The 72,089-nt window shown below is 36.2% G+C and overlaps 1 long non-coding RNA gene across 1 annotated transcript; it reads right to left on the bottom strand.

Moving 5' to 3' along the window:
• Nucleotides 1-28,591: 28,591 nt before the first annotated feature.
• LOC134484001 (uncharacterized) lies at nt 28,592-29,729 on the bottom strand. Its single transcript, XR_010061288.1, has 2 exons — nt 29,365-29,729; nt 28,592-28,629 (listed from the first exon to the last, which is right to left on the bottom strand). It is a non-coding gene; the product is annotated as an uncharacterized LOC134484001 (long non-coding RNA).
• Between the last annotated feature and the right edge of the window lie 42,360 nt (nt 29,730-72,089).

Consider the following 72,089-nt stretch of genomic DNA (forward strand, 5'->3'; position numbering starts at 1 on the left):
CTTTGACCCTTCTTTTAGTTGCCTCAAAGACAGTCTCCTCCCGGTTGCCTTTGCATCAAAATACAGAACTCTCAACTCTTTCTCCACCACCTGGTCTGCCCGGACAATGCCATCCTTTCTTCCATGATGATAATGGACTGAAACTCTGAAACTGTAAGACAGCCTCAGTTAAATGCTGACCTTTGTAAAGGCTAATTTGGTCATGGTGTCACTTCACAGCAATGAAGCCCGAACTAAGACAAAATCTTTGAAAGCCAGCAGAAATAAGGCAATAAGCAGCATTTTCTCATTGCCTCTACTTCAGTAATGCTTGAGATCTGCCTTGGCTTCCTCCCATGATGGACTATAGCCTGTGACCTGATATAAACCATTTCTACTCAAAACCAAGCTGTTTAGGATCAGTGTATTATTATAGTTGCAGAGAAGCAAACTAAAACAGAAATTTGTATCAAAAAGCAGGATTTTGTTGTGACAGACTTGACCATGCTATTGGGAAGACTTGGGAAGCATTTGCAACTTAGGCTAAAAAATTAGAGTAGTCAGAGCTTAATGAGAGATTGTTTTAAGAGCTTGAAAAATAGTAATGCTGAGAAATTTCAGGTATGACAACTTTGACCTGGATAACTGGTTATGGAGATTATTCCCAAGGAAGACTATTTTTGATTTAATGGACTAAAGAGATTATATTCATATATTTTGATGTATGTCTGTGCTTTACAATAAATAAAGAGGCCATAAGTTTGAGAAAGTGCAAGGCGGTACAGAGAATGGGTTGGAGAAGCAAAAAGGAAAGAAAAAAATTATTATATAATATTTTAATTTAAAATAAAGATAAAATTATGAAAAGTCCAGATTAAAAAAAAAAAAAGACTATACATGGACTGACCCTGGACTCTGACCTCATAGGTAGCAATGAATATCCTAGTAAGAGCACCAGTGGAAGGGGAAGCCCTGGGTCCTGCTAAGACTGAACCCCCAGTGAACTAGACTATGGGGGGAGGGCGGCAATGGGGGGAGGGTTGGGAGGGGAACACCCATAAGGAAGGGGAGGGGGGAGGGGGATGTTTGCCCGGAAACCGGGATAGGGAATAACACTCGAAATGTATATAAGAAATACTCAAAAAAAAAAAAAGGTAAACAAGGTCTGTTTCCACAAATAATAAGAAGAAAAATCATTGGCTGAGTACATAATACCATTTTCAGTTTATTACCCATCTTTGTCTTTATATTTTTATTCTGTTTCTATAAATATTTCATAGTTACCTTTCTTCTTTTAATATATACACTTTTGCAATTTAAGAGTTTAGTTGATGTGTAACTTGTACCTTATATCTGTCCTTTTTGCACCAGACTTGAAATATGCTGCATTGGAGACCTCTGCCCATGGTTACATGTTTCATAGCATACTTGCTCTCCATTCACTTACCCACGTAAATGTACTATATTGCTACATCCCAGGACACTAGTCTTACTGTCTCCAAATCTTATGCAGTTTTTTACTGCAGCTAACATTGAGACTTGTGTCAAACCATTGGAGTTGTTCCTGAAGTTAATATTTTCTTTGAAAATAAATTCAAGAAAAGGCATCCAACAGTAAAGACTTACATAAAATAAAATACACAAACCAAACACTTGAGAAGAATAACAACAATGACAAACCAGAGGACATATGCACTTCAGTATATGAAAACAAAACAAAGCAAAATAAACTTAAAAAATACAAAAATTAAGGGAAGCATTCATTAGCATAATCCCACATGCTCATGGCATCTGGCTTCACAATATTATAAAACAAAGACAATGAAAAAGCATAAATATCAGGAAAATATTGCAGAATACTAGTTATAAAATATTGCAAAGGCTAACAAGAACAATCAAATAAGCTGATCAGGAATTTCTTTCAAGATCTAGGGCAAATTATGAAATAATTTCAAGACACATATAAGAAAAATACCAAAGTAAACAAAACAACCACTAATGTGAAAGAAAAACTTAAAACTTTGGAGGAAAAATTCAGGAAGGAAATTGAGAGGCAGAAAAGAAACAAAAAAGGAGAAATTCTGTAAATGAATCTATCAATCAATAAATGACACTATAAATCATTAACCGCAGATATGACTAGGCAGAACAAATATCAGGAATGGATGACAAGGTTGAGGGATTAATATATGAAACCCAACTAAAAGAAACAATCATTGAGCATGCACAGACTTATAGGAAATCTCAAATACATTCAGAACACCAAAACTAAGAGTCCATGACAGAGAAGAAAAAGCTGAGTTAAAATTCAGGTGATAAAGGCCACCAGTTAAACGAAGTTGTAGCCAGGAATTTTCCCACCCGAGAAAAATAGACACTGAGCATATATTCAGAAGCCAAATAGACATGACCAGAGAAAAACCTCCCTACAACCCATCATAATGAAGATATCAGGAATAAAAAGCAAAGAAATAATACTAAAAATTAAAAGAAGAGTCAGTTTTCTAGATAGCATGGCCACATAGTTGACCAATACATTAAGAAGAGTTGGGAGACATTGGATATGAATTAACAGCGAAGTCTACAGGCAAACAGATGATCAGGGGTTGCACAGAGTCCACTTGCTACTAGACTGAGAGGAGATTCTCCCCACAAACATGCAGAAAGCATGATGCTCTGACATTTATAAGTCACTAATTGTTTTCTACTTCAGCCAACTCTGAGCCTTACAAAGATATAGCCTGCCCTTTCCTTATCTAACAGCAGTAGGAGATGTCAGGGTATACCTGTCTGTATCCAGCCTCAGGGGCTAAGTCAAAGGTATGCTACTTGAAGGGATGTTTGCTGGGCAACAAGTACAAGAAACAATATGTGTGGATATCTCTCTGTACTATATCACTATACTTAAGCCCATGTGAACTGGTTACATGGAGGTTCTGACAATGACTGTAGGATCGTTATAGATCAGTGTGGAGAGTACTATGACACAATTTTGAATTACTTCTGACATGACATTGTAACCTCCTCTCAAAACTTCAAAAGTTCAGGAGTTGATGCCTAAAGGAAAATATTATCTCATTTAAAGGCTGGTAAAAGCATTCCAGAGTGTCATGCTTAAGAAAGACTATCAATAACCTATGGGCAACATTCCCACCATCATATTCCTAAGGGTGGAGAATAGGCTTATGGAATCTATGGCCAAGCCTGTGGTGAAGTTTCTGTATAGTAGAAATAATAATAATTAGTCCCACAACAGCAGCTATGGAGATTTGCTGGAATAAATGGAGTTTTTGACAAGCTATCCCTTCATTAGTAGGGGGAGTACTCTTTTTTAAGGATTCTATAAATGACCAGCTCTGTTGGTCTTCTTTCTACAACCTTGACCATTACCTAGCAAAGGTGTGGTGCACCTCCATTATTTACGCTGCAGAATATAATCAGGCTACTATGGAATTCTCAGGGTCTCTAATCTAAAAATACCCAATGTCCTACTTTATATGACTCCTCAAGACCATGAAAACTTCCTAATGTAGACCATGAGTCAGAGCCATACCTGGCTTTCAACAGAGAAGAGAGCTGTGAATTGTGGGACTGTGTATACTACAACCACCGTAAGTCAAGAGCTGCTGATATTTCATATCACAAATAGGTTTTAAACTCTTTGATTCAGAAAGAGCTTCAGGAAATCATGGCCTGATTCTTTAAGTCTTGGACCTGATTTAAAGGACAGCACCCTGTTTTAACATGTTATTTTGCCAGCACTCAAAATCTGAAGTAGAAGGATCACAAGTTTGAAGTAAATTTGACCTACAAGAAAAAAAAAGGATACTTAACCAATCATCTTTGAATTTTTTTTTTGAAATTTTCACCCTGATCAGCTAGGTCAAATAACCTCAAGAAAGAAAACATGCCTAAATGGGAATCTGTGAGTTTAATAGCATCCATGGGGAAAAATGTCTGACTACTCTATTGCAAGGTCACATATTCAACTCCATAAGGTCTGACAGTAGTGTTCTTTGTGATTCTCATCCATGAGAGTTCTCAGGTTCCAGACATGATGTCCTCACACAGTTTCAAGTTTCAAAGAAGCCATGGGGTCTGGAAATGTAAACGTCAGAAGACGTGTTGTGGAGCCATCAGCTGAGGACAGCAAGTTCATAGTCCCGTCCTTCCAGAATCCTCTATGGGATAACACAAGCTCAGCCATACCTCTACCTGTCTGTGGGCAGTAGTTGTACCCAGTGATGAACCTCTAAATAGAGCAACTGGGGCTAACTTAAGCCTTTTTAAGGGACATATCTTTTCGGTCATTTGACCATGGAGGTAGCAAATATTAAAGAAGGTATGAGTTCTTACCTAGGAACTTATTTTTCGTCCCTTTGTTTAGCTTGGGAATCTTATGTGAAGTCTTCCCAGGGGAATTCTGTCATGAAAAGAATTGTTCCATGGTTTGAGAAAGCAGTTTGGCCACCGATAGTCCCTCAGGAAGGAACACAAGCTGTCAGTTTCATTCATCTTGACATTTCTTTTTTTTTTTTTTTGATGCTTTCTTTTTTTTTTTTTATCTTTATTAACTTGAGTATTTCTTATTTACTTTACATTTCGATTGTTATTCCCCTTCCCGGTTTCCGGGCCAACATCCCCCTAACCCCTCTGCCTCCCCTTCTATATGGGTGTTCCCCTCCCCATCCTCTCCCCATTACCGCCCTCGCCCCAACAATCACGTTCACTGGGGGTTCAGTCTTGGCAGGACCAAGGGCTTCCCCTTCCACTGGTGCTCTTTACTAGGATATTCATTGCTACCTATGTGGTTGGAGCCCAGAGTAAGTCCATGTATAGTCTTTGGGTAGTGGCTTAGTCCCTGGAAGCTCTGGTTGATTGGCATTGTTGTTCATAAGAGGTCTCGAGCCCCTTCAAGCTCTTCCATTCCTTTCTCTGATTCCTTCAACGGGGGTCCCGTTCTCAGTTCAGTGGATTGCTGCTGGCATTTGCCTATGGATTTGCTGTGTTCTGGCTGCATCTCTCAGAAGAGATCTACATCCGGTTTCTGTCGGCCTGCACTTCTTTGCTTCATCCATCTTATCTAAGTGGGTGGCTGTATATGTATGGGCCACATGTGAGGCAGGCTCCGAAAGGTGACATTTCTTATGATTATCAAGTGACAGCACATAGCTCACTTCTCAGGCCTATCATCAGAAGCCAGGTCTAGGGTTGAGCATTCACAGGCACTGGACTTGTTAGAACAAAGGAAATGTAAAACGTGACTTAGTAATCAGGAGTTTTTCATGAGTCACAATATTGAATACATATCTAGATCTCATATCTATATCTATATCTATATCTATATCTATATCTATATCTATATCTATATCTATATCTATATCTATATCTATATCATCTATATCTATGTATGTATGTATATATACATATATATATATATATACATATATATATATATATATATATATATCTTTAATACCATCATGTCAGGTAATTTGGTGATCACATACTATTTCTTCCAGATTTCACTGGAACTAAGATTATAATCCTTTATATGACAAAAATCAGGTTTTGGATTTGAGGCTTTCTCACAGATAAATACTGGAATGTTGTAGCCTGAAGTCACTAGCTTATTTTCTCAGCAGGCACTCCATAAGTCCTTTAAAATTCAGATTCCTAGCTCCCAGTAGAGGCATTTACACTTTGTTCTTTGACCTCAACATCTCATTTAACCTCTATTTTATACTGTGATATTCAAGTCTTCATCTGTTTCAATGTTATCAAATTTATAGTCAGAGTAAAGCACAGTATTCAGGGGATGAAAACTTATCTTAAATGAGAAGATCTTCTTGGTCTTAAGAAAAACACATTTAAACCATTGTCATGATTTTAGTTATTTTCTTGAACTTCGGGGCTCAGGGGTTTGTGAGATTTTCCAGTTCCATTAATAAAGTGCTATTTGGCAGGATGCATTCTTTCAACCTCAAGCAGCACAGCAGGGAGAAACAAAGTATGGATGAAGGTCAAACTTGAAAATCGTTGTTAACAACAAATAGCAGCAGTGGGGTTGTTGAGATTGGTATATTACTGTGATCATCCCAAAAGGTGACAGAGGTCCTTGCATGAAGGATGCTTTATTTCATAACTGCAATCATGTGTTGCTCATTCCAATCACTGGGATTAAACATGAATTTTAAATAAAATTGTGTTATCCAGAAGCAACCCCCAAAACAAACAAACAAACAAAAACCAACCCTAGACTGTCTGGGAAGCTCTATAGTTGGCCTCTTACAGGACTCTGCCTTTCTTTGTCTTCATTCCCTGGACACACAGTCAAATATTGCTTCAGACTCAGATTTCTTCTTCTCCCCCACCCCTTTGTGCCAGCCCCATTACTTGGAGGCCTTCTCCACTTAGGAACAGAGACAGTAATTACGCCGGTGAAGAAAATAGGCCATCTCACTCTCTTATTTTAATGATTTTTTCTTTTCTTATTGGATATTTTTAAATTTACATTTCAAATATTATCTCCTTTTCCTCACCCACCCACCCCTCCTAACCTCCCTGACATTCCCATACACCAGGAGGTTCAGCCTTGGCTGGACCAAGAGCTTACCCTCCCATTGGTGCCCAACAAGGCCATCCTCTGCTACATATGTAGTTGGAGCCATGGGTCAGTTCATGTATAAAGTCTTTGAATGGTGGTTTAGTCCCTGGATACTCTGGTTGGTTGGCATTGCTGTTCTCATGGGGTTGCAAACCCCTTCAGCTCCTTCAATCCTTTCTCTAATTTTTCCAGTGGGGATCCCATTCTCAGTTCAATGGGTGGCTGCAAATATTCGCCTCTGTATTTGTCATGTTCTAGCAGAGCCTCTCAGGAGGCAGCTATATTAGGCTTCTGTCAGCATGAACCTCTTGGCAACAGCAATGTTGCCTGGATTTTGTGGCCGGATGTAAATGGGCTAGATCCCCAGTTTGGGCAGTCCCTGGATGGCCTTTCCTTCAGTCTCTGCTCCAAACCTTGTCTCCATATCTCCTCTTATGATTAATTTTATTCTCCCTTTTAAGAAGGACTGAAGCATCTGTAATTTGGTTGTCCTTCTTGAGCTTCATGTGGTCTGTGGATTGTATCTTGGATAATCCGAGCTTTGGGGCTAATGTCCACTTATCAGTGAGTGCATACCATGTGTGTTCTTTTGTGAGTGGGTTACCTCACTCAGGATGATATTTTCTAGTTCCATCTATTTGTCTATGAATTTCATGAATTCATTGTTTTTATCCTCAAATTCAATTCTCCTGATCCTCTCAACAGCCCTGAAGCAGACCCCTTGAAAGAACCTGTCTTCCTGTCTGCCTCCATTATCTATAGACTCAACCAAACCTTGCATCTTGCTTCTAATTTCTATTTCCTGTGGATGCTTTCAGGCACCTCCAGTCTAGTCAACCCTCTTTTCTCTGTGTAGTCTCCCAATACCTAAAATCTCTTCCTCCCAGGACCTCAAGAGACCACAATGTCAGGAACTCAAGAGACTCATACTATCCTTGTCCTCTGTTATGATCTTCTCTTCCTCACCCTTAGCCTTGCAACATGCTTTGAGTGCCCATTATCCAAATTCAACTTTATTTAATGGAGACTCCAATTCTTGATTCAAACTCAAGTCTACCTAATTCTCTCATTTATCCATGTTCAAATAATTCCATACCTTACTTTAACCTATATGCAGGACACCCTTTTCCTACCACACCTTGAACTATTTTTGTTTATGTGAACACACCTCTAGATGAGATCCCTTATCTTTGAATTTTTGTCAACCTTTTCTTCTGTTCTTTTGTTCCCCTCTGCCATCTACAGGCTTGCAGAAGTATTCCCTACTATACAACTTGCAGCCTTCATGTACTTTTAAGATTCCAACGTGACAATTGAAACCAAGAATGAAATACTCATCCAAGAAAGACAAGACCAGATATCAACATCTAGACTCAGAATTGACCCAAGATTCCTGACACTAGGAAAACATAATCATTAACAGCCAATAAAATATATCTTTATGACAACTCAGAAAGTCTACAATAGTAGGCCCTAAGAAATGCAATAAGACTGAATCACAAGACAAGGACTCTAATATAGCTGCTATGAATCTCTTCAATAATGTTAAAAAGGATATGAATAACCCCTTAATGATATTTGTGAAAATATAAACAGTAAAATGCAATGCTCAAATTAGCTAAATACCTGAATAAAGATACTGAATCACTAATGAAACTCAAGCAGATAAAACAGGATGGAGGAGATTTAGGAAATAAAATGAAAACTCAAAGGTAAGCCTTACCAACAAGAGTGCAAGTGAGGGATAAGAGAATCTTGTGAATTAAAGACAAGGTAGATAAACTGTCTTCCTTAGCTAATATATATATATATATATATATATATATATATATATATATACACACACACACACAATCAAGGCAAAATATATGGAGGAGATCTGGAATGGTATGGAAAGACCGATTTTATAAATAACATGAATAGAGGAAGAAGAAACTCATGTCAAGGCTTAAAATATTTTCAACAGCATAACAGAAGAAAATTTCTCTAACCTAAAGAAGGAGATACTTCATAGTGTACAGGAAGCATAGAAAAATACCTAATAGACTGGACCAAAAAAGAAACCCCCAAAACATAATAGTCAAAACACTGAATGTACAGAAAAAGGAAAAATACTAAATGTTTCAAATTGTAAATACTGAATAAGTGAGATGCATTAGAATAACAACTGTCTTCTCAATGAAGACTTTAAGCATACTCTCAGACATCACAGTTGTCCCCTCAGATTACTATACAGGATACAACTATCACAATAGATGAAGTAAAATATTTCATTATAAAACCAACTTTAATCAGTATTTATCTATAAGTACACCTTTTCAGAGAGCTCTAGAAGGGAAACGTCTACATGAAGTAGTTAAATCAACCTTAGAAAGCACAAGGAATAAATAATCTCAGACTAGCTAATCAAAATTGGAAGAAAGTTAAAACAACAAAATAACATGAATCAATAAACATTTGTCATAGACAAATCTCAACATTAATTGTCTAAATTTCCCAATAAATGACACAGATATATAGATTAGAAAATGGGAACAATGTTTCAGGTGCATCCAAGAAACACACCTTACTATCAAAGATAGATTTCACAAACATTTGTAGTCATTTCATTATTGGACAAAATAGAATCCCACCCAAAATCAAAAGAGAGAGGCAAGGACACTATGTACTTATTGAAGGAGAAGTCCACTTAGATAATATTGCAATTTTAAATATTTATGAATCAAATACAAGGTCAAAGTGCATAAAAACATACTAATACACTAAAAATTACACATTTACCCTCACACAGTGATACCAGGATACTCGATAACCCACTTTCAGCAATAGATGGGTTATTTAAACAAAAACTAATCAGAGAAGTGCTGGAGCTAAATGGTGCCATAAACCAAGTGAACCAAGCAGACATTTACAAAAGATTGCACCAAAACAGGAGAAGAGATAATACCTTCTTATCAGCAGTTAATGAAATGTTGTCTACAACTGACCACATTTGTATATTTATACAGAAAGTAAGTCTCAACAGATAAAAGAAAATTGAAATAACACCTTTCATTTTATGTGATCCACCATGCTGGATATCAACAATAACAGAAACAATAGAAAATATACAAATTCATAGAATCCAAACAACTGCATACTGAATAAATATGGAAGAAAATTAAATAAAAATTCTTTAGAAATGAATGAAAATGAAAATACAATATAACCAAATCTATGGGAATCAATGAAAAATATATAAAAATAGATAACAATATAAAAGTTCAGATTGCTTAGAGTTCATATTAATATATATGTATGTGCATACGTGAAGAAAGTATTAACAACTTAATGGCATATCTGAATGTTCTAAAACCAGAAGAAGAAAAAAATGACGGAAAAAGAATAGATGGTAAAAAAATAATCAAGTTTAGGGCCAAAATCAATAAAATACTAAAGAAAAACAAATGAACAAAAAGGACAAAGAATGAATGAAATAGTTGGTTTTTTGAGAAAATCAGTAAGATTCATAAACTGTTAGCCAAAACAAAGAAAATCTAAACTAAGAAAATGAGAAATGGAGCAGACTGGCTCCTCACCCATTCCCATAACACCCAGAAGAAGCCCTATTCTCAGGTGCTATAACATGCCCAGGATCACAGAAGAGGCCACAATTTCTGTTCCAAAACTTGCCCAATACTCAGAGTAACTGGGACCCACAGCATTCAGGGAAGCAAGAACCCCTGTCAAGTCAGTGCCACAGGTTCCTTCCCATCTGAACCAGTTCCCTGAACAGGCCTGGGGGTTTGGCTCGGTATCCATGCCTGCAACACCCAGATGGTGTTCAGGTTCTCTGAAACACCCAGGATGAAAAGATCACAGGATCACAAAGGAAGCTTGACTCCTAGGAGATTAGACAGAACTAGGAGCACTGGAGTTCTGACACACTCAAGATCACAGTTGGAGCCACAACATCTTTCCTGACACCCAGCGTAATTGGAACCTCCAGAGGAACCAGGGAAACCATAATCATGCCCAGGAAGAGGCATGGGTTCTTCACAGCTTGCACCTGTTCTCCAAAGAAAACCCAGGGCTCTTGTACCCCACCCACTCCTGCAAACCCTGAAAAAGCTTGACTCCCAGGAGTTCTAACACACCCAGGTTCTCAGTTTCACAGCATCCCAGAACTGGGATCACAGAGATAGCTGACCTTTGAGGAATTTGGACACAAAAAGGATCACAGGAAGACAGGCTCCAGTCAGAGACAGCAAGGACAGATAACACTAGATAACCAGATGACAAAAGGCAAAAGCAAATATATAAGCAACAAAAATCTAGAATAATTGGCATCATCAGAACCAAGTTCTCTAACAAAGTACAGCAAGTCCTGGATACCCCATCAAACCTGAAAAAGCAAGATTTGGAGTTAAACTCATATAGCATGATGATAATAGAGGACTTTAAGAAGGACAAAAATAACTCCATTAAAGAAATAAAAGAGAACACAACCAAACTGGTAAAGGGATTGAACAAAACCATCTAGGATCTAAAAATAGTTGTAGAAAAAATAAAGAAATCACAAAAAGAGACAACCCTGGATAAAGAAAACCTAGGAAAGAAATTAGGAGTCATATACACAAGAATCACCAACAGAATATAAGAGATAGAAGAGAGAATCTCAGGGGCAGAAGATATCAGAGAAAACATTGACAAAGAAAATATAAAAGGCAAAAAGCCCCCAAGGTAAAACATCCAGGAAATCCAGGAAACAATGAGAAGATCAAACCTAAGAATAATCGGTATAGAAGAGAGTGAAGACTCCCAACTTAAAAGGCCAATAAATATCTTCAACAAAATTATAGAAGAAAACTTCCCTAACCTAAAGAAAGAGATGCCGATAAACATACAAGAAGGCTACAGAACTCCAAATAGATTGGACCAGAAAAGAAATTCCTCTCATCACATAAGAGTCAAAACACCAAATGCATAAGACAAAGAAAGAACATTAAAAGAAGTAAGGGAAAAAGGCAGGCCTATCAGAATCACACCAGACTTCTCACCAGAGACTATGAAAGCCAGAAGATCCTGAACAGATGTCAAAGAGACCCTAAGAGAACACAAATGCCAGCCCAGGCTACTATATCCAGCAAATCTCTCAATTAACATAGATGGAGAAACTATGTTGTTCCATGTCAAAGCAAAATTTATACAATATCTTTCTACAAACCCAGCCCTACAAAGGATAATAGATGGAAAATGTCAAAAGAAGGATGGAAACTACACCCCAGAAAAAGCAAGAAAGTAATCTCCTTGCAATGAACCCAAAAGAAGAGAGACACACAAACATAATTCCACCTCTAACAGCAAAAATAACAGGAAGCACCAATTGCTATTCCTTAATATCTCTTAGCATCAGTGGACTCAATTCCCCAATAAAAAGACATATACTAACACACTGGATATGGAAAGAGGACCAAGCATTTGGCTCCATACAGGAAACACACCTCAGAGACAAAGACATCAAAAGTAGGTCAAAGGGAAAAAAATTGCAAGGTAGACATCAAAATATCAGTATTTGCAGATGGCATGACAGTATACATAAAAATACTCCAATACTCCAAAATTTCCACCAGAGAACTCTTACAGCTGATAAAAACTTCAACAATGGGGCTGGATATAAAATTAACTCAAACAAATAAGTAAACTTCCTCTACTGAAAGGATAATCAGGGTCATACAGAAATTAGGGAAATATCACCTTTCACTATAGTCACAAATAATATATTATGACTCTAATAAAGAAAATGAAAGATACATATGACAAGAACTTCAAGTCTCTGAAGAAAAAAAATCAAAGAAGATCTCAGAAGATGGAAAGATCCCCTATGCTCAAGGATTGGTAGGATTAAAAAAGCAAAAATGGCATCTTGCTGAAAGCAATCTACAAATTCAGTGCAATCCTGATCAAAATTCCAACTCAATTATTCATATAATTAGAAAGCAATTTGCAAATTCATTTGGAAAAGTAAAATCTCAGGATATCAAAAATTGTTCTCAACAATAAAAGAACTTCTGTGGGAATCATTATCCCTGGCCTCAAGCTGTATTACAAAACAGTAGTGATAAAAATTGAATGTATTGGTATAGGTACAAAGACAGGCAGGTGGATCAATAGAATAGATTTGAAGACCCAGGAAATCCATCAATGTAATCCACTATGTAAACAAACTCAGAGAGAAAAACCACATGATATTCTCTTTAGATGCTGAGAAAGCATTTGACACAATTCAACATCCCTTCATGTTAAATGTCTTGGAAAGATAAGGAACCCAAGGTCGATACCTAAGCAGAGTAAAAGCAATATATCCCAAACAAGTAGCCAACATTAAATTAAATGAAGAGAAACTTGAAGCAATCCCACTAAAATCAGGGACTAGACAAAGCTGTTCCCTCTCTCCTTACTTATTCAATATAGTACTCAAAATCCAAGCCAGAGCAATCAGACAATATAAGGAAGTCGAAGGGATACAAATTGGAAAGGAAGAAGTCAAAATATCACTACTAGCAAATGATATGATAGTATACTTAAGTGACCCCAAAAGTTCCACCAGAGAACTCCTAAACCTAATGAACAACTTCTGCCAAGTGACTGGCTATAAAATTAACTCAAAGACATCAGTAGCCTTCCTCTACTTAAAGGATAAACATGCTAAGAAAGATATTAATTAAATAACACCCTTCACAATAGTTACAAATAACATAAAATATCTTGGTGTGACTCTAACCAAGTAAGTGAAAGGTCTGTGTGACAAGAACTTCAAGTCTCTGAAGAAAGAAATTGAAGATCTCAGAAGATGGAAAGACTTCACATGCTCATGGATAGGCAGGATAATATAGTAAAACTGGGCATTTTCTCAAAAGCAATCTACAGATTCATTGCAATCCTCATCAAAATCTCAACTCAATTCTTCATAGAGCTAGACATAGCAATTTGCAAATTCTTTTGGAATAACAAATTACCCAGGATAGAGAAAACTATACTCAACAATAAAAGAAATTCTGGAGGAATCACCATCCCTGAACTCAAGCAGTATTACAGAGCAACAGTGATAAAAACTGTATGATATTGGTACAGAGACAGGAAGATAGACCAGTGGAAAAGAACTGAAGACCCAGAAATGAACCCACACACCTATGGACACTTGATTTTTGACAAAGGTGCTAAAACCATCCAGTGGAAAAAAGACAGCATTTTCAACGTATGGTGCTGGTTCAACTGGAAATCAGCATGTAGAAGAATGCAAATTGATCCATTCTAATTTCCTTGTACAAAGTTCAAGTCCAGGTTGATCAAGCACCTTCACATGAAACCAGATATGCTCAAACTAATAGAAGAAATAGTGGGGAAGAGCCTTGAACACATAGGTACTGAGGAAAATTTCCTGAACAGAACACCAACTGCTTATGCTCTAAGACTAATAATGGAGAAATGGGACCTCATAAAATTGCAAATTTCCAGTAAGCCAGAGGACACTGTCAATAGGGCAAAAGGACAACCAACAGATTTGCAAAAGATCATCTTTACCAATCCTATATCCAATAGAATGCTAATTTCCAATATGTATAAAGAACTCAAGAATTTAGCCTCCAGAGAATAAAATAACCCTATTAAAATGGGGGTACGGAGCTAAAGAAATAATTCTCAACTGAGGAATATCAAATGATGGAGAAGCCCCTAAAAGAATGTCCAACATCCTTAGTGTTCAGGGAAATGAAAATCAAAGCAATCCTGAAATTTCACCTCATACTAATTAGAATAGCTAAGATAAAAAACTCACGTGACAGCAGATTTTGGTGAGGAACTGGTGAAAGAGGAACACTGCTTCATTTTTGCTAGGATTGCAAGTTGGTACAACCACTCTCGAAATCAGTCTGGTGTTCCTTAGACAATTGGACTTAGTATTACCTGAGGACCCAGCTATACCACTCCTGGGCATATACCCAAAAGATACTCCAACATATAACAAGGAGACATACTCCACTATGTTCATAGCAGCCTTATTTATAGTAGCCAGAAGCTGGAAAGAACCCAGATAGCCTTCAATAGAGGAATGGATTCAGAAAACATGGTACATTTGCACAATGGAGTACTACTTAGCTATTAAAAACAATGACTTCATGAAATTCACAGAAAAAATGTATTGAACTATAAAATATTGTCCTGAGTGAGGTAACCCAATCACAAAAAACACTCATGGTATGCACTCACTGATAAGTGGGTATTAGCCCCAAATCTCAGAATACCAAAGACACAGTTCACAGACCATATGAAGCACAAGAAGAAGGAAGGCCAAAGTTGGATGTTTCAGTCCTTTGTGGATAGGGAACAAAATTCTCATCATAGGCAATATGGAGACAAATTATGGAACAGGGACTGAAGCAAATGCCATCCAGAGACTACCTCCCTTGGAGATCCATCCCACATACAGTCCTCCAGACAATTTTGTAGATGCCAAGAAGTACACGCTGACAGGAACCTGATATAGCTGTCTCATGAGAGGTTCTGCCAGAACCTGACAAATAAGGATGTAGATGCTCAGAGCCAACCATTGGACTTGGATCCAGAAGATATGAAGATGTTTGTAACCCCACAGGAAGAACAACAATTTCATCCATCCGGACTCCCCAGAGCTCCCAGTGACTAAACTACCAACCAAAGACACTGATGGCTGACAAGGCCATTCTCTGCTACATATGCTGCTGGAGTCATGGGTTAGTTCATGTTATTGTCCAAATTATATCAGAGTCTATTTCCTTTTTGTCTCTAATTTCCTTTTTTTTCCCTTTTTCCCCTTGGTCCTATGAAGGTTTGATGCCCCAGTGTAGGGCCATGCCAGGCAGGGCAGGCGGGAAGGAGTGGGTGGGAAGGTGGAGGAACACCCTCATAGAAGCAAGGGGAGGGGGATGGGAGACACAGTCTCTGGAGGGGAAAGCAGGACAGGGTATATTATTTGAAATACAAATAAAAAATTCAATAAAAAGGGAGGAAAAGAAAATTAGAGTCAGAAAGGAGATAGACCGACATAGTTCAGACAATAACAAAGTCACACATTTAAAATTCTCTATTCTAGTAATAAATTTGACTAAAATAAATCAAGGAAAAAATATATATCCACAAATGATGAAATTATCAGTATCCCCAATCTCATAATGTATTTCAGAGCTATGTTACTAAAAACAGCATGGTATTGACAAAAATAGACCCATTAATCAATTAAATTGAAACTGAGGACCATATAAGTCAATACACCTGTGGGTATCTGATCTCTGTTGAGACATTCAGACATATACATTTCCAGGAAGATAACATCTTCAACAAATGATGCTATTCAAAATGGATGGCTACATGTAGAAGAATACAAATAGATACGTATTTGTCACCCTGCACAAAATTCAAGTCCAAGTGGATGAAAGACATCACCATGTGGCCTGATACATTGATTCCAATAGATAGAAAGTGATGCATAGTATATTGTTTTGAACTCATTAGCATACGAAAAGTTTTTGTAAATAAAGACAACTGACTTTTTTTTTCATTTTTATTAACTTGAGTATTTCTTATTTACATTTCAGTTGTTATTCCCCTTCCCAGTTTCCAGGTCAACATCCCCCTAGCCCCTCCCCCTCCCCTTCTATATGGGTGTTCCCCCCCCATCCTCTCCCCATTGCCACCCTCCCCCCAACAATCACGTTCACTGGGGGTTCAGTCTTGGCAGGACCAAGGGCTTCCCCTTCCACTGGTGCTTTTACTAGGCTATTCATTGCTACCTATGAGGTTGGAGCCCAGAGTAAGTCCATGTATAGTCTTTGCGTAGTGGCTTAGTCCCTGGAAGCTCTGGTTGCTTGGCATTGTTGTTCATAAGGGGTCTCGAGCCCCTTCAAGCTCTTTCAGTCCTTTCTAAGATTCCTTCAACGAGGGTCCTGTTCTCAGTTCAGTGGTTTAATGATGGCATTCGCCTCTGTATTTGCTGTATTCTGGCTGTGTCTCTCAGGAGAGATCTACATCCAGTTCCTGTCAGCCTGCACTTCTTTGCTTCATCCATCTTATCTAGTTTGGTGGCTATATATGTATGGGCCACATGTGGGGAAGGCTCTGAATAACTGACATTAAGATCAACTGTTATAAACGGAATCTCAAGAAACTGAAAACCTGAATGGCAAAGGTCATCATCATTAGGACAGACTACAGAGTAGCATATCTGATATAGGTATAATATATAAAATATGTAAGAACTCAAAAATACAACACAATATATAAAATATGTACGAACTCAAAAATACAGCACACACACAACTGGGCATCAAGAAAAGAAACAAATTATAAAGTGGGGTAGAGATCTAAACAGAATCTTAACATCTAAACACAAATGAACAAAAAACATTTAAATTAATATTCAACATTCTTAGTCATCTGTGAAATATATACCAAATTATTTTGAGATTTCATTGTGCACCAGTCAGAATAGCCAAGATCAATAAAACAAATGACATCTCATGATGGTGAGGATGTGGGGTAATAGGAACACTAATTAATAGCTGGTGACACCACAAACTATGGAAATCAAAGTGGCAGTTCCCTAGGAACCTAAGAATCGATCTATCTCAAGATCCAGGTATACCATTCTTGTGCATATCAAAAAACTCTACAATCTACTTGTACAGAGACATTTGTTCATGTTCATTGCTGCTTTATTCATATAGCCAAAAATTGGAAGCAGTCTAGATTGCCATCAATGGATAAATGCATAAAAATCATATTTACACAATGGAATTTTACTCAGTCTTTAAAGAAAATAAATTAAATTTTCAGGTAAGTAGATGGAGCTGGAAGAAATTAACTTCTGTGAGGTGACCCAGACCCCAAAAGACAAATAGGATATACATTCTCTTATGTCAGTGGTTCTCACTTTTCCTATTGCTGTGATGTTTAAATACACTTCCTCATGTTATGGTGAGCCTCAAACATAAAATAACTCCTATTGTTGCTTCATAAGTGTGATTTTGATTTTGCTGACGTTACTAATTGTAATGTAAATATTTGGGGAGATAGAGATTTGCTAGAGGAGCCACAATCCACAAATTGAGAACTGCTCTCTTGTAAGTATGTGTACGTTAACTATTAAGCCTTTGATTTCACAATTGATATAACTACAGAGATGAGATGTACAGGAAGGGACTAAGGGTGAGGAAAGGCTTTACTGAAGAAGTGGAAATATAATACATAAGCTATTGACAGTAGCAGGGTAGACTGTAATGAGGGGATTAAATGTCTCAGAGGATTTAAAGGTGGGTAAGGGAGGGAGTACAGGGACCACCATTTGAGGGTATATATATACATACATTCATATATATATATATATATATATATATATATATATATATATGAATGAAACAAATCTCTATGGAATCAACAAATAACAAGGAAAGAATGCCCCAAATAATAGATCTCTCTTGGCAGCAAGTGAAATTTCCAGTGCCAGGAGTGGGTTACAAGTAATTGTGTTGCTGGCTAAAGGACACTCATGGGAACTCCTAAGCAACTCAGGCTTAGGGATACTAGTTATTCTACATAAACTGACTGTAAGCACCATGCTGAAGACAACACATAAATATCTCACTGAAGAAGAAAAAGTCAAGCTGCCTAACTAGAATTACCATCTCAAAACATTGACATATCTGACCTTTGTTGAAACCAAGTAAGAAAAGGCTTCTGATCAAAATAGCAAAATATAAGGTTTATCTGTTCTAAGCTATGGAACTTTAAGTGTTAATCTTGCTGGACCTATAAATAAAATGGTCTAAAATACACTCTCCCATGAATGCTAGATTACCTGAAGACATAAAGAAAAAGTAAAGAGAACTAAATATCCCCTTAATAAAATAGTATGTCTATTTTTCTCTGAAACATCTCCTTCAATACAGATTTCTTCCAGTGATCCCATCTTGTAGATTTTCACTTAATAAACTTATGTATCTTGGAGCATCTTTTACACACACATCCACATAGGGTAACTTCACTTAGACATTTATCATTGTTTTAAAGTTAACAGTTACTTGCTATTGGAGAATTTTTCTCACTCACCTTTTTGTGTGCAACTCATGACTTTGTCAAGCATAAGGTTGCCAATAAATGCAACAGCTCCAAGAACTTCATAGGTGTGTTTATCTATTTTTTGTGGCCTGCTTGAGGTGATTTTTGCATTTTTGCAAATATACACTCACACATTTTCAGAGTGCTTGAATGTTATGCATATATGTTTCTGTAAAACACTAAGGATATTACCACACTTTTATTCATGGTAGGAAACCTCTTAGTAAAATGAGGACAACAGGATCACTGAATGTCCACCACCATCCCTTTCAGGGATGTTCCAGTTGATCTCTGGAGCAGCTACAATTCTACTAAATAAATATATTGACAGTGTCCCAAGGCAGCATGAAGATTTCGTTACTTGCTTCAATTTTTTTTTTCTTTTTTTCGGAACTGGGGACCGAACCCAGGGTCTTGCGCTTGCTAGGCAAGCGCTCTACCGCTGAGCTAAATCCCCAACCCCTTCAATTTTCTTGAATGGTTAATGTTTGGCATAATATTGTGAATGGGAGGTTTTACTTTTGTTAAGACTTCAATGTGTTTTTTTCTATCTTGAACCATGGAAACTCTATATCCTGTAGACTTGCGACAGAGTCCCTGTGGACCTTCAACAGGCTTAGACAAGCTGTGGCTGACTCCTTTTGCCCAAGCAGAAGCTGGGCATTACTCTCACAGGATGCACCCCACATGCTCCTGAGCCTGACAGTTTCTGGGCCTTAGTTGCACGTCCCTATTACCTCTCAATTTGCCACATCTGGCTGCTGAGATGACATTGGGATAGAGAACAATTTGCATACACATTATACTCTCTTGCTTGGTAGAAATATAGATTTCTTTGGGGGAATAGCTTCCTGCCTCTGAAACGAGCTTAGCTTTTCCACCTTACTACTCTGACATACATACTTCCATTGAACTTTTATCCAGGCTTTAGCCTTATCAAAGCTCACATCCCTGAGTTTAGCTTTCTGGCTATTTTCCTTAGAGTGTTTAGCAGGGAACAAATGTCGGTAGACTTCATTGTAAGTGATAGGCAGGGTAATTTGCTTTTTATTTGTCCTAGTTCTTCTTGATTGTTTTAGGACTTTATAGACATAATTTACATGCTGGGCTAAATCATTTCGATCTACTCAAGCCTCTCCTGTCTCATAAAGATGATGTCTCATCATGGCGCTCAGCAGAGTCACTAAAGTACCATACCACACCTGAAATTCCTCCTGAATCAACCTCCTTCTTAATTCTCTCATGAACATAGTTAGTCCTATGAGGTCTAGTAAAATGGGCATCAAGTACCTCTCTTGTCCTCAGTAATATCTACACTTCCTTTCTTGCTCTTGATATTCATGGGGAAGCTCATCTGGCAGTAATCAAGTGTCTCTAATGACACTTATGTGCCAGGCTGTCAGGTACTGATTTCCTCAGATTATGCATGTTTGTCTTGAAGGGTGAATAATTACTCAATTTCTCTGTGTCCATACTACTCAAACTATTCCCATGTGCTATAACGTATGAGCCAGGTTGTGAGAAGCTCTCTAATTTCTTGTTTATAATCTTTCTCAATTCAAACAGTTCAGTGAAAGAAAATTCCCTAATTACTACAATTTCCTGTGTTGACTCATTAATAAGGCCTTCACCTTCTACTCCCCATTCATGAAGAAACTTTCCACTATGGTTTTTCACTTCCTCTGTATCAAAAGTGGGACCCAAAAGGTATCTTTTTTATTTTTAATTTTTTTATTCTTTAATCTGTTTTTACAGTCCAGACTTTATCTCCATCCTAATCTACCCTCTGACTGTTCCACATCCCACCTCCCATCCCACCCCCATCTCCAAGAGGATGTCCCCTTCCCAACCCCACCAGACCTCCCTACTCCCTCGGGCCCCAAATTACTTGAGGGTTAGGTGCATATACTCTGACTGACTTCAGACCTGGCAGAGCTCTGCTGTATATGTGTTGGGGGCTTCATATCAACTGGAGTATGTTGCTTTGTATATGTTCAGTGTCTGAGAGATCTCAGGGACCCAGGTTAGTTGGGACTGCTGGTCTGAGTGGTTTCTTCTAACACATATATTCAGTCTTTGTCTATTTACTATTTGATTCCACCCATCGGTTTTGATGTTTCAAGTAGGGTTTACTTCTTAATACAGATCTAATCTGTACTTTCATTCTCATTCTTCACCCCCCTCTTCACCCTTTTTCTTTTCTCTGCCAATTCATAAACAATACAGGGGACAACATTCACATGTTTTTAGCATTGTGCTGTTTTGAAATTCTTCCCATAGGTGATCAATTTCCTTCTGGGAAAACAGCATGAACCCAATTACATAGTTGCAAATCTTATTGTTCACAACAATGTCCATGTGGCTGACATTATGACCTGTTTTGAAACCGGTCATATACTACTATATTCATGAATAATATGTTCTCTAGTTCATCAATAGTTCAGGGGCTAACTTCACATTTGTAACATCCCCCATTCATGAAAGAACTCTAACTCTACACTTTTTAGAGAAAAATAATACGCTAGGCTTTTCCCCACAGACAATCTGCCTTCATAAAGATCAGCTATAGTTACATTCATGTCTTTTCACCCATAGCAAGAAAAATACAACTACCACAGCAGAGAGAAATTATCTTAATCCATGCCACACACAGAAGACAGAAAGCTGTATCAGGATAGTCCTCAAGACATTCTCTCCCCAGACAGCTTAGCTTCCGTTACATGTCCTGTCATACAAAGCAGAAATAATACAAATGACTCATCTCAAACTGTTCATTGGTTTTGTTATGTTTCACATCAGGGGATGACATATTATGGGATCTTTTCCTGGGAATCTCTATAAATCTCTATGTACTTCAGGAATTGGTGATATGCTCAAGAAATAATTTTGTTCAAGTTTAGTTTGATAAAAAAACTAATTTTAGTTAGGGTGATTTATAGAAGTATGGGTAAAAGTCTACTTATCATGGGTATTTAGTTCTGCCAGTGAATAGTTCTGCCAGTGAAGACCACATACACACAATCCTATAGTAAAGAATACCACCCCCCACATCTCTGGGGTTAACCGTTAACTGTCTTTATACTATATATCTTTAAGGATGTGTGTGGCCACATGTACTTAGCACTAGAAATTGTTTTAACAGAAAGTGTGAGTAGACAAAAAGTAAAATATATGTGTTTGAAGACACTCCTCTGGTCCCACCTTTGATACTGCAGACGGGAAAAGGCATGGTACAAGGTGAAGATGGAAAAAAATGGCCTCATGACTGATGTCCCATTAGAACTGAAATTGGTCTCTATACGGTTGTGGAGAGGTATTACCTTTCAGGACTCTCCTCGCAGAAACACTTAACTGTCTAGAAGTCTGGGTGGAGGTTTGAGCCCTCCCTCCTTGTGACTGTTAACTGGTAACTGCATATATGTCTTTGGGTAGGTATAAGGACTCATGACTGTTGATCCCCATAGAAACAGTTAACTGCCTATGGTGAAGAACGAAGCATCATGGGACCCTGCCTCAAGGGACTGTTAAATGCCTATTTACCTTGGGGGAGGGGAATGGATTCATGAATCTAACTCCCTCTATGACACAAAGTAAATGGGAATAATTGTATGCAAATATCCTTCATATTAGCATCGCTGCTGATAATTCAAGAGGACAATATTTATACCATGCATGGACAACCAAATTCCAAACATTACCTCGAATCAGGGAATATCTTACAGATTCTCTAACAAGATTCTTGACAATGAAAGTTGTAAGAGACTAAAGAATACATACATATATATATATATATATAATATATATATATATTATATATATATATGCAGGTACTGTCCTAAATCAAAAGAAAGTGGTACTTTGGACTTCATGTTGGAACAGAAAAAAAATCAAGTTAGATGATGCCTCAACTCTCCCCAAGACTCATAAGCATTAACAGTTTCTAAAGTTATTAGAGGTCATGATTCAGTACTCTTCCTCAAAGACATATAGGCAGTTAACTATTAACAGGTACAAGGAGGAGGGAGAGCTTATATGAATTCCATATAATTGGTGGTTAATTAAAAAACATGTATGGCAAGAACTTCAAATCTTTGAAGAAAAAATTGAAGAAGATATAAGACGCTGGAAAGATCTCCCATGCTCAGGGACAGGTAGGATTGACAGGAAAAATGGCAAGCTTACTTTTAAAAAGCAACCTACAGAATCAACCCAATTCCCATCAAAATTCCAACATAAATTCTTTACAGATCTTGAAAGAAAATACTCAACTTCATATAGAAAAACAAAAAACCCAGGATAGCCAAAACAATCCTATACAATAAAAAGAACTTCTGGAGGTATCATCATACTGAATTTCAAGCTCTACTATAGATCAATAGTAGTAAAAACATCATGGTTCTGGCATTTTGAAAAAAGGCCTATTGATCAATGCAATTCCATCAAAGAACCAGAAGTAAATACAAAACAATGACATAAACTTTCCCAGCAAATGGATACAACAAGGAAAGATCATCCTGAGTGAGTGAAACCATACGTAGAAAGAAAAACATGGTACATACTCATTTATAAGTGGATGTTAATTATAAAGTATAAAATAAGAATGATATAAACAACAAACACAAAGAAGCTAAGTGACAAGGAGGGCCGAACTTAGGACATTTGAATCTCACTGAGAAGGGGAGCTAGATTAGAGATTAGGGTATGTAGGGGGAAGAAGGTGAGCATGGAAACAGAAGAGATAGACAATTTGATTGTGGGGGAGTACCTCTGGGAGGCACTAGAAACCTAGGAGAATAGAAACTCCAAGGAATATATAAATGTGACTTCAGCTAAGACTTCTAGCAATGGGGGACACGGAGCCTGAACCTGCCATCTCCTGTAAACCAGGTTTCTAATGGAGGGACTGGAACACCAGTTTAGCCACAAAACCTTTGACCCACAATTTGTTTTGCCTACAAGTTGTGCAGTGGTAAAGATGGAACAGAATTTGAGGGAAGGACCAACCAATGACTGGCTCAGCCTGAGACTCATGTCATGAAAGTGAACCCATGGACACCATTAATGATATTATGCTATACTTGTGGACAGGAGCCAAGCATAATTGTCATCAGAGAGGCTTAATACAGCAACTGATGGAAACTAATGCAGATACTTACAGCCAAAAATTAAATGGAGCTTGGGAAATCCTGAAGAAGAGGGGGAGGAAGAAATGAAGGTGCCAGAGGGGTCAAGGTCACCATAAGAATACTTACAGAATCAAACTAACCTGGGTCAAAAGATGCTCATAGAGACTGAACTGCCAACAAGAAAATATTCCTGGGAGACACATATGTAAAGTTGTGTAGCTAAGTCTTCATGTGAGACTCCTAAAGTAGGGTTGTCTCTGACTACATTGCCTGCTCTTGTATCCCCTTCCCCTAGCTGGACTGCTTTGTCTAGCCTCAATAGAAGATGTGCCTAGTCTTACTGCAACTTGATATTCCAAAACTTTTTATAGATGAGAGGCCTTTTCTGAGTCGAAGGGAAGGAAGGATGGGTGGGGGTGAAGGGAGGTTAAATGGAAGGACTTAGAGGAGAGGAGGGAGAATAGGATGTAAAGTAAATACATAACATAATTAATACAATTATTATTAAAAACTAAAAATGTAAATATTAGTTTCTTATTTTTCAGAAACGTACTATGATGATGTTAGATACTAATATAACAAAAGTAAATGAGGTGGGCTTCACTATAGTCTTTCTTGATCTATGTTCGTTTTCTGAAAAAATTGATAGTGATATATTTTCTTTTATTTTTGAGATTATGATATAATTACATCATTTCTCCTTCCTCTCTCCTCTGTCCAAAGTATCTCATATATACCTCTTTGCTCTTTCAATTTCATGGCCTGTGTTTTGATTGTCATTATATGCATGTATGTATATATATTTATTTATGTACATACATAAGTATCTATGTATTCTTAAATATGAACTGTTTGGATTGTATAGTATTATTTGTACATATATTTTCAGGGATGAAAATTTAAAAATCATTCTAAATTAAAAATCTTTATTACCATAAAACTTGAATATATCAAATTATGGCAAGTATATTAGAAATTTGGATGTTAATGTGGTTTTGATAAGCATGACTAATTGTACCATGGCTTTGTGAAATGTTTTGATTGCATGTAAAGTAAAATGTACACCTACCTTATAAAACAACTGTCTTCCTCCTAGACATTGTATGAAAGAAGTGAATAGAAATGTTCATACACGTTACAAGTAAAAGTAGAAGAAATTTTTTACATAACCATGAATCAGTGAAAACAACTCACATACATAAGCAAATAGACATACATCCATAAAATGACGATTACTTAGCAATAAGCAGAAAAAAAACATTTCCAACTCCTATGACATAGTAGAAAGCGTAGAATTATAGATACAGATAATATATCAACAATTGACCTGTTGGAATATGGAAGTTACTTCAGTAGTAGACAGTAGGGAGTTAAGAAAGTGGTAAGAATCATCTTGTAGCATGCCTGTCATTATAATCATATGAGAGTTTACATTTGACAAAAGTCATAGAATTGTATTCCAAAGGAGGATTAAGCTGCAAATGTTTTAAAATGTAAATATGTGTCGAGAGAAAAGTTAAAAGAAAATTATATCATATGACATTTTGATAATGGTGTATAATAAAGAATCTAAAGTAACTAAATTATATTAATAATAGGCAAAAGCAGCTGAAGCCAAAATAAAACTAGTGTAAAATTATATTTGTATCAATTGTTACAGTAGACTAAAACAAGTTTATAGAGTCTTTAACTAAAAAGAATGTATATAAGCTATTAATATAAACTAAGACTATAAAACTATCATGCAATGTTTACATATAAAATTTAGGAACAATAAAGAAATAACTGTCCTCAATTATATAATATTTGGTCTTTAAGAATAATGCAAAACTAATATGAAAAAATATATAACATATGATTAAAGAAGAATTAACAGGAAATTTCCCAATTTAAATGCATATATTTGACATTAAAAGATTAAAATTAACCATATATTTAAGTACTTACCTCAAGGAATAAGAAAAATACAGCTGAATTAACAAACTGAGAAGTAAGAAAGAAGGGAAAGAAATAGAAACTGATGAGAAGATAAATATAAGTTGGGGAATAAACCCAAAAATTATTGTGTAACCACTGAGATGACTGGCATCTGGAATGAAGTACTGAGAAAAAGAAAAGTAATAATAAACACCATAAAAGATGAGGTATTTTGGCTTCGTTTACTTTGCATTTACATAATCGATAAATAAAATACTATATAAATAAATATTCTGTACGAATTTGTTAATTGAAATTCTTTTCAAGTGTTGTATATCAGGAATAGAATATCTCAAGATTAACGCTAAGATGAATGTGAATGCCAATAAAATAAAATATTAAACCCATGGCTACATGTAAAACAGAAATGTTAAGGAAATGTCTTTGGTGTAGATGGGAGTTTGCTTCTGTGTAACATGGAAATAGAGGAGTTACAATAAAGATCGATAGACTATTCTACAGAGAAAAATTACATGAAGGACTATGGAAGTTCACACAAGTAGTAATAGGACAGATGATATGTTAGGAAAAAATGAGAACTGACTTAATGGAAACAAAAACTGCAAGTGGTATTGGGAGATATCAGTGTATATAGGATGTGTAAGGTTAACTGAAGGAGGGATCCTATGTAGGTGCTAGGAGAAAGTTGTTTTCCACACTGGGAAAGGCTTCTCAGTTATACAGCTATTTGGGAGTAAACCATGTTCTTATATCCATGGTTGAATTGCCCATGCTCTTGTAAGCCTAGTGAACTAATTGGTTCATCAAGATCAATGTATGTAGAATAATTTTTTGGTTTGTTGAGTGAGGCATACTATCCAGGATAAAGAAATGTTTGTTCATGCTCTTCAGGAAAACGACCATATTTTTAAAAATTGTGTGCAAGTGTATGTGTACATATGCATGTTTGTGTTAAAAATAGAAGAGTTCTGTGTTGGAAGAAATAAGAGGTATGAAGCGGTCCCCAGCTCCGAACAAAAGAACCAAAAAAAAAAAAGAGGTATGAAGCAATGTGGCCAGAAACAATAAAATGTATGGTATGCAAAGGAAAGAAAATATTTCATGGTTGTGTCATGAATAAAGCAGGCTTAAATGTGTATATTAGAAACTACAAGAAGATTTTTTGGGGGAAAGGGTTCTGGACAGGTTTAAAGAATGACAAGGAGAATAGTTTAATGAAGAAGGGACAATTGTATTTATGTATAATAAATTCTATCACATTGTATGCTAATTTAAAAATGAAAATACTATATGCAAGACTATATAAGATGATAAAGCTAAACATTTAAATTAATAATTTTAAAAGTTGTTTTTGGTGGACCTCAAGCATACACACACACACACACACACACACACACACACACACACGGGCACATGCACATACATGTCCAGTAAATATATATTTTGACCTAATTTCTGTGCATTTCTGAGCCTGGAGATGTGAAATACTCAATAGTTAGAGACAATAAATATGCGACTAGACATTATAAAAGGATCCATGGTTAACCAATAGATTTATGACTAATTTCTACCATAACTTTCAAAATGAGGATCTCTCACAATTTTATAGCTGGGCATTTAATATTCCAATCTATATGGCTTTAGTCTTTAAAATTATACTTTCCAAGATAACATTATTTTTTTAAACTTAAATGTCAATCATGTTTTAACGTCATTAGTACTTATTAGAGATATACCACATTAAGCTTGAGATGCCTGGGACCCCTGATGACAAGGAAGAAAAACCTTCCAGGGGTACCATGTTTCAGAGCGTGAGGCTATGACCACTTGTGGGCCCTAGTATGAGTACTGAGAGGCTCCAAGGACTGCTTCTTTGGCGCAAGCACCTCGTGATGTCATTTCTACAACTATTCTTAGTACTTACCATTCTCCTTATCTATTTTCCTCCTTTCTTGATTAAACTGGTATTTGGTGATCTGGCAAGACCTAGTAAGAGCCCTCTTGATAACCAGGGACTAGATGTTACCAATAATATTAAAGTGAAAGCTGTTTATTAATTCAAGAGAAATGTTACAGTCACTGGATCGAGGTGCAAATGAAAGCAACCTAGGGTCGCGGGCAGAGATGAGTAAATCTGCAGCTGTTCCTCCAGTCTTAGTCTCAGTTCTGTATAATAAAAGCAGGGCATTTTTATCATAAAACTGAGGATGGAATAACATACAGATGTTTCCTAGAAAATCAGCAATGATTTCCTTGTGTTTAGGGACGATGATGGCAGGCCCCAAGGAATTCTCCATACAGGTTAGGTGAGGATGATTTGTAGACAGACAGGGTTAGCAGTATGATCTCATGTTTGCACATGTCTGAAAGTTATTGACTTTGTAGCCACAATACTGCTGCCCCAGACCTCACCAGAGACTGGTGGTTGGGAGATAGTAGAAAAAATGTGCTTGCTACACAACTTTTATGTTTGATAATTTATAGTTCCTTTTTTTCTGTTCTAAATTGGCACTACTCTGTATCACAGGAAAATGTTGGCACAGAAAAATAAAGAAGCGTTTACCCACCCCACCCACTCTATGAACTTTGTAACCCAACTCCCTTGTATGATTTCAGTAAAAGACTGGGGTTGAGTCAAGTCTGAAACACATTCTGACTCCCGAGTTGAGAAGTTCTCACTTTATGAACAAGCCCGTCAGCTTCCTCAACTGTTGGTTTTCTTACTCGCCTACCAGGTATCCCTAGTCCTTGATGATCTCCAATGTCAAGGCTGGACCCCGACAAGTACTTAGTAAATGGATCCACGTAACAGTTGATGGTGAGATCTTTTTATTTAGATTTCATATTTGCCTGTAAAGAAAGATGAAATACAAATGATTTTAAAACTCATTTTTAAAATCAGTGACAAGTATAGCAAATTTTCCAACATTACTCCTTTTTATAGTGTGTATGAGTTTCCTTAAAATATGATTTGCCTTCCAAAGAATCTAAATTGCATTTACTTTTAAATAAAATGATAATATTTCAAAGTATGATAAATATGTATATCAAATTTGAGCTATTTTCTTTTAAATACTTACTCTTACAATTTCTATTTAAGTACATTTTAGGGATAGTCAGTGAAAAGCAAATCTATTTATTTCTACTCTTTTATATCCAATCATTTGTTGTTAACATACATTTTTCTTTTTGAACATCTTATAGTATAATTTAAAATACTGTCAAAATTGTCTTTCAACTTTGTCATTGAAGAACTATCATTTCTCCCATTTTGTTTCAGATATACTGAAGTTTGCAATTACTAGTGAAAGGAGCAAGATATGGTTCTAGGCATACTAAATATTCTATGTTACTTTAATAGAAATATGTTTAATTACCCAAATTCTCATTTAATTTTATATTACACCTTTCTCAAATCCTGACTTCTGAAATAACCCAGCTAGTACTAGACATCAAAATCACTACATCCTTAATTTTTTGATAAAGATTATGCTATTTATGCTATACTGCTTAATATTGTCTCACCACAATATTTTCAAAGTATAGAAATTTTTCAGTTTTCTAGGAACATAAATAAAAACTGACCTGTGAATTTGATGTTTTCCACCAATGTTGATATGTGGCTGTATCCAAAGCGGCCACATTCTGTTTAAAGTATGCTGTAAAAGTTGCGCCTTCTACGAACAAAATAGTAGAAAGCAACACATAGTTTTATGAAGAATATTATCAGGAACAACAGCAGTACCGTCCACGTGATCATAATTGTGACAAGCAACCGCTCATTTGCATCAAAATCTAAATCTTTGTCCATGACTAAATGGTGAAGTTCATGCAGAAAGGATAGCCAAAAGCAGGGAAAAAAGCCAAGGACCCCTGCTCCTTCCAGTTTAGGCAGGCTTGTAAGACATCCACAGGGCTTCAGGCCACATTGCTAGTTACCTCACAGGCCCAGCTAGATGTGCCAATTGTCATGTCATTGCTGAGAAGGAAAGCAGTAGCCATGACAACCTGTAAGAGAGACAGGCTTTTTACCCTTGACCAAAATCTCTATTTTACTGGTTTTAAATAACTCCAGTACCATAAATCTGGAGAGAATAGAATATTTTCTACAGTTTTCTTCCCCACATCATCATGTTTCTTTGATCAAGATGTGTATAAAATTTATAAAGTTGCTATAGTTTTCTACTCATGGATTTTTTTTTACTCAAATCAACCTATAGATTCATTGTTATCAAACTTTTATAATGATACTATTCAAGGAATGAGATAAAATCAATACAAAAATTAATATGGAAATGCAAAACATCATGCTCAGCCAAAGTGATTCAATTTAGAAATAACAGCCAAAGCATTATATTTTTTTTTTTTATTAACTTGAGTATTTCTTATATACATTTCGAGTGTTATTCCCTTTCCCGGTTTCCGGGCAAACATCCCCCTCCCCCCTCCCCTTCCTTATGGGTGTTCCCCTCCCAACCCTCCCACCATTGCTGCCCTCCCCCCATAGACTAGTTCACTGTGGGTTCAGTCTTAGCAGGACCCAGGGCTTCCCCTTCCACTGGTGCTCTTACTAGGATATTCATTGCTACCTATGGGGTCAGAGTCCAGGGTCAGTCCATGTATAGTCTTTAGGTAGTGGCTTAGTCCCTGGAAGCTCTGGTTGCTTGGCATTGTTGTACTTTTGGGGTCTCGAGCCCCTTCAAGCTCTTCCAGTTCTTTCTCTGATTCCTTCAATAGGGGACCTATTCTCAGTTCAGTGGTTTGCTGCTGGCATTCGCCTCTGTATTTGCAGTATTCTGGCTGTGTCTCTCAGGAGCGATCTACATCCGGCTCCTGTCGGTCTGCACTTCTTTGCTTCATCCATCTAGTCCAATTGGGTGGCTGTATATGTATGGGCCAAATGTGGGACAGGCTCTGAATGGGTGTTCCTTCAGTCTCTGTTTTAATCTTTGCCTCTCCCTTCCCTGCCAAGGGTATTCTTTTTCCTCATTTAAAGAAGGAGTGAAGCATTCACATTTTGATCATCCGTCTTGAGTTTCGTTTGTTCTAGGGATCTAGGGTAATTCAAGCATTTGGGCTAATAGCCACTTATCAATGAGTGCATACCATGTATGTCTTTCTGTGATTGGGTTAGTTCACTCAGGATGATATTTTCCAGTTCCAACCATTTGCCTACGAATTTCATAAACTCGTTGTTTTTGATAGCTGAGTAGTATTCCATTGTGTAGATGTACCACATTTTCTGTATCCATTCCTCTGTTGAAGGGCATCTGGGTTCTTTCCATTTTCTGGCTATTATAAATAAGGCTGCGATGAACATAGTGGAGCACGTGTCTCTTTTATATGTTGAGGCATCTTTTGGGTATATGCCCAAGAGAGGTATAGCTGGATCCTCAGGCAGTTCAATGTCCAATTTTCTGAGGAACCTCCAGACTGATTTCCAGAATGGTTGTACCAGTCTGCAATCCCACCAACAATGGAGGAGTGTTCCTCTTTCTCCACAACCTCGCCAGCATCTGCTGTCACCTGAGTTTTTGATCTTAGCCAATCGCACTGGTGTGAGGTGAAATCTCACGGTTGTTTTGATTTGCATTTCCCTTATGACTAAAGATGTTGAACATTTCTTTAGGTGTTTCTCAGCCATTCGGCATTCCTCAGCTGTGAATTCTTTGTTTAGCTCTGAACCCCATTTTTTAATAGGGTTATTTGTTTCCCTGCGGTCTAACTTCTTGAGTTCTTTGTATATTTTGGATATAAGGCCTCTATCTGTTGTAGGATTGGTAAAGATCTTTTCCCAATCTGTTGGTTGCCGTTTTGTCCTAACCACAGTGTCCTTTGCCTTACAGAAGCTTTGCAGTTTTATGAGATCCCATTTGTCAATTCTTGATCTTAGAGCATAAGCCATTGGTGTTTTGTTCAGGAAATTTTTTCCAGTGCCCATGTGTTCCAGATGCTTCCCTAGTTTTTCTTCTATTAGTTTGAGTGTGTCTGGTTTGATGTGGAGGTCCTTGATCCACTTCGACTTAAGCTTTGTACAGGGTGATAAGCATGGATCGATCTGCATTCTTCTACATGTTGCCCTCCAGTTGAACCAGCACCATTTGCTGAAAATGCTATCTTTTTTCCATTGGATGGTTTTGGCTCCTTTGTCAAAAATCAAGTGACCATAGGTGTGTGGGTTCATTTCTGGGTCTTCAATTCTATTCCATTGGTCTATCTGTCTGTCTCTGTACCAATACCATGCAGTTTTTATCACTATTGCTCTGTAATACTGCTTGAGTTCAGGGATAGTGATTCCCCCTGAAGTCCTTTTATTGTTGAGGATAGCTTTAGCTATCCTGGGTTTTTTGTTATTCCAGATGAATTTGCAAATTGTTCTGTCTAACTCTTTGAAGAATTGGATTGGTATTTTGATGGGGATTGCATTGAATCTGTAGATTGCTTTTGGTAAAATGGCCATTTTTACTATATTAATCCTGCCAATCCATGAGCATGGGAGATCTTTCCATCTTCTGAGGTCTTCTTCAATTTCTTTCCTCAGTGTCTTGAAGTTCTTATTGTACAGATCTTTTACTTGCTTGGTTAAAGTCACACCGAGGTACTTTATATTATTTGGGTCTATTATGAAGGGTGTCGTTTCCCTAATTTCTTTCTCGGCTTGTTTCTCTTTTGTATAGAGGAAGGCAACTGATTTATTTGAGTTAATTTTATACCCAGCCACTTTGCTGAAGTTGTTTATCAGCTTTAGTAGTTCTCTGGTGGAACTTTTGGGATCACTTAAATATACTATCATATCATCTGCAAATAGTGATATTTTGACCTCTTCTTTTCCGATCTGTATCCCTTTGATCTCCTTTTGTTGTCTGATTGCTCTGGCTAGAACTTCAAGAACTATATTGAATAAGTAGGGAGAGAGTGGGCAGCCTTGTCTAGTCCCTGATTTTAGTGGGATTGCTTCAAGTTTCTCTCCATTTAGTTTAATGTTAGCAACTGGTTTGCTGTATATGGCTTTTACTATGTTTAGGTATGGGCCTTGAATTCCTATTCTTTCCAGGACTTTTATCATGAAGGGGTGTTGAATTTTGTCAAATGCTTTCTCAGCATCTAATGAAATGATCATGTGGTTCTGTTCTTTCAGTTTGTTTATATAATGGATCACGTTGATGGTTTTCCGTATATTAAACCATCCCTGCATGCCTGGGATGAAGCCTACTTGATCATGGTGGATGATTGTTTTGATGTGCTCTTGAATTCGGTTTGCCAGAATTTTATTGAGTATTTTTGCGTCGATATTCATAAGGGAAATTGGTCTGAAGTTCTCTTTCTTTGTTGTGTCTTTGTGTGGTTTAGGTATAAGAGTAATTGTAGATTCGTAGAAGGAATTCGGTAGGGCTCCATCTGTTTCAATTTTGTGGAATAGTTTGGATAATATTGGTATGAGGTCTTCTATGAAGGTTTGATAGAATTCTGCACTAAACCCATCTGGACCTGGGCTCTTTTTGGTTGGGAGACCTTTAATGACTGCTTCTATTTCCTTAGGAGTTATGGGGTTGTTTAACTGGTTTATCTGTTCCTGATTTAACTTTGATACCTGGTATCTGTCTAGGAAATTGTCCATTTCCTGAAGATTTTCAAATTTTGTTGAATATAGGTTTTTATAGTAAGATCTGATGATTTTTTGAATTTCCTCTGAATCTGTAGTTATGTCTCCCTTTTCATTTCTGATTTTGTTAATTTGGACGCACTCTCTGTGTCCTCTCGTTAGTCTGGCTAAGGGTCAAAGCATTATATTTAAATGAATTTAAATTGCACAACAGTGCCATAGTGTCAAAAGTAACATTAGACAAAAACAAAAATCAATATGTAGAACATGGAACATAATAGAATACTCAGATAAATCCACACAATTATGATCATCTAATTATAATAAAGATGTCAAAATGTGCACTGAAGCAAAGTTAGCTTTTCAATAAATTTTTATCAAAAACAAAATACTGGATATCCACCTACAAAATAATATGTATGTCTCTTATTCTATATGCCAGTTTAAAAACCATCATTTAAAAGCTGAATACTAGAACTGCAGATAATATCTGCCTCCACTTCTCCTTTTCAAATCCTCCCATAGTACTCGTCTTCATTTTTTTTTAGCTTAGAATCCAGTCAGAGCTGCTTCTCCCATAGTCCTCACATCTCCTCTCCCATTTCATGTCTTCCTTTCTAGTCCAGAGTATGGTTGTTCCAGTACCGTGTGCATGATCATAGAGATCTAGCCACTGGAGCATAGGTCAAATCCATACAAAATGACCACCCCTCCCTCAGGAAGTTACCAACTGCCAAGAGTTCCTCAGGTGAGGTAAGGTTTTCTGAGCCCCTCTCTATAAAATCTGAGAGGTTGACTGGCTTTTTCTCATGTGGGTCTGATGTAAACAACTGCATATGCTGTAGTTCATGAACTTTGCCATGTGTAAAAGATACTAGTTTTCAACAGTCCTCTATAGGAGCTGCCTCTTATGGTCTTTCTTCTTCTTCTTCCACAGTGTTCCCTTAGCAAAGTAATAGGAGTAGGTTTACATCTGTGAGTTACATATTCTACAGTATACTTTTCTTTGCCAGATACACAATGCCAGGTATTTGTTGCCTTCTGTGGAGTAGCCTTTAACTGTAATAGAAGCAGTTAGTCAACAGAGTAACATTTGTACCACTATTCCACACAGGAGCACACCAGCATGGTTGCCTTGCTGGTTACATTGCAGCTCATATTATTCATAAATCTCTAAGACTGTTAATCTGCACCCCTCTCCAATGCCTAACACATATTTCTCTTACTATGAAAGCTAGTGCACAGAAAAAAGATTTCTGGTCAGTACCAATTTCATTTTTCCATGTCTTGTCAAAATATGTAGCATTTTCTTAATATGGTATTAGCATCAAGTTCTGATGGGCAAAAGAAAGAAATGTCAATAAGTCTATATTGCTCTGTGGGGAATCTAGGACTCCTTCCCCAGCTAATAACTTGAAGTGTAATATCTCATACTTAGCACTGAAAATTTTATTTCATACAGTATGGCTTGTGGTATAAAATTATTTACCATCACCACCCCACGTAGAAATATATAAATATATTTTAACTTATGAGTTTGCAACACTGTTTCCATTTATGACCTTTTAGAACATTCTCATGGTTAATTATCTCTCCATCCAGCATGTCTTCTTATTTATACGCCCCTCCTCCTTCACAACTTACCCTTCACTCCATAATTGATTGCCCTCTCCCTCTTGGTAACACCTATTTTGTATTATTTCCTTTTCTTAAACTTCCTATATAACAACTTTCTAGTTTTTTTGCTTCTGTGGGTACTCTAAATTAAAAAAACAAATCTAAAGATCCAAAACTAGAACAGACATATGAAGGATAACACAGTGTTTGTGTTTGTGGGTCTGGGTTACCTGGTTCAGTATAAATGTTTCCATTTCCATACATCTATCTGTAACTTACATATTTTACATTGTCAATAGTATGTTTGTGTAAAAGCACATCTGTACTCATAATATACGGGGGCAGGAACATATGCCATGGCACGCATGTGGAGGTCAGAGGGCAGCTACAGTTAGTTGGTTCTTTTATTCTACCATGTGCATTCTAGGCAATGAATTCAGGTGATTAACTCATTTGGCAAGTTTGTACCTGCTGAGTCATTTCACTTGTCTGAATTGTTGGCATCTAAGTCAAAGTTTACAATATTCCTAATCCATGAAACATTAATATCACTATAAAATTTCTGTTTTGTATCATAGCGTTACACTTGAGAATTTCTGACATTGCATAATAGTTGCTTTAATTGGAGAAATAAATGAAGAACAGAACAGTCAAAGAAATACATTTGTTAATTTTTATGAAATCCTATGTGTAAAAAGAGGCTCAGGGCCAATTTTCCTGGTGTCTTGATTGAGTTAGGTATCAAACTGCTCAAGGTTTCTCATAAATAGGTACACATTGGCAGTTAAATCCTTAAGTGACAGCATCAATATGACTCAACATTTTAGAAGAAATAAATTTGTCCTGATATTTAGAAATAATTTTATCTTTAAAAAATATATGTGCTTTGGAGTTACACAGTTGAAAAGATTTGTTGGACATAGAAAGGATTCAGAGGACTGTTACCACATGATTAAATCATTGGAAAACAAGGGCTATGAAGAAAGGTTAATGGAACTAGGTCCATTCAGCTTAGAAACTATAAGGCCAAGAGGGGATTTAATAATGGTCTTTAAGTTTATAAAGAGCTATTACACAGAGAATGCTCACCAGCTGGTCTCAATCTTCTCCTAGGACAAAACAAGGGGAATAGAGTATAAATCGCATCATGAGGGCTTTTAGGCAAAATGTGAGGAATAATTTTCTGACAAGGAAACATTAAACTGTGATGCTTATCTTGAGTTCATCTGACTGTGTATCTAGAATTCTGAGCACTATACCAATTAATGTTAATTAATACATATTTTTCAAGAGCAATTTTCTATAGGCTCAAATTTCTTTTGCAGAAGAGCACTGCTATAATCCATGTATTGATTTAGAAGGCAAATGTTGTAACTTCTTTATCTATTGAGTTAGAAATTGAAAATCTAGGAAGCAAGCCTAACTTGGTAAGATACAATGCTTGTTCATGTTGATATGCAGATACCACAGTAAGATGCAGGTGGGAGGATGAAGGATGTGGTTGGAAAAAGAATGTGTGAATGCTTGAAGAAAAAGGGATACATGACAGCATGAAGATTAATATTATTTTCAGGATAAGGGCAACAGTGGTAGGTTTTTTAGTTCCTTGGCTTCAAGAGAGTAAGATAGTTTGTATTGTGTCAGCTAGTACTGTGGATATAGGTAAAGAAGCACAGAACTAAAACAAAGATAACCAAAAGGCCCATTCTATGTAATTCAATCTAATTTCTAATATTTTTCAATGCTTCTTTCATTGCGAATTTCTTCCCTTTGAGGTTAGTATGGATTTTGATCCAATTGCTTTGTCAGATACTTTTCTTCTTTGTCTTAGAGTCAGATTGAAATATAAAAAAAGATTTTGGAATTTCATTAGAGGTCAAAGTCTAAAACCAGAACCTTCTATTGATACCAGCTGACTCCAGTGTTTGTAACTGAGACAATTTATTGGCTCTGCATTTGTGTTGCGGCAGAATAGTAATAATTTCTATTATTTTAGTAGCTTTCCCTTAATATTTATGACAATTTTAATAGTTTATAATTATTTTATATTTTAAATTCCTCATCTTTGAAGACAATAATCAGAGGATTTCAATGAAAATTAAAAATATTTGTGAATAAAAATCTACTGAGAACCCAACACACACACACACACACACACACACACACACACACACACATACACACACACACACACCCGTGTACACACGAAAAGAAAAGGAGCTAAAGAAGAGAGAAAAACAAAATAAAACATTGTTTACATCCAAAGATCTTCAGTTACTGACCTCAAACCCTTATCCATATAGAATTCCTCTTGGGTTTTTGGGTTGCTCTTGTTAATGTGCTATGGTGTCTTGAAAGATAATGTCCCCCTTAGGCTCAAATGTTTGAATGTGTGTTTTCCAATTGGTATACTGTTTAGGAAGGAGTAGGAGTTACATCCTTATTTGAGGAAGTGTGCCACTAGGGATGGGCTTAGAGCTTGCAAAGTCAATGCTTTATCAGTTCTTTCTCTGCCACATGCTTATGGATTGATTTAAGTTCTCAGATACTGCTCCAGCACTATGGCTGCCTGCCTGTCATGATACCTCCCACCATGATGATAGTGAAATAACCCTCAAAAAACCGTGAGCTCCTAATTAAATACTTTATTCTGTAAGTCACCTTAGTCCTTTCACAGCAATGGGACTTTAATTAAATCATGTGCTCTAAATTATGTCTGTGTCTTCCTTAAGGAATCAATCAGAATCATAATCCTAAATATAATCTCAAATGCACCAAGTGCATTGATATAATTTCCTTTGATGTCAAACATTTATTTCTCAGGCTGTTTTTATGTTGCCTTGCTTGCTTGGTCGACAAGCAAAAAATAGTGAGTAATTTTTAGAACTGTGTTTTCCTTGGAAATGGTCTAAGGTCGATTTTGTAGGATATGTATTAGTAAAAGTGATGGCATATTGTTTTGGGCTCTGTAGATGTGTAATTATCAGGTCAGGTAATCCTGAATTAATTAATTAAATATCCAAATCATATAATGGACTTTCTAAGTAACATAACACATAACAGTTAATAAATAGCAGTTGTTGTTTTAGGAGGACCTATCAGGATACTTGCACTACATAACTTTATGCTGAATTTGGAGAAGTTCCTTGTGTTTGCAGCTTTTACTTTTCCAGTTTACATCTCATTACAAAGCAATCTCACTTTCTCCTGAAACAGTATACCCAAAGGTAATCAAAGTCCTAATTGTATAACCCCTTGATTTCTCCTCGAGTCATTTCCTCTTAAATCATTCTGTGACATGTGATATTATTAATCATTTGTACCAGTGCGTTTTAAAATGGCAAATCAGAAAGATGATAAATATCTCAATCAAAGGCTTGTATGTATGAAACTGTTTCCATGGGAAATGGAGGAACAGAGAAGTCAAAGAATGTGGCATAATGCAATGTCAACTTATATTAGCAACACGCAAAAGCCTAGCAGCCAACTGCTGGAGAATAAAAGGAATTAGCAAAACATATGGTCAAATTACTCAGGTAAAACTAAAATTAAAGGTATAATCTAAATCCAAGGGAGAAGAAACTGGTACTTGACAACAACTTGCTATCTGAGGCAGAGATAGTTATTATAATAAAGGTGTCTGGACCCCTGTTATTGTTTACCTTTGATTGGCTGAGGAATACAGCAATACTCTTCCTTTTGACACATAGCACAACACACATGAACGTTGAGGAACATTTTTTTTGAGAAATTAGTTTGAAATGGCAAGGAATATTTACCACTTAACATTCAGGCTCATATTTCTAACATCTTTGTCATATTTCCACCTAATATGAAGCAAATATCTATCTTATAAGCAACATTTATTATCTCATCCAAGAAAGACAATGGGCTTATCAATCATGGTATTCATCTGAAGGAAAGTTTATCTCTTCAGATTCAAATGGGACTGCTTATGATAAGTGTCTTATGGACTAGTTTGATAAGTTCCTTATTTCCAACTCTCAATAGATCGAATCAAATAGGATTTTTCTAAATTATTTAGTATGTCACAGATCATTGTTGTTATTCATGTCATTGAATGGCTGTGATTCTGTCCATTTACTCAAACTAGAAAATGTGAGCTCACCTAAGAATCCTCATTTCCCTTTGCCTTAATACAATTATTAAATCCATTGTAACTTTATTTTGCCACAAATCAGCTCCTTGTTAAGTCAGGATTTCATTATTTTTTAGTCTTATATTTTGTTGCTCCCTTTCGATTTTTTCACCGAGTAACTGAAATTCTACATGTGTACCATGTTTGTTCATCTGGAATACAAATGAGATCATATAATTTGGACTCTGTGTCAAAACAAAATTGAAACTCCTTTAACACAATTGGCAATGTATCTCATAGTCTGTTGAGAAAGTAACAGTGAATATTCAACTTTACCTTCTGTACTACTTTAATCATTTAACCTCATTAAGTCAAGATTACACAAAATTATTTAACACACAATGGATTTTGACATTTTTGGTCTTTTTAAAATCCTGTCTTTTTTCCATGCAATATATGCATAATTCCTTTGCCTGTTGAAATTCAACATATTATTTAAAGTTTTATTAAGCAATAATTGTTCTGTGTAGTTTACTTTAACTCTCTACATTCCTACCCATGCCCCAACTAAATAATTTTACTAACAAAACATAAATGTTGAAGCGTGTATTGTGTTTATGTCTTTAACCTTGAACAACTGGAGCACAATTCTGATTTGCTTAAAGAATATGCTAAAAAAAATAACAAACAAACAAAAACACAGTAGTAGTTTGTGATGTTTAGAAAACTGCCTAAAAGTTGTTAGACAGATCATTTCATGCTAATATTTTCTAAATTTGTTTGTCATAAGCTACCATTCTTTAAAGCTGTATTTATTATTTACATGTGCATGTATGCATAGTTTATTTATATGAGTGTGAATGTCATGGTGTACATGTAAAGATCACAGGAAATTCAGAGGAATCTTTAATACCTTTATTGCTAGTTCCAGGTATCATACTCAGTTCATCAGGTTTGCGCAACAATCACAGTTACTTGCTGACCCAGCTATAGGCCCACAGTAACATTGTGACTGCCATCGTGATAACAGCAGTATACATTATGATCAGTATGAACTGTTGTTATTCAAATCCACTACTTTATAAAAGATAAAAGAAGTGAAGTTAACGAATTTTCCCCCTTTTTATTGCTTTTTAGAAGTTAAGCCACACTGGCAAGCATTTCTACTTCCTCTGTCTGGTAAATATTTTTATACAGTCAGGTTGTTGAACTGACTATTAGAGATATTCATTAAGAACTTTATGATTTTATATGAAATGGGAACAATTTCATTTTCAAAAGTGTCCTTAAGTCTTGAAATACAAAAATCCTGGTAACGATGTAAAAATACTTCATCATATCTTCCTGAAAAACATTGTATAGACTTTTTTGTTTAAGCCTAAAAATTTCCTGGAAGCAATTTCAGATTTTATAACTCTTAAGTAGGAGAAATATAGAAAAATCTTGTGGCCAATCAAGGTAAGAAGCAGGCTCAAGACAAAAACACAGAGAATTCTTAGCAATCAAGTATTCATATATACTTTATATTTACACAGGAGAAGAGCCATGCCTGGGACTCTAAAACTGGTCAAAATCTCACAGCTAAAATGATTATAAATCATGTTATTTGCCTAAAGATTATCACAGGGAGACAAATAACCGTATTAAAAATGGGGGTCAGAGGTAAACAAAGAATTCACAGCTGAGGAATGCCAAATGGCTGAGAAACACCTAAAGAAATGTTCAACATCTTTAGTCATAAGGGAAATGCAAATCAAAACAACCCTGAGATTTCACCTCACACCAGTGAGAATGGCTAAGATCAAAAACTCAGGTGACAACAAATGCTGGCGAGGATGTGGAGAAAGAGGAGCACTCCTCCATTGTTGGTGGGATTGCAGACTGGTACAAACACTCTGGAAAACAGTCTGGAGGTTCCTAAGAAAATTGGACATTGCACTACCTGAGGACCCAGCTATACCTCTCTTGGGTATATACCAAAAAGATGCCCCAACATATACCAAAGACACATGCTCCACTATGTTCATTGCAGCCTTATTTATAATAGCCAGAAGCTGGAAAGAACTCAGATGCCCTTCAACAGAGGAATGGATACAGAAAATGTGGTACATCTACACAATGGAATATTACTCAGCTATCAAAAACAATGACTTGATGAAATTCATAGGCAAATGGTTGGAACTGGAAAATATCATCCTGAGGGAGATAACCCAATTACAGAAAAACACACATGGTATGCACTCATTGACAAGTGGCTATTAGCCCAAATGTTTGAATTACCCTAGATGCACAGAACACATGAAACTCAAGAAGGATGACCAGAATGCAAATGCTTCACTCCTTCTTTAAAAGGGGAGTAAGAATACCATTGGCAGGGAATCGGGGGGCAAAGTTTAAAACAGAGGCAGAAGGATCGTCCATTCAGAGCCTGCCCCACATGTGTTCCATACATATACAGCCACCAAACTAGATAAGATGGATGAAGCAAAGAAGTGCAGGCTGACAGGAACCGGATGTAGATCTCTCCTGAGAGACACACCCAGAATACAGCAAATACATAGGTGAATGCCAGCAATAAACCACTGAACTGAGAACGGGACCCCCGTTGAAGGAATCAGAGAAAGGACTGAAAGAGCTTGAAGGGGCTCGAGACCCCATATGAACAACAATGCCAACCAACCAGAGCTTCCAGGGACTAAGCCACTACCCAAAGACTATACATGGACTGACCCTGGGCTCCAACCTCATAGGTAGCAATGAATAGCCTAGTAAGAGCAACAGTGGAAAGGGAAGCCCTTGGTCCTGCCAAGACTGAATCCCCAGTGAACTTGATTGTTGTGGGGAGGTTGTAATGGGGGGAGGATGGGGAGGGGAACACCCACAAAGAAGGGGAGAGGGAAGGCTTAGGGGGATGTTGGCCCGGAAACCAGGAAGGGGAATAACAATCGAAATGTAAATAAGAAATACCCAAGTTAGTAAAGATAAAAAAAAAAAAAGTAAATGCCTTTTGTGAACCAGTACTTACAAAAAAAAAGAAAAAAAAACGGTTATGCTGTCAAATTGCTTTCTAGATTGTTTGTACCAATAGATTTGTATGTATCTCAGCCTTAGTCAGCGGGCAATTGCTGAGGCAGGGACTCAGAACTGTTCAAAATGCTAAGAACAAGTGACCATGTTAAGAACAAGTAAGCTTGCAGAAGTGTCAGCTATACATATAACTTCCTCAAGCCTCACAATGCATAACACTTGAGGGGGTAGAATGATTGTAAAAGTTGGAGGATTGGGAAGAGTACTATTAAATCTGTGTTCTGGATATAACTGTTACAAAAATTATAACAGCTGCAAAAGACATGAAACAAATCAAGTTTATTAGTGTTTCAGCATGGGTATGGAGGGCCTTCTGAGGCCACACCTAGTACTAGGTAAGGAGCTACTGGCAGTTGATGACTTCTGGAAGAGGAAAGAGGAATAGTCAATGTTCCTTGGGGCTGTGGCTAGCAGTAATAGACCTACATTCCAGTGGATGGACACAACATGTAGATATGGGAAACACTGATTGAATTCACTGAATTGTATACAAAGGAAATGACATGAAGTTGGGTGGTAAATGTGTTGTTAAGGAGGTAGCTAATGGGAGTTGTTGGAAAATGGAATGTTGATATATAAAGATGTGTGTGTGTGTGTGTGTATGTGTGTGTGTGTGTGTGTGTGTGTGTGTGTGTGTACAAAGCACTCAAATAACAAATAAAAATACTTAAAACTACATATGAAACACTTTGACAATATAATTGGTTGATTATGGTATTATAAAAATTTAAAAGCTTTGTTTCCTTTTGTATCCTGTAGAAAGAAAATGAAATTTCTGTTTTTCAAAGAAAAAGTATTCGAAAAATCTTTAAGCATAGTAGCATTTCTGACTGACATAGTCTATCTTGCCTCACAATAATGTTCTAAGCATGGACAATTGAAAAGCAAAGTGGCATGGAGTTGGGAGATAGGTAGAATCAGGGAGGAGTTGGGAGAGGGGAAACTGTGATAAGAATAGAATTTTTTGTATAGAAAAATTTTTCAATAAAATAAAAATAAAAACAATTATATAACATCAATGATTTCTTTATAATGAGTGAAAAGTTGATAATTGTGACAGTTGAAGATGGTAAAGACACAACTCTCTTCCACAACACTGAATTTGGTAATTTAAAAATGTATTTCACTTCTTCCTGGTTGCTGCCGCTGCAGAGAGCCCCTGGGCAGCACCCCACGAGCGAACTTGAGCCTCGGGATCACAGGTAAGACCAAATTTTCTGCTGCAAGAAAGCTGCCTGGTGAGCTTGGGACACACGGAAGCAGAATTTCTCTAGAACCAGGCACGTTCTGTGTTTACCGGAAGTCCCACACCCGCGGATCCCGGCCCGCAGCAGCTCTCTGCTCCCAGACCCGGTGAGAGAGAGACCCAACCGCCTGGTCAGGTGGGCACTCCTGAGGCTGCAGAGCGGAAGAGACCACCAACACTGCTCACCCCTGCCCACATCCCTGGCCCAAGAGGCAACTGTATAAGGCCTCTGGGCTCCCGTGGGGGAGGGCCCAGGAGCGGCAGGACCCCTGCCACAGACACCGCCGGACCCTGAAGGAAACAGACCGGATAAACAGTTCTCTGCACCCAAATCCCGTGGGAGGGAGAGCTAAACCTTCAGAGAGGCAGACAGGCCTGGGAAACCAGAAAAGACTGCTCCCTGCACACACATCTCGGACGCCAGAGGAAAAAGCCAAAGACCATCTGGAACCCTGGTGCACTGAAGCTCCCGGAAGGGGCGGCACAGGTCTTCCTGGTTGCTGCCGCTGCAGAGAGCCCCTGGACAGCACCCCACGAGCAAACCTGACCCTCGGGACCACAGGTAAGACCAAATTTTCTGCTGCAAGAAAGCTGCCTGGTGAACTCAAGACACAGGCCCACAGGAACAGCTGAAGACTTGTAGAGAGGAAAAACTACACGCCCGAAAGCAGAACACTCTGTCCCCATAACTGACTGAAAGAGAGGAAAACAGGTCTACAGCACTCCTGACACACAGGCTTATAGGACAGTCTAGCCACTGTCAGAAATAGCAGAACAAAGTAACACTAGAGATAATCTGATGGCGAGAGGCAAGCGCAGGAACCCAAGCAACAGAAACCAAGACTACATGCCATCATCGGAGCCCAATTCTCCCACCAAAACAAACATGGAATATCCAAACACACCAGAAAAGCAAGATCTAGTTTCAAAATCATATTTGATCATGATGCTGGAGGACTTCAGGAAAGACCTGAACACACTTAGGGAAGCACAGGAAAACATTAATAAACAAGTAAAAGCCTACAGAGAGGAATCGCAAAAATCCCTGAAAGAATTCCAGGAAAACACAATCAAACAGTTGAAGGAATTAAAAATGGAAATAGAAGCAATCAAGAAAGAACACATGGAAACAACCCTGGATATAGAAAACCAAAAGAAGAGACAAGGAGCTGTAGATACAAGCTTCACCAACAGAATACAAGAGATGGAAGAGAGAATCTCAGGAGCAGAAGATTCCATAGAAATCATTGACTCAACTGTCAAAGATAATGTAAAGCGGAAAAAGCTACTGGTCCAAAACATACAGGAAATCCAGGACTCAATGAGAAGATCAAACCTAAGGATAATAGGTATAGAAGAGAGTGAAGACTCCCAGCTCAAAGGACCAGTAAATATCTTCAACAAAATCATAGAAGAAAACTTCCCTAACCTAAAAAAAGAGATACCCATAGACATACAGGAAGCCTACAGAACTCCAAATAGATTGGACCAGAAAAGAAACACCTCCCGTCACATAATTGTCAAAACACCAAACGCACAAAATAAAGAAAGAATATTAAAAGCAGTAAGGGAAAAAGGTCAAGTAACATATAAAGGGAGACCTATCAGAATCACACCAGACTTCTCGCCAGAAACTATGAAGGCCAGAAGATCCTGGACTGATGTTATACAGACCCTAAGAGAACACAAATGCCAGCCCAGATTACTGTATCCAGCAAAACTCTCAACTAACATTGATGGAGAAACCAAGATATTCCATGACAAAACCAAATTTACACAATATCTTTCTACAAATCCAGCCCTACAAAGGATAATAAATGGTAAAGCCCAACATAAGGAGGCAAGCTATACCCTAGAAGAAGCAAGAAACTAATCGTCTTGGCAACAAAACAAAGAGAATGAAAGCACACAAACATAACCTCACATCAAATATGAATATAACGGGAAGCAATAATCACTATTCCTTAATATCTCTCAATATCAATGGCCTCAACTCCCCAATAAAAAGACATAGATTAACAAACTGGATACGCAACGAGGACCCTGCATTCTGCTGCCTACAGGAAACACACCTCAGAGACAAAGACAGACACTATCTCAGAGTGAAAGGCTGGAAAACAACTTTCCAAGCAAATGGTCAGAAGAAGCAAGCTGGAGTAGCCATTCTAATATCAAATAAAATCAATTTCCAACTAAAAGTCATCAAAAAAGATAAGGAAGGACACTTCATATTCATCAAAGGAAAAATCAACCAAGATGAACTCTCAATCCTAAATATCTATGCCCCAAATACAAGGGCACCTACATATGTAAAAGAAACCATACTAAAGCTCAAAACACACATTGCACCTCACACAATAAGAGTGGGAGATTTCAACACCCCACTCTCATCAATGGACAGATCATGGAAACAGAAATTAAACAGTGATGTAGACAGACTAAGAGAAGTCATGAGCCAAATGGACTTAACGGATATTTATAGAACATTCTATCCTAAAGCAAAAGGATATACCTTCTTCTCAGCTCCTCATGGTACTTTCTCCAAAATTGACCATATAATTGGTCAAAAAACGGGCCTCAACAGGTACAGAAAGATAGAAATAATCCCATGCGTGCTATCGGACCACCACGGCCTAAAACTGGTCTTCAATAACAATAAGGGAAGAATGCCCACATATACGTGGAAATTGAACAATGCTCTACTCAATGATAACCTGGTCAAGGAAGAAATAAAGAAAGAAATTAAAAACTTTTTAGAATTTAATGAAAATGAAGATACAACATACTCAAACTTATGGGACACAATGAAAGCTGTGCTAAGAGGAAAACTCATAGCGCTGAGTGCCTGCAGAAAGAAACAGGAAAGAGCATATGTCAGCAGCTTGACAGCACACCTAAAAGCTCTAGAACAAAAAGAAGCAAATACACCCAGGAGGAGTAGAAGGCAGGAAATAATCAAACTCAGAGCTGAAATCAACCAAGTAGAAACAAAAAGGACCATAGAAAGAATCAACAGAACCAAAAGTTGGTTCTTTGAGAAAATCAACAAGATAGATAAACCCTTAGCCAGACTAACGAGAGGACACAGAGAGTGTGTCCAAATTAACAAAATCAGAAATGAAAAGGGAGACATAACTACAGATTCGGAGGAAATTCAAAAAATCATCAGATCTTACTATAAAAACCTATATTCAACAAAATTTGAAAATCTTCAGGAAATGGACAATTTCCTAGACAGATACCAGGTATCGAAGTTAAATCAGGAACAGATAAACCAGTTAAACAACCCCATAACTCCTAAGGAAATAGAAGCAGTCATTAAAGGTCTCCCAACCAAAAAGAGCCCAGGTCCAGACGGGTTTAGTGCAGAATTCTATCAAACCTTCATAGAAGACCTCATACCAATATTATCCAAACTATTCCACAAAATTGAAACAGATGGAGCCCTACCGAATTCCTTCTATGAAGCCACAATTACTCTTATACCTAAACCACACAAAGACACAACAAAGAAAGAGAACTTCAGACCAATTTCCCTTATGAATATCGACGCAAAAATACTCAATAAAATTCTGGCAAACCGAATTCAAGAGCACATCAAAACAATCATCCACCATGATCAAGTAGGCTTCATCCCAGGCATGCAGGGATGGTTTAATATACGGAAAACCATCAACGTGATCCATTATATAAACAAACTGAAAGAACAGAACCACATGATCATTTCATTAGATGCTGAGAAAGCATTTGACAAAATTCAACACCCCTTCATGATAAAAGTCCTGGAAAGAATAGGAATTCAAGGCCCATACCTAAACATAGTAAAAGCCATATACAGCAAACCAGTTGCTAACATTAAACTAAATGGAGAGAAACTTGAAGCAATCCCACTAAAATCAGGGACTAGACAAGGCTGCCCACTCTCTCCCTACTTATTCAATATAGTTCTTGAAGTTCTAGCCAGAGCAATCAGACAACAAAAGGAGATCAAAGGGATACAGATCGGAAAAGAAGAGGTCAAAATATCACTATTTGCAGATGACATGATAGTATATTTAAGTGATCCCAAAAGTTCCACCAGAGAACTACTAAAGCTGATAAACAACTTCAGCAAAGTGGCTGGGTATAAAATTAACTCAAATAAATCAGTTGCCTTCCTCTATACAAAAGAGAAACAAGCCGAGAAAGAAATTAGGGAAACGACACCCTTCATAATAGACCCAAATAATATAAAGTACCTCGGTGTGACTTTAACCAAGCAAGTAAAAGATCTGTACAATAAGAACTTCAAGACACTGAGGAAAGAAATTGAAGAAGACCTCAGAAGATGGAAAGATCTCCCATGCTCATGGATTGGCAGGATTAATATGGTAAAAATGGCCATTTTACCAAAAGCAATCTACAGATTCAATGCAATCCCCATCAAAATACCAATCCAATTCTTCAAAGAGTTAGACAGAACAATTTGCAAATTCATCTGGAATAACAAAAAACCCAGGATAGCTAAAGCTATCCTCAACAATAAAAGGACTTCAGGGGGAATCACTATCCCTGAACTCAAGCAGTATTACAGAGCAATAGTGATAAAAACTGCATGGTATTGGTACAGAGACAGACAGATAGACCAATGGAATAGAATTGAAGACCCAGAAATGAACCCACACACCTATGGTCACTTGATTTTTGACAAAGGAGCCAAAACCATCCAATGGAAAAAAGATAGCATTTTCAGCAAATGGTGCTGGTTCAACTGGAGGGCAACATGTAGAAGAATGCAGATCCATCCATCCTTATCACCCTGTACAAAGCTTAAGTCCAAGTGGATCAAGGACCTCCACATCAAACCAGACACACTCAAACTAATAGAAGAAAAACTAGGGAAGCATCTGGAACACATGGGCACTGGAAAAAATTTCCTGAACAAAACACCAATGGCTTATGCTCTAAGATCAAGAATCGACAAATGGGATCTCATAAAACTGCAAAGCTTCTGTAAGGCAAAGGACACTGTGGTTAGGACAAAACGGCAACCAACAGATTGGGAAAAGATCTTTACCAATCCTACAACAGATAGAGGCCTTATTTCCAAAATATACAAAGAACTCAAGAAGTTAGACCGCAGGGAAACAAATAACCCTATTAAAAATGGGGTTCAGAGCTAAACAAAGAATTCACAGCTGAGGAATGCCGAATGGCTGAGAAACACCTAAAGAAATGTTCAACATCTTTAGTCATAAGGGAAATGCAAATCAAAACAACCCTGAGATTTCACCTCACACCAGTGCGATTGGCTAAGATCAAAAACTCAGGTGACAGCAGATGCTGGCGAGGATGTGGAGAAAGAGGAACACTCCTCCATTGTTGGTGGGATTGCAGACTGGTAAAACCATTCTGGAAATCAGTCTGGAGGTTCCTCAGAAAATTGGACATTGAACTGCCTGAGGATCCAGCTATACCTCTCTTGGGCATATACCCAAAAGATGCCTCAACATATAAAAGAGACACGTGCTCCACTATGTTCATCGCAGCCTTATTTATAATAGCCAGAAAATGGAAAGAACCCAGATGCCCTTCAACAGAGGAATGGATACAGAAAATGTGGTACATCTACACAATGGAATATTACTCAGCTATCAAAAACAACGAGTTTATGAAATTCGTAGGCAAATGGTTGGAACTGGAAAATATCATCCTGAGTGAGCTAACCCAATCACAGAAAGACATACATGGTATGCACTCATTGATAAGTGGCTATTAGCCCAAATGCTTGAATTACCCTAGATCCCTAGAACAAACGAAACTCAAGACGGATGATCAAAACGTGAATGCTTCACTCCTTCTTTAAATGAGGAAAAAGAATACCCTTGGCAGGGAAGGGAGAGGCAAAGATTAAAACAGAGACTGAAGGAACACCCATTCAGAGCCTGCCCCACATGTGGCCCATACATATACAGCCACCCAATTAGACAAGATGGATGAAGCAAAGAAGTGCAGACCGACAGGAGCCGGATGTAGATCGCTCCTGAAAGACACAGCCAGAATACAGCAAATACAGAGGCGAATGCCAGCAGCAAACCACTGAACTGAGAATAGGTCCCCTATTGAAGGAATCAGAGAAAGAACTGGAAGAGCTTGAAGGGGCTCGAGACCCCAAAAGTACAACAATGCCAAGCAACAAGAGCTTCCAGGGACTAAGCCACTACCTAAAGACTATACATGGACTGACCCTGGACTCTGACCCCATAGGTAGCAATGAATATCCTAGTAAGAGCACCAGTGGAAGGGGAAGCCCTGGGTCCTGCTAAGACTGAACCCCCAGTGAACTAGTCTATGGGGGGAGGGCGGCAATGGGGGGAGGGTTGGGAGGGGAACACCCATAAGGAAGGGGAGGGGGGAGGGGGATGTTTGCCCGGAAACCGGGAAAGGGAATAACACTCGAAATGTATATAAGAAATACTCAAGTTAATAAAAAAAAAATTGTTGGAAAAATAAAAAAAATAAAAAATAAAAAATAAAAAAAAAATGTATTTCACTCAACTAGTGAAGAATCAAAGAATTATAGTGCTTCTTAGTTTCTCAGAGCACTTTAAGATTAGAATTTTTGGAAACTAAAAGATATTAATATCATATTTTTAAAGTAGCATAAGAAGTGGAATATTAAATAAGAGTTAAACCAGAAATTGAAAAGAATTAGTGAGTGGAAATATAGGCTTACATTTTTAAAAACCCACGTTTAATAAGGGTATTTAAGTGGTTTAACCTCTTTTTTAGCTCACAATCCCCCAGAGGTAATGGAAATGAGAAGTTAATAGGGTGAAGGAGGATGTAGACATGTTTAGAAATAGTTTTTTGGAGCAAATCCAGTATGCCTTGTCAGAATATTAGCAGTTCAGTTCACAAGAATCAGCATCAATAGCTGCTCACACACTCCATTAACAAATCAGCAATGGCAGTTTGATCCAGAAGAAACGAGGAGACTCTGAATACATAGAAAACAGCAAGAAGTTTTATGGAACACCACCAGAAGTTTTATGGTTTGTTTCTCTCTATGAATTCATGAGAAATGATAACCAGAAAAAATGGCAAGGTGAACCAATACTATACAGCATAGTCAACTAAAACCAGCATCAATAAAGCCCAACAATGACCAGCAAAGAATGGTAAGGCATATCAATACCACACAGCATAGTTCACCATCTGTTGGGTTATATTTATACCCTTTCCAAACATCATGTGTTCTCTCAAGCATCTGCTCTAGTATAATATCACGTGTGCTTTTTCCAGGCTGCTTCCAGAATAACACCAAATGTCTGTTCTCAGCAAAACATCCATGTGTTTGCTACAGCAAAAGCATCCTCTCATAAGACAGCGCCCAGAAAAACATCACATGACACAACCAAGTCTCCAAAGAAACCAGAAAATTCCACTTCAGAAATACATGCCAAAGAAATATCAATTAGACAATATCATAACCAGAATTAAACTGAGCTATATTAATAACCAATCAGTTCTTTCCTGTTTTCAGTAATGAATTAAAGAGTTTCTGCATTACCCTTCTTTTGCAAAACCTGCAAAAGAGCTCCCAATAGTTGTATTAGAAAGAGATAAACTAGGTATTTTAATTAAGAGAAAGCTTTCTAAGTTTTGATAAAAAGAACTAATACAGGTCAAAAATAATTTACAGCAAACTTAAGAGCAATTGAAAAAATGATAGTAAAATGAGAACATATTCCATGTTCAGAATAAGTCTAAGAGTGCTTTAGAGACTACATTGAAACTGGAAAAACTTCAAGACAGAAGGTAATTAAGCCATGAAGAAAAATGTTTCATGATGTTAAAATGAGCAGTTTATAATCTTGAAGTACTAATAATAATAAAGCCATAATAGTATACAGCTAAAGTTTTGCAAGTATCATGATGTTATATGTCAGTTCTATTACTAAAAGTATGTAAACTTTTATCAGTCTCCATCTAAAATCTATACTTCAGATTACTTAACCAGATAGGCTCTTTGCATACATTGGTTCTTCTGCTATATGCCTTCATTCATTCATTTTGCTGACACTATTTAATTGAATTTTTGGAAAGATCACTTGGAAATGAGTTTGTTTTAAAAGAAAAGGCTCAAGATGATCTTTGAAAACATCCCGTCAATAGCTGAAAAAATTTTGGTTCAGAACAGTGTAATTGTCAAGACACAAACAAGCACAGTGTTTCAGAATAATAGGAAGTTAAGAGCTGAAAACTGTATAAGAAGAAATGATTAGAATAACATTAGAGTCATTGATAACAAAAACTTTAAAATTTCCTCACATTTAAAAGTGTGATGACAAGAAATCTGAACACTGATAACTTCTGGGGTTAAGAAAGTCACCAGTTTGTTGAAATATATTTTGCCTTGTACAACATGCCCTGTCTGGATCCAAAAGTTGATAGGGAGATAAAATGGGTGATATATAAAATGTCTTTCAAGAAATGTATCTATAGGGCCCTTGGATTCATTCCAAAGGCAGATGCTCTAATAGTTGGCAAGAAGAATTGTAAAAGTTGCCTCTTTATCTTACCATCTGCCCCATCAAAAATAAGAAGTTGAAATTTGAGGCATTTGAATCTGTCTGTATGATTTGCAATATGAAAAGGATAGAAGGTTGTGAAACTACTTTTGTAGTTTTTGAAGGAACCTGCTATAGTCAAGCAGAGGAGTCTGTGGAGTCCGGCAGAGAGTGCAACAAGTCACAGATCTGAAACAGCAAACATGAATATTTCCTAAAGGTTAAGAAGAGATTCAAGGCAGATATTGGGTAGGTTTAGGGAGTATTCAGTTGATACACAGTATTCAAATGTGAAAATACAAACAATAATCTGAGTTAGAACTAATGTGAAATCTCTTTCAGGTACAAATAAACAATAATACCAACAACAACCAAGAAGCTAGCAAAATGTCTCATGGAAAGGAGGTAAAACAAAAGTCACAAGTTGGAAACAAATGGATTTTTCATATGGAAATATGTTGTTAAAATTATTTAAACTTTCTACCAACAAATTACATTAATTATTTATTGACTTATAAAGCTAGTAATTTAAAAAATTGTTAAAGATAATTGAAGAAAATAAAAATAGTTGCTGACTTTTTAAGTTTTTGTAAGTCTTGAGATTATAATATGAATTACAACACTCTTCCCTTCTTTTTCTTCCCTCCAAGGTCTCCCATATCTTTCCATGTTCTCTTCCAAATTCATGTCATCATCTTTCCTTAAGTTTTATTGCATTCATATGTATATTCATATCTATTCCTAAATATGAACTAATAAGTCCATAAAATGTTGTATGCTTGTAATTAGGGCAGGCTATTTGACACTGAAAAAGCTACTGATGTGCTCTTATTAAATAATGTTAATTAATATTCAAAAATTTTATCATGTAGAAATTTCTTAACTTATTTTCACTAGTAAATTTGATTGAAATTTCCATAATAAACAACATGACAGGAAAACAGCCTTTTATCAAAATATACATATTCTATAATACCATTACAAATAACTAAAAATAAAACCTAAATTTTTTTCCTCCAAAGAATGTCCCATATCAAGAGCTCCTACAAATACAGATACAAGTCTTAAGAGTACATTAACCTTCTTTACTTTACACATATAATTTGTAAAATAAACCATGATTTAGTTATTTATCTAAGGAATTATTAGAAATTATTTTATATTGCCATACTAAAGGGATCAAACGGAAACGAAAGATTCTTTCAAGCAAAATGAATGGATATTATCAGGGTCCTATAGTCATAGACATGTCACTTTAATGTTCGTTTTAGGGGAAACAAATAAAATTCACAACTCTTGGTGAACTTGAAATTAAAGTAATATTATTTTAAAATAGTTTTTAGTCCATTCTTTTTGATTGGATGTAACTTAACACAGAAACCTACAACTATTCAAAATGCAAAGAATAAGAGATTGGAATAATCAGTCCTAAATAAGACATTTAAATCACAATTCCTTTCCATAATGCTCAGGGAGAATATCACAGAAAAAGCAGAAGGTAGATTGTAGGACCCAGAGTACAGTGAGGACTGAAGTGAAATACTATTTTCCAGATGCAGTCCTTTGTACCCATGAATACAAATCATCTTTTATTGCATACATAAATATAAAAAGGAAGCCAGTCAATAATATCAGCATAGATATAAGAGTACTCATAAGCCCCCACCTCTAACTGAAGAGTTATTGGCAGTTAATGACTGTTAAGAGAGTCCACAAGGGTTGCTGGTTGGTTTCCCATGTTCTAACAGCTATATATTCATGTATTTATGGGCTTCACTAGTTAAACTCAAGCTCCTGTGAACATATGGGCAAAAACATATGAATATTTTCTTCTTGTTTTTGGTAGAGGGAAGTCACAGGAGTGGGGCAGGAAGACCTCAAAGAACTGGGAAATGAGGGTTTTTGGGTTTCGTGATGGGAAATCCCCAAAAAGTCAACCAAAATATTATGTTAAAAAAGAGTAACAACAAGAAGAAAAAGAATAAAGTGAGAACAAGGGTAAGAGGATGACAAGTACAGGAATATGGGGTGAATATTAGAAATGTACATTGCGTATATGCATATTAAAATCTCTAAGAATAAACTAATTTTATAAACTTCAACTTATTTTACTGTTTTAAAATTAACAAATAAATATAAGCATTATTCATAACCCCAAATTCAATGTCTCTATGAATGCTTCAATGAAAGCAAAAGTAACAATAACCACTTGGCATTCTTGCACGGTGAGTTGTTGTAGGCTCAGTGTAACTCAAATGCATTCTCCCTACGATTTTTCAGAAAGTTTCAATGTAATTTGAGTTCTAAAATCCACATGGAAGAGAATCGGATCTAATTAAGACAAAAATCTTTATCTTTAAAAGATAAATGATGTGAATAACATATCATGTCAAGAATTAAACAAGTCTTAAACTCCTGAAATACTGAGAATCAAATCTTGGTTGTGAGGAGCTGTCCTATGGGAGTTAGAAGACATCTGTATTTTCTGTAAACCAGATAGCATTATCTCTACTCAGTTCTCTGACTTCAAAGTTTTTATACATTACCACACATTCCTTGGAAGGCCAAAGTTGTCAGTGATTGTGAATAATTATATGATTATAATAATTAATAATGTCATTAACATAAATGAAAGCACATTATTCAATTCAATAAACTAGTTTTCAATTAGTTTTCTCAGAGATAATCCATGTTAATATATTCAGAAATCCAGACAATGTTTTATATCGTTTTATGTGACGTTATGTTTGTATTGTCCTTGCTAGAGTTATGATTACTATCATATAATTTTCTACAATATTCATCTGTCTTCCACAACAACAGTTGGAATGTTAGGAAAGATTACAAAATCTTTACTATTAGTGGTCAATTGGTTTTGGGAAAGATAGGTATGTAATTAATTTGTAAAATGTATCTTTTAAGCCAGCATTTGTGAATAATTAAGAAGGGATATTCACATGTTGTATATACCACACATACACACATGTACACACACAAGTAGAAAGGTATCACAGACTTAACATGAAAGTACTATAACTGTAAGTGATCTGGAGGAACAGAGAAGTCAAAGAATGTGCCATAATGCAATGTCAAATTATATTAGCAACACGCAAAAGCCTAACAGCCCACTGCTGGAGAATAAAAGGAATTCGCAAAACATATGGTCAAATTATCCAGGTAAAACTAAAATTAGAGGTGTAATCTAAATCCAAGGGAGAAGAAACTGGTACTTGACAACAACTTGCTATCTGAGGCAGAGATAGTTATTATAACAAAGGTGTCTGGACCCCTGTTATTGTTTACCTTTGATTGGCTGAGGAATACAGAAAATTAAATAAAATTAGTCACTAGTCTTTTCTAGAGAAATATTGCCTACATAGTATTAAAAAAGCTGTTTGTAATAGACACAAAAGTAACACAATCCTCAACTCTTATTATTTCATGTATAATAAATAAGTTTTTATTAAATAAAGTTTTCTTTGTCAGTTTCATACTTGCAGATAATACATACCACATTTACCATCAGGTAATCTCCCAACTCCACATGTCTACCTTGCCCCTTTCCTATAGATGTCTTTTAAGTATTTCCTAGTTATTTTGTTTCTTCATTGGAGAATTCTGCTCAGTTTCACAGCCCATTTTATTGTTTTTATTTTTGTTTCTTTCTTCATCTGTGTATGCATGTGGGTATGTGCACATAAGTGCAGTTCCACATGAAGGCACCAAAAGGATGTGGTAGATCTTCTGGAGAGTCTTTTTCCATTCTTTGAAGCTGAGGTGATTTTTGCTTTCATCTAGTTTAATGTTTCTTGATCGTATGTGTTTGTTTCAAGACAGGGTTTCTCGGTGTATTTCTGGCTCTCCTGGAACTAGTTTTGTAGATGAGACTGGCCTCAAACACACAGCTATCTCAGTTTCTCTGCCTCCTGAGTGCTGTATATATTTTAATCCTGAGGTATGTTTTATAGAAGCAACAAAAGGTGAATACTATTTTCTTTTTTAAAAATTTTTGCAGATTCATGTTTTCTTTTTTTGATTTTTCTTTTTAATTGGTTATTTTATTTATTTACATTTCAGTGTTTTTACTGGACATTTTTGATTTACATTTCAAATGTAAACCCATTTCCCAGTTTTCTGTCTATTAACCCCCTATCCAATTCCCCCTCTCCCTGCTTCTATGAGGGTGTTTCCCTGTCCATACACCCTCATTCCTGCCTCCCTGCCTTGATATTTCTCTACACTGGGGGTGTCAGGCCTTGGAAAAACAATGGGCTTCTCCTACCATTGGTAGCCTGCAAGGGTACATATGCAGCTGGAGCCATGGGTTTGTCCAGGTAAAGTCTTGGGCAGTGATTTAGTCCCTGAGAACTCTGGTTGGTTGGTATTGTTCTTGTGGGGTTGCAAGCCGCTTCAGCTCCTTCAATCCATTCTCTAACTCCTCCAATGGTGACCCCATTTTCAGATCAATTGTTGATTGCAAGTATCTGCCTCAGTATAAAGCTCTGGCAGAGCTCTCAGGAGATAGCTATATCAGGCTCCTATCAGCATGCACTTTTTGGTTTCACCAATATTGTCTGGGTTTGGTGACTGTACGTATATGGGCTGTATCCCTAGGTGAGGCAAGCTCTGAATGGCTTTTCCTCGGTCTCTGCTCCAAACTTTGTCTCCATATTTTCTCCTATGAATAATTTTGTTCCACCTCTTAAGAAGGACTGAAGCATCTGCACTTTGGTCATCCTTATTCTTGAGCTTCATGTGGTCTGTGGATTGTATCTTGGGTAATCCGAGCTCTTGGTCTAAAATCCAATTATCAGTGAGTGTTTTTTGGTGACTGGGTTACCTCACTCAGGATGATATTTTCTAGTTCCATCTATTGGTCTATGACTTTCATGAAGTCATTTTTAAATAGCTGAATGGTATTCCATTGTGCAAATGTGTCACATTTTCTGTATCCATTCCTCTGTTGAGGGGCATCTGGGATTTTTCTAGCTTCCAGCTATTATAAATACAGTTGCTATGTGACCTTAGTGTATATTGGAGCATCTTTTGAGTATTTGCCCAGGACTGGTATAGCTGTGTCCTCAGGTAGTACAATTTTTTTGAGGAATCTCTAGACTGATTTACAGATTAGTTGTACCAGCTTGCAATCCCACTAACAATGGAGGAAAGTTCATCTTTCTCTACATCCTAACCAACATTGTCTGTTGCCTCAGTTTTTGATCTTAGCCATTCCAACTGGTAGGAAGTGGAATCTCAGGGTTGTTTTGATTTACATTTCCCTGATGACTAAGGATGTTGAGCATTTCTTTAGGTACTTCTCAGCCATTCAATATTCCTCAGCTAAGAATTCTTTGTTTAGCTCTGTACCCCATTTCTATTAGGGTTATGCTCTTTGAAGTCTGAGTTCTTGAGTTCTTTGTATATATTTGATATTAGCCCTCAATCGGATGTAAGATTGGAAAAGAAGATGTTTTCCCAGTCTGTTGTTTGCTGTTTTGTCCTAATGGCAGCATCCTTTGCCCTATAGAAGTTTTGCAAATTTATGAGGCCTCATTTGTCCATTCTTGGTCTTCGAGCATAATAAGCCTTATTGGTATTCTGCTCAGGAAAATTTCCCCAGTATCCATGTATTCGAGGCTCTTCCCCCATTTTTCTTCAATTACTTTCAGTTTATCTGGTTTTATGTGGAGGTCCTTGATCTACTTGGAATTAAGTTTTGTATAGGGAAATAAGAAAGGGTCAATTTGCATTCTTCTACATGCAAGGTATATTCTTTTGTTTTAGGACGAAATATTCTATAAATAACTATTAAAACCACTTGGTTCATAACTTCTATTAATTTCTCTATGTCTCTAATTAGCCTCTATTTCCATGATCTTTCCACTGATGAGAGTGGAGTGTTAAAATATCCCATTATTATTGTGCAAGGTGCAATGTGTGCTTTGAGCTTTAGTATGGTTTCTTTTTCAAATTTAGTTGCTCTTGCATTTGGTGCATAGATATTCAGGATTGAGAGTTCATCTTGGTAGATTTTTCCTTTCACAAATATAATGTATCCTTCCTTATCTATTCTGATATCTTTTGGGTGAAATTCGATTTTATTTGATATTATAATGTCTGCTTTATCTTGTTTCCTGGTACCATTTGCTTGAAAAACTGTTTTCCAGCCTTTTACTCTGAGTCAGTGTCTGTCTTTGTCACTGAGGTGTGTTTCCTGTATTCAGCAAAATACTGGGTCCTCTTTACATCTTGAGTCAGTTAGTCTATGTCTTTTTATTGGGGAATTTAGTCCATTGGTATTTACAGATATTAAGGAATAATGATTGCTGTTTCCTGTTATTTTTGTTGTTAGAGGTAGAATTATGTTTGTCTGTCCTTCTTCTGGTTTCCTTGCAAGGAGATTAGTTTCTTACTTTTTTTAGTGTGTGGTTTCCCTCCTTTTGTTGGAGCTTTCCATTTATTATCATTTGGAGTGCTGGATTTGTGGAAATATATTGTGTAAATTTGGTTTTGTCATTGAATATCTTGTTTTCTCCATCTATGTTAATTGTCAGTTTTGCTGGATATAGTAACCTGGGCTGGCATTCGTGTTCTCTTAAGGTCTGTATGATATCTGTCCAGAATCTTCTGGCTTTCATAGTCTCTGGTGAGAAGTCTGGTGTATTCCTGATAGTTCATATGGTGAGTGGACAGAGATAGAAAAGGCTTGGGTGGACATAGATTTTTGACATGTTTCACGACCACAGTAATTGTGAAGCTGATGCAGCATTTATGTTTAATGGTGAAGGAGGCTGGACTGTAGGTAGTTTTCCATACACTACAAACACGAATGAGTGAAGACTTGTGTAATAGCATGCTGAGTCCAGCATGACCCTGCTGGGGGAAGAGTGACATGGTTCCTGCCCCTGGGACAGGGGCCCAGTGTGAGACTCTATGAGTGCCGATGGCTGCTGTTTGTGTAATAATGTCCACATTTTCTGAACCCACTAGTAGTGGAGGACTGTCCTTCTGAGGAATGTCCTCCCTCTTAACATTAATGACTCCATGATAATTAGAAACAATAGGAGTCCATGAGTTGAGGGTGTGGCAAAATGGTAAACACTGGGACCTTCAAGACACCCTTTAATGCTATGGGAAAGGGCTCTAATTGCAGGAGTTCTAAAATATATAATTTTTCAATTATGCAAAAATATAAAGATGCAATATGATTTATACAAAGTGCTTCTCAAATCAGGAACAAAAACAGCTATACGGTGAAATTACTTGTTAGAAAATTACTACAGAGGAAGATAAAGAGATTTAGGGAGTGGTGATCACAGGAGATCCTACCCAGATAAATATCTTTTCTTTATTCTTACAAAGGCAGACAGATTCCTGATTTCAGGATCAGCCTAAAACAGAGAAAAGTTAGGCTCAGGCATGATGAAAATGAAAGTCAGGGCTGGGACCGACCCAACTAGTTTATCATTTGTACTTAACAAAGACAGACAGATCTCTGAATTCTTTTACAAGGTTAAGAAAAACATGTGTGCTTGCTTTCTCCAGAGAATCAAAGGGTCACAAGATGCTGATTTGTAAAATAATCAAAAGGAAACCTAGAAATAGTAAATGAATTGATATATAAAAATAAAAGACTGAGCCTGTGTTCTGCAAGAGGTGAGATAACCAGAGAATATTTTAAGATAAAAATAAAGAACTACTTGGACAATTGACACAAATACAAGCAAGCAGGACATGGACAGAAGCATCTCTTAGAAGAGTAAACAAGCAGAATATAGACAGAGAGGTCTTCAGAGAGAAAGCAGAACATACAGAGAAGCAGACTGGAAATGCTGTATCAAGCAGAACACAGGCCATCAGCTTGGATCCATGATTTGACATCAAGTTGTTCTTTTCCCTGCTCCCAGACATACCTTCTGTAAGACCTCTCTAAGGTGAGGCTTGTCCTTGTCAACAGCATTAGAAAATAGTTTAAAATATTTGTATAAAATTAAATACTTCTTTACATTTCAATCTAGTAATCTGACTCGTAGATTTTACCTATGTAAATTGAATGTTCACATCGACAATTGCATATGAATATGCAGAGAACCTCTATTGATCACATGCTTAACCAGAAATTTTCCAAGGTTCTATCGGTATGTGGATCACATAAGAGGATACCTGTCCTATTTTTGTTGAACTTTATTTATAGCATCCAAAATAATTCATATATGTAAAAAAATTAGATAATTCACTTTCCTGGAGTGAGGATGGGTAGCTGAAGACAATGGGTACAGACAGTGATGGCGATATGTTTATTTTTTAAACAAGATGCCAATATTGCAGCTACATATATACTTCTCTCCCCCCCTTTGTGTGTGTGTGTGTGTGTGTGTGTGTGTGTGTGTGTGTGTAGCTATATGGATTGAAGCAGAGACTATACCATTGAGCTATAGCCCAAATTTTCAAATATACTTCTAAAAATCATTGGATTTTAAACAAAATATCATGGACTTTAGTTATATTGTACTTCAATAAAATTGATAAAGTCATTTGGAACATAATTCTATTTTTGTTTCTGAATACTATAAAAAGTAATTTTAATATTTTTTTAAAAAAATTACCTACATAAACATGCTTTATTTATATAATTTCCATTCTTCTCTTTCTTCCTCTAACTTCTTCCATATCCCTCTCAAGTTCATGGTGATTTCATTGGTGTAGCATCCCTGTGATGTTGAAAAGGCACCATTTCACTGTAGACATTCTGTTTCTCAGGTATTCACAATCATTCTGACCCATTTAGGTAATACTCCTTGAATTTTAGCTATAGGAATTACATTGTGAATTTACCAGCCTGGCTGTCATTTTGACCAGATTTGAATCTCTAGTAGTTTGCTTCTGCTGACAAAAAAATTGTTTAATGAACATTGAGAGCTAAATTTGTCTCTAGGTATAAGGATAAGTATTCAGACTATAGTTAGTAGCTATACTGATTTTGGAAATTGGTTCTTCTCTGGTTTGTATGGCCTCCCAAGTCAAAGGAACTTCAAGTTATACTAAAAGGCATGCATTCTGTCCAATTGACCAAGTTATTGAGCAAGTCCAATTAGAGAGCTGCTGCCTATTTAAGAAACAAATGTGATTACTACAGTATTGGGAATATCCTTCGAGACTGATCATTGTGGCACTACATAGGTTTTACATTTAGAAAGAATTCAGAAAGAGTTATTGATTGCTTTTCTCCCTTGGAACTTTGAGTAGCACATTTTGATATCATAATAGCTAGCTAGGTATCAGGGAGGAGATTTCCAGGTCAGTACCAGCTTGAATTCTCTAATCCTATGTCTGAAATAAGTGGCTTCTTCAGCAACAGTGTTTTACTTTCAAGGTTTTGAGGCAGTCTAGGATTGTGGATAAAGCCTGCATTGTGTTGGGGATCATTTATATACCTATGACAAAAAACTAAAAGGTTTCACTTGCCTGGTGCTGAGATTTTTATTAGATATTTATGGCTACTAGTGGAAACATTATTTACTTTACATGATATAGTGGAATAACTTCATTTAAACTATACATCTATTTAAACACAGAGTCTGAGAGTAAGAGTGAGGATATGCATTTTAAGGAAGTATATAAAATAATATTTCTCTATTTTATACTTAATTGTATTAATTCTTTGAAAATTGCATATAACATATCTCAATCATAAGAACACCTTTCCTCAGGTCCTCTCACATATCTTCCCCTTTCTACCAAACCAATTTTGTGATATTGTGACATCTCCTTTTTCTTTAAACCCATCAAGGACAGTTGGGACAACCCACATATTCTTAGAGGTATGGCCTACCACTGGAGCTCAGTAAACTGACAAGAGGCCACACCCTTAAAGAAAATTGACTCTTACTCTCTCATAGCAATTAACAATTACCGATAACTCCTTTTCTGGAAAATAGAGTAGACTTGCTTTTCAGCTCCCTTCTCCATATTAGTATTTTATCTGAGTTGAACTTGTACAAGTCTTGTGCAAGCTGGCTCAATTGTTAATATGTTCACTTTCTAGCTGGGTCAGCAACTGTTGTTTTCTCTTGGTCACCAACAACTTCTGTAATGATTCTGGAGTCTTAGAAGAAAGGAATATGATAGAAATTTCTCATTTAGGGCTTAACATTTCATAGTCTTTCATTCTCTTCATCTTGACCAGTAGTCGGTTCTTTATCACCATCTATTTAAAGAGACAGATATTTTTATCTCACTATAAGCATTATGTATGAATTTTATCATATGAAATGACTCTTAAATCCAAAAAAAATTGGTTGATTACTCCTATGGCATTAATATGGCATCAATACAACTATTATATCACTGGGTGTATACTGCCAGGAAGGTATTTATTGTAGCTCTTAGAGTTCATAGCTGAGTGAAATTAATGGTGACTTTTCAACTCCGATAATATGTATATTGCATCTTCCAATGCTACAAATTCTATACTGTAAGGATGAAGCTTACAAGTGAGTATTACCTTGATTTTTTTTGTATTTTATATGAACTGTCTTAAGCTACAAACTTTGACATTAAGGTCTGGAGAGTAAAACTTGTTCAATGAAACTTTATAATACTGTAAAGAATAATTGAAGAAGATACCAAAATGTTTAAAGATATCCATGTTTATTGAAAAGCAATATATTTGTGTGTGCGTGTGTGTGTGTGTGTGTGTGTGTGTGTGTGTGTGTGTGTCAAGGCCTGCATAAAAATTTCAATAAAGAAAATGCATTCCCTGGGAATCAACATAAAGAATATAAAGCAAAAAACCTTATTTATAAATTAGAGAGTATGACTTTCAATTGTGAACTATAGTATTTCTGTGTATGTCATATTTATGACTTTAGGTACATATATGCCATCTTTATACATAAAAATGTTAATGGCAACCTAATTGGATTGACATGTACATTTGTGGATTTCATAAAATGGCATAGAACAATTCCCATAATGACACGTAGGCTGCTTTGATCCCTCTAATGAGAATGTCGAGAAATAGTTGCTTCATAGTTTGATATGAACCAAATCAAAACCATTTGATTCTGACCTTAGTGGAGAAAAACAGGAATACTTTTTAATTTACCTGACTTTCTTTTTTGCAATATGTTTGGCCATAACAAAGCCATCTCTTTATATTTTTACTTAGAAAACATATTTTCAACAGTTTTTCAGCTACTTTTAATCACAATATTGATTTTCATCTAATTTCATAGTTGGAGTCTATAAATACAACATTTACCTGTGTGTCTTCTTCCTGGCATAGTCATTGACATGTATCGTTCTTATATAAGTGAGGGTCCTTAAGGATGGAAATGTATAGATATATATAGGTTTTGCTCTTTTGTTCTTCGTTTCTACTCTGCACTCTTCTTTTTCATTCCTTCTTCTCCAAGTCTGCATATATTCTCCATAATCACTCTGAAAACCTACAGAAATCTCAAAGTCCAGGATAAAAGTCCTTGTTATACTATCATTAATTACCTCCCCATAACTTTGTACTGCAACTGCTTTGTGATATTTAGGAATCTCTTGGTTTATATTTAGAAGAAAGCAGTGAAATTTAAAAATGCTTGGTTTTGGCTTTTAAAAAAATTGTTTTGGATGATAATCCTTTTCTCATTATCAGATTCAGTCAGCTTCAGTGGCTAATTGAATATGTTTCTAACCTTTGTTGTTATGCATATACTCTATTTTGAGGCATATTCTTTACTTGAAGCCCACATTAGCCTTTGCCTCTTGATTTTCCTTCCTATACCTCCAAATACTAGGAGTATAGGTGTGAGCACCACAACTTCCTGGAATCAAACTTTATCCCAGAATCATGTTTAGTTCAATTACAAAACTTTGCTAATAAGGGCTAAAGGAAATTAAGGAGTGTTATGATGTTTAAGCCTGGAAGAAAGACTCCTGCTTTCTTTTTCCCTCATTTTTGATGTCTTCAATTCCTATTTCTGGATTGAGGATGTTCTTGGTTTGGAAATGGGCCTGACTAATGGGGCTAATATACACAAACCTGTGGATCTCTTCCCTAGCAAAAAAGAACAAAATAAAAGACAACAAAATGAAAACTAGATTGGATGGCAAAATTTTCTAATCCAACCTCTCATGATGTACATTCAATAAGAACAGAAAATCAAGATTATTCTTGGCTACACAGTGAGGTCAAGGCTACTTTGGAATGCACGAGACCCTCAGTCATGGCTTTTAATAGATGTTAGTTACATTCCAAATGCAATCATGAGGTGTCTCTACTTCATTTGCTCCATACTACCACCAGAGGTAGACCATTGGCTGAATGTACCTTCTATAAATTCATGTAAAATGAGTATTCATTTTCTATGCCCACATCTTACTGACTTATTACAAGAGGTTGTTTTAATGCCTAGTATTTCTGAGAGTATTTATGGCAAGCTTGCTTCATGCAGCATTTTAATGTTTTCTAACAACAGAAAAGAGGACATGTTAGTTTGAAGCAGAGTATCGAGTGATTGGTAGCTGAATAGTCTAGCAACATAACTTTTATATTTTCTGGAATATTATCAAAATATTTAAGATTGATAACACAAAGTGGGTAATGTATTCTCTCTACTCATCCTATTTATCAAATAGTCAATAGATTCTCTTATACATGTAACATCCTTTACATTTTGTTGACATTTTTTCTTGAAGCTTTTAATTATGTCTTTTCATCAGTGTCATAGTATACTAGGCAGTGCCTTCTCTCCACCATCAGTAACTTCCTAAACATTTTAGATGGAACGTGATTTCATACTGGAAGATACAAATCTAGCCATTATCTTTCTGAGTATCCCTAATTTTCTTATAGCCATCAGAGGTGATGATATTAAATGAGTTTGACACTTGCAATTATCCACTAACTAGAAAACTCACAGAGAGCTGCATTCAGAATGATAATGACTAGGTTGTTATTTAAAGGACACTAAATGTCTGTTAATAAACCAATTTGATGAGACCAAGACCAGTAACCAACATGAGTGATCAATAAATTGATAAATACATGTTGACTAACATTATGTTCTATATTTTATATTCCAAAGGTGAGTCCACACTACTAGTTCCATGAAATATAAACATTTTTATTATTTTTGTCAATTATGCTGAGAAGATAAACACTTAGGAATAGGAAACAATTACATGCCATAAAATAGAACTGCTTGCAATAGTGGTTTCTCATTTTAAGTGAAAGTCTTAACATTTTATTTGAAATTTACCTGCAGTCTAATAATAATAGGATTACTTTATAGACATCTTCGTAGTTTTAAATACTCATACATACTTGCATTGTTGATGTTACTTCAATGTTTCTTATCAGTGGTGCTCTGAATATTTAATGTAGCTCTCTTGGTATGCATTCATTCTAAAATAACACGAACTAGCTTCTCCTAGGCAACATTGAGCTTGCCAATTAATATATAATGGTGGAAAAAACTTGTCAAGATTGACATATTTAAAGTATGACTAAGTTCTTATAAAAATATTAAGAAAATTTTCCTAAATATCAACTGTAGATACAATTTTCCATTGTTCTGAGTAATCTTCCATGCTCAAAACACTTTACTAAAAGAAAATACCTTCAAAGTTTTTAATCCTTTTAATTTGTAAGTTGCTAAAGAGTTCTCAAACATATTGCACCAGGAACTACCAAAGATTCTCATGTCAACTTTATTTAATTTATTTCAAAAAGCATCTACTTTTGGTTATAGTGTAGGAGGTATTCACACAAGATTTGACTTGTGATAGTTGAGTTACAAGGGGAGGGCAATAAGATAGAGTGGATATGGAAGCATTCCATTGTTCTTGAGACTCCATCAGAGAGAAAGACTATATAAAATGATTTAAAGAAAAAATGCTTTCCTGTTGAATTAAATGCAATTCAGATACTCTCTTCTGGAACTCATACACTACATGTAGTATATAGGTATGCAAATTTTAATACATATGGCTATCTTCCTCAATTCTTTAAGGATTTGAGTTCTCTAGAATATATGTACACTCATGTACATACACAACCTAAGATTATATCATGGTATATAAACTGTCAATGCAACTGTTACTGCACTATATAAGCATTGCAAAACAGCATGTTCATACAGAAACTGTCAAAGATTCCCACAGCTATTTTTTAAGCGAAGAGATCTAAAAAGATACATGACACCTCTTGAAATCTTATTTCTAAATATTCGTTTTTAACTATATGATCTTCATAAATCAAAATCACTTACTCAGACTTTTTTTTTTTGGTAAAGCGAGCTATGCAGATGAATTTCCAGTCAAGGAACTCTTAACATTAAGATTCTGTGGGAATTCATTGTCTCTTTTGAAGTGAAATCTATGAATAATTAGTTGACAGTTTTATTAAGCATGAGGTTATAATACTGAATTAACATTTATTATGTTATATAAGAATCTACAGTCAGTTGTTATTTCTTAGCTCTTATTTATTTAAGATGATCTCATTTCATCCTAAAACATACTCCAATTTAAAGTACTGTCATCCTCACTGCTCTTTTCAATTAAAAAATCCTAAGGCTCAGAGAGCTTAAATAACATCCTTTACATTCTAACACATGATAAATAAAATAGTAATGTAACTAAAATAAAAACGTCTTGATATCTAATATAATAAGTGTATCATCTCTACTACTGGTGCTACAGTTAATAGAAAGTACAATAGTTTCCACTAAAAATAACTTCAAAGTTGCCTAATATACCTAATATAATAGACCTTTCTGTCCTTGTCTGCCTCTCTCTTCTTCTTCCCCTCCCACACACTCTCCTTCTTGATGTTTTGACTCTGTGGATAATATGTTTGGTTATCAAGGATTCAGGTATTTAAAAGTTTTGGGTAGTAGACAGTGGAGTTCCAATCTCCATGTTTGAGTTGAATATATTTGAATGTATAGAACAGTTCTCAAATTTAATGTAAAGAAATAAACTGAAACAAAGCACATAGGTTTTTCCTCTCTATCCATCATTGTGTAACCAGTAGGGACATTTTGCCTGGCAGTTCATTGCTATAGTGTGTAGGGACCATCACAATATAAAACCAATGATGTCTTCTCAAATGGTTTCATAGTACCTTCCAGCAGTATGAATTCTAGACAAGAGTGAGAGAATTTACTGGTCAGTTTCAAATTTATTTTGGTAAAAGTAGATAGTGTATAAAGCAATAGGGACTTTCCATTTGGTTATAGTGTGCAAACAAAAGTAATGACAATACCATGTGCTGTTCTGTGTGTTTGGTGCCCCCTGATAAAAATTCATAAAGAAATATTATGTCTGCCATTGATAATATTATTAATTTTATTTGATAATTCCAGTAATCTGAGAAAATCATGTACATATATGTAGAGTACCTCCAATCAAATTTCTTTGCAAATTGTTATGTGTTTAAATTTTTCCTTCACATTTTTGTACTTTCTTGACAAACAGCTTACTTCAACTTGCTGAGTAAGTAAGTTTACAGGCTTCTGCAACCAGCCTGGGGTAATGCACATTTTGAAGTTTGCTTATTATCACATTCATCAAATTGCTTTAGAAAATTATTTGAGCCAACTTTGGGTCCTTACTCTTGCTTGCATGTCAAAGCTAAAATCTTACATCTATAGGAAAGTTATATCATCCTTCAACATTTACATCTTTCATATTGATTTTCTCATAACCTGAATAAGGAGAGTGATATTTCTTTCTCTGCTTCCTCTCTCATATTCTCATTTAAAATATTTTTAAATTTTAAGTACTTTCTTGTGATGATCATTTTTCTGTGTTGCAATTATCAATGGTTCTATAATTTAAAAACATCTACAATCAATTTTAAGTCTCAGAAATGATTATTTATAACATTTATATTAACCTCTTATGTAGGCTTATGTAAAGAAGCTACACGAAGATTAGAAAATCATTTATGACTATGTATTTGCACATCTAACTATTTTTATCTCTTCTTTGAATTGTTGAAAAATCTGTTGTAAGTGTGACATTCCCCATCTGGTTATTGGGTAACTATTATAATTAAATAATACAATGTTATATCTTTTATAATGTTTTCTTGAGATTATTTATGGAATTCCTGACTTGGTTAAACCAATCTTTGTCCAAATATAACCCTGCACCACTACAGTCTTATCCTTTTCATCAAATTAATTTGAATTCCAATGTGTTAATTTGAACCAGGTTTTCAATTTTTCTCTTGGCTTAACAGTTTGATTGGATTTGTTTCTCCATGTACTTTATATTGACTCTTGTGATGCTTACCAAGAGAGCTATAAGTTTTATATTTGGGCATTAAAAATGAGTTCATATCAGGACTACTGTTGGTAGAGACATTAACATAATAAAATACTTAACAATTTACAGTGTACTAATATTTCTGCTCTCTCATCTGATGTTATGTAAAAGTCTTATTGAGAAGGTGACAAAACAGATTCACAGGACTTAAATAACTTTCTCACCACCAGAGGACTCTGGTTTTCTTTCTTTCTTTTTTTTTTTTTTTATTATTAAATTGAGTATTTCTTATATACATTTCGAGTGTTATTCCCTTTCCCAGTTTCCGGGCAAACATCCCCCTCCCCCCTCCCCTTTCTTATCGGTGTTCCCCTCCCCACCCTCCCCCCATTGTCCCCCTCCCCCCAACAGTCTAGTTCACTGGGGGTTCAGTCTTAGCAGACTCTGGTTTTCTAATTGCTTCTGTTGCACTGCAGTGTAATTCTGAAGTGTCAGCCCTAATCACTGACAGTCACTGTTCTGTCTCATAGTCCAGGTAGAGAAATCTGGGTGGAAAACACAGCAATAATTCATTAATCCTCTATTTTGGGCTCCCTGAAGGTTTATGGAACACAATTGGGAAATCTTGACTTTTCTAGGATAGGTAATTTACTAAAGTTATATTGCTCAAGTATGATGGACTCTCAGTAAAATGGGAATTCTCACTTTTCCTGGGGGAGCATCTTATATTCTATATTTTTGTGCAGCTCACAAGTGATAGCTTTTCCAGTTGTCCTGTGAATCTTATTTGAGTAGCTGAGGTTTGATTTTTCAAGAGGTTACTCAGAATCATGTAATGCTCACAGTGATGAGCCTTTCCTCTCCACTCTTCCATTTGTCCCTTTAATGATTGTGGTAGAATCCATAGAATGCATCCATTATATATAATCCATTGCATTTCAGATTGTAGCCATTTGTTAAGAGCAACTTAGCCCAGTTGTGAGTCTTTGTTCTTAGTGAAGTATAGTGAATCCATGGATGTCTTTCTATAGTTCCTTCTTGGTTTGCGGCTTATGTGTATTTGCAACAAATTTATAACTATGACTATTTTTATATTATCTTTTTTCTCCAAAACCAAGTTCCATAGCACAGAGGTTTTGAAAAAGATTCCATTGAGATAGACAATTAAAACTTGAATAGCAGTTGTTTAAGGTCAGAGTAGCTGGACACTATGGCAGATTTTCTTTGTACCCAATTCTGCAAGACAGAAAGTAATATTGGCACCAAGGTCAGATAACTGCCTGCCTAGATATGGACCCAATATGAAGAAAGAAGCTATAGGGTTAGAGATCTCAGGCAGTGTTTTGAGAATTAGAGGATCTCGTGTAGACATCATCACTTCTAAGTCCCACTGTGTTGTCAATTATGTTTCATTATAAATTTTGATATAGACAAAACCATCAAAATTACAGTGATATATTTTCAAGGAAGTGCACTTAGGACAGTAAATGAATAATAAACCTGTTTGAAGGCAATTAGGTTGTTTTCTAAAAGCCATAGAAACTATCTAAGTGTTAATCTTATTAGGAAGTATTGTGTGCTAGAGAAACTCAGTTCTTATCATTAGATTTTTTAAGTTTAAAACTGATTCTTCTGTAATACAATACCAGCCAACCAGTTTACCTTGCCTTACACTCCTCACAACTCCACAATCTCTACCCAGATCCACTTCCACTCTGCTTCTTCCTTAGAAAATAATAGGCCTCAAAGAGATGACAGATAGGATAAAAAAGATATAATAAGACAAGGTGAAAATCCTCACATTGAGACTGGACAAGGAAAACCAATAGGAGGAAAAAAAATCTTAAGAGCAGGCATTTATACAGAGGACCTGATACAGACTCCTACATGTCCTGTGATTGCTTTTGCAATCTCGGTGAGCTCAAATGAACCCTACTTAGTAGATTCAGTGGGTATGTTCTCCTGGTATCCTCCATCCTCTCTAACTCCTACAAACTTTCCTTCCCCTCTTTCACAGGTTTCTCTGAGGTCCTAGGTAAGCCTAAGTAAGAGATTTTAAAAGTTCTTTAATAACAAAGGAAAGGATATATAAAATTATTGAATAAAACCTAGAATTAGTAGAAAAATGGTGAATTTTAGCTTCCTATAACCAGATTTAAGTACTTTTTAAAGATTTTTCACTCCAATAATGTTGATAGCATATTAAAAATGGGGCATACAAGATAGGCATATTAGTACTCTGAAAAAAAATGGAATTGAACATTTTGAATAGGAAAAGAAGTGGAAAATATAATAGACTTCTAACCCAGCAGTCTCTGACACGTTGCCTATTATTCAGGTATTTGTGTAAAACCTATAATAAATTTAGTGTGTAGATTTAGTTTTGAGTTCAAAATAAAGTTACAAAGCAGGTCAATATGAATGAAAATGCTCCATAAAATACAGGTAACTTTATGCACAAATGCTATAATTACCATCATATTTTATGTGCACTTTAAGAAACCAGGGCAGGATATAATATATGCTCTTTCAGGGGTTTGTGATATTAGAAAATAATTACATTCATGCTACATTAATTAAAGCATGGAATAAAATGCAAGTGTAAATAAACAAAATAGGCAGAATAAGCCTAGATTCTAATACTGTATCTTGGAAAAACACTTGTAAAGACTATTCTTCAAAATACTTCAGAGGGTCAGAGAGAGACAACCCATCTGATCAGATTGTCCACTATGTCCATCAAAACTTGTTCTGGCCTTTCCATAATTCTTTGAAGACTGCAAGTACATTTTGAGTGGCTCGTTTCTGTACCACTGTTGATACTTAGCAGTTTCCATGTCCACTGCATACATTCTGTAATAGCTAGCTTGGAATTCAGGCTTGTATCTTGTTTAATATTACACTGTTTCATCTTTAAATTTTTATTTATTTTATCTGACATTTTGTATTTCTATGCAAAATGATATTATTTAACCTGTTCCAAAATGAGAAAATCTGTCTGTAATGTGTTTACCAGATCCATTTATTGCCACATTTCTTGATATAGCATTCAGAATGCACAGAACAGGATTTTAGCAAGCCCATTATGTATAGTAGTTAAACAGAATTAAGAGTGAGTCATGTATAGGCAAAATAAAGTGGAATACTGGATGTGATTATACTGATTTAAACGAGGTGGAGATACAATAATCAAAAAAGAGAAGGTATGCTGATAAGTTTTCCTTTATTAGGATATTGGTACATAAACCATCTCATATCTTTTAAGGTAAAGTACAATGATGGGTCCTGAAAAGTCTGAATAAGAGATGGACAGGTATGGCAATATGTGTGTGGCTAAGAAGATAGACTGAGAGATACCGATCTCAAGATTGTTTCCAATCTTACCATAAGTTCACACTTGGGTTCAAAAAAGTTAAGGTTTTAAACAACAACAACAAAAAAACCAAGCCTCTAAAGATTGTTCTCCATTCTGTGAACTGCCTCTTCATTCAATTTTTAATTTCCTAGTCTGAAATTTTTCTGTGAAACAAGGATCCTACTAAGAAAGTCCTTTGCTAACCCTATAACCTCAAACATATTTCCTACTCACTTCTAGAGGATTTAAAATTAGAGTTTAAATGTTTAGATCTTCTATCTATTTCTAATTGATTTGTATGTGGGGAAACAAGATTAAGTTTCATTCTTCTACATGTAGGTATTTGCTTTTTCAGCAGCACCATTTGTTAAAGTTGCTTTAGTATCTCCACTGGGTTTTCTTCTCATCTTCGTAAAAGCCCTTGGAGCTGTAAATGTATACACTTATTTATGGACCCTCAGTTTTATTCTTTGGATCAA

The sequence above is a fragment of the Rattus norvegicus genome, chromosome X (assembly GCF_036323735.1).
Source record: "Rattus norvegicus strain BN/NHsdMcwi chromosome X, GRCr8, whole genome shotgun sequence".
NCBI classification, from domain to species: domain Eukaryota; kingdom Metazoa; phylum Chordata; class Mammalia; order Rodentia; family Muridae; genus Rattus; species Rattus norvegicus.